Genomic DNA, 72089 nt, shown 5'->3' with positions numbered 1-72089 from the left:
TCAGTTTATTGAGATTATCCATTTAATGATAAGGTTTTGTTTGCACGGGGTGGTTTAGTTTAACTTTGCACCGTGTTCAATTTGCTGCAAATGTGAACAATACGTTGTTTTAACATACTAAACAGTTAACATACAGTTTCTAACAAAAAAATTTTGCGCATATGAATTTTAAGTGTTTAATTTTTTGAAATTTCTTCGATAGTGAATGATTTTTAAAAACTTCTAAACTAGAAATATTTTTTAAGAAATTTTATCATGAAATATGAATTTATTTAGAGTACTGTCATTCAATAATTTTTATAGAGGATAGTGAATTTACGAATATCTTGTCAACAAAATTTTAATACAATCAGCTTATATTTTACCCCAATTTTGCCTTAGAAATAATGCCTATAAATATACCAAATTATTTCAATATAAAAATTAATATACCATCTAAACTTATTTTTTTCCCTTATCAGTAAGGAATAATAAAATATTAGAAAACTTTGTTTTTAAATCATATTGGTATTTACCCTTACAATCAAATTATTTATTCTTTTAAGCGCTTTAAGTTCCTGAAATTAAACATGAATACAGCAGTGGAGGCAGAATCTACAAAATGTGGTTTAAGTGTTACATTTTTATAGTAGCGGTGGTAAAAGGGTTAAAATTTAATATCCACTAATTTTGATTTTTTTTCTTCTTCCTGCTGCAATATGGCTTAAATTCCATTTTAATTTCTGATTACTATTAAAACCCAGTAAATTCCATTAGATTATTAAGTAATGGTGTAAAATGTAAATAATTTATTATGTTTTGTAATTTCTTAATAAATTTGAAATGCGCATGTTGATTGGATACAGTTTTACGAAAATTTTAATTAAACTAATTTACTGTTTAATATGTGTAAAACGTTTTGTAAAATAATTGTTTTAAACTTTTAAATTTTATATTAAATAGCTAAATATTACTATTAATTTTTTTAAAGGTAGCAAATTTTAAGATTTGAAATAAATTTTTTGTAGTCTAAAAATATCTTTTATAAAGCTACGTTTATAAAATGTTTTTTTTAATGGTTTTTTTTAGTGCTGCCATCTAGGAAAATTAATAAGTAGTTTTCTCTACAGATATTTGGTTAAATTTTATTTTATGTGTTTTTCGCTTTAAAATAAGGACATAAAGATCTTAAATGTTTATGCAATTTCGTATTCAAATAATAAGATCAAGTTGTTGAATATACAGTTGAAATAGGGAAAATAATTAAAATTGTTCTATGGAAACAAAAACCTGCAGTAAACCTGTGCCTTTCAAATACTAAAAAAATATATATCAAACTAAATGGAAATGCTATAATTACAAAAAGTAATTTTTAGGGAAACATCTAATCTACTGGTGTTAATAGAAATAATAGAGTAATAAATATAGGTGTAATTAATAATATAGGTTTCTCAAATAATATAAAATACAAGCAATATTTAATTAACATATGCACTGCATCTCTGAAAATAAACGTCTACAGCAAAAATGTTATGAAATTCTGTGTATAAAATTTGGAATTTTTTTCAAAGAATATAAGCTTTAAATATTTGCGTAAATACTTCTATTAATAAAATTTACTTAGTTTTTAAGAAAATTAAATTTAACTTATACTCATAAAAATTTTTCCTTCCGTTTATTTATAGTACTTAAAATAAAAAACTTTCTTTATGTTAAATTTTTTAATCAATCATTGAATTCTGCAAACTGACAGCAGGAATAAAAAAAAAATTTGTAAATAAGAAAAACAGTTTTAACATACATTAAAGTAAATGGTAATGTGAGGCTTCAGTCTTTTTATCCCCCTGTTGTTATATGGAGTATTTTTTATCACGGTTAAAAGTAATGAAAGGCAGAAATATTTATTTCACAACGGGATTAAAAAAACACACTAACTGAAAACAGAAATTGAAATTTATCAAACAAATAATTATTAACATGTATTTATTTCATTTTATTGCCGCGCGATGACGCCACTATTTTTATCCAATTATTTTTCCCCCATGGAATTTGTTCCAGGGACTACCATTTATTTTTCTTCCTGGTATGATCAACTGTAATGCCAACTAACTATTTATTATGGTATTTGTGATTGGAAACTATTAAATGTTTAAAAAAATAATTATAAATGAAATATTTTTTACCGACTGAAAAATTAAAAATAAATAATATTAATGTCTAAATAAAATAAACAAAATGTCCTTTAGTTGACCCCTATTTTATGTAAATATACACTTTCTGAATATCTTTTTAAAATTAAATTGATACCATAAATAAGAGAATGTAGTTTCAAGCAAAACGTAGTGGCTTCAAAAAATAAATAACTAAAATAATTCAAACTAGCTCAAACTGTGAAAGTGAGGTTGGGGGATGTTAGTCACATCTATAATTGTATAAAATAATATATGAATCGCGGCGATTTCCAGACTCTATTAAATCAAAAAGTAGTTCATTAGGGTTTTATCGCACGTTTTCATTAATCAATTATCTTTGAGACGGAGTGACTCAGAGTATAGAGGGCTCGTTTTCAAATAAGTTGAACCAGGTTCAAATCCCAGCAATGGCTGGTCAATACGAATTCCGCATCCTGCTACTATTAACTACAGTGGTGACATAAAATATGTTCAGTGGTAGACGGATCATCTGCTAGAGTCCCCTTGCCATCAGGTTAACTGAGGGAATTTGTTTTGGCTTTTCTTGGTTTCCTTCGGCCTTTGGTTTTATAGGTGTTGCCTCCGTGGAGGGCTAAATCTCTCCCAATACTTGAACCAGGAGTTCACGTGTCTTCTGGATTGAGCTCAAAATTACAGGGTTGAACATTAGTAGTCGCAAACCCAAAAAATTGGTTCGGCTGTTCAACGACGGTTATAAATTAAAAATAAAATCATTTATGTTTGGTTTTCAATAATAAATTTATTTATTGATTGATAAATAAATGAAATCACAGTTGTTTCTTTTGTACACGTATGCTTTTAGAACGTGTTTTAATGTGCTAACCTAAATAATGTAGAATCAGCAAGAATTACTAAAATTAACATTACGTGTTACGCGAATGTTACGTATTATGATCCAATGCATTCATAAAATTGTGATAATGCTAATTTTTTTAGAAATACTACTACTATTTGTGTAGTTGGCCTTTCTTTCGGGGAGATGAAATTCTAATTTTTTTTTTCTTTTATAAATCTTAAAATGTTGTCAAATTTACTTAATATTTAAATAAAACTTTAATAATTTGTAATTGAAAATGTATGTAAGAAAAAATCCTGGAATTTAATCTCATTAACAAAAGAATAAATAAAATAAAATTTGAACTAAATTATGCTGATTTTGAAATTAAACGCTACAAAAATAGAAAATAATACAGTACGCATAAAGCAATGAAATATAAACATGAAATTTTTTTCTGCAGGCTGCAATGTCATCATAAAAAAAGTAATATTTTTAAATATTTATCTGAATTATTTATTTCGCATAAAATAAAAATTATTTCGAAAATTGACATTAAAAAATATTGTCTATGTCTAGTTTTTTCATTTGATATGCGTGAAGATGTTTATCTAAGCGTAACAAAATTTATTATAATGATCCGCCACAGATTATTATCCATTTTTATTTCTTTTTGACAGAGAAACTTGGCAATGATTCATCTAAATTTTAATAATTCACAATGATGTAAGAAACTAGAAATTTCATTTTAAGATTTCTGATAATTTTATTTTTCACAAATAGCATAATAAAAAGCATATTTCTTAATTATAAAAACTGCTGCAGGTTTTTCCTACAGTTTAGACAGCGAAATCTTTAAATTTGATAAGAGAAAGAAAGGAAATCTCTGCATAAAAAAATGACTTGCCCTGATTGACTGATTCATCATCGCAGAGTTCATGAAATTTAGACAACGACCTCCTTCTTTTATTTTATAACCGTTGTTGAACAGCTGGCCTAAAATGTTACGGCCACCAATGTTCAACACCGTAGTCTTGTAATTTTGAGCCCAAACCAGAAGATAAGGGAACTCCTGGATCAGTACCCCCAGAGGTATTGATTTGTTATGGAAACTTTGAGGACTTGTGATCCCGACAGATTTAACGTGCTCCATTCACCGTTTATTATCACTTCCACACTGGAATGACCATTTAATACACGTAATACCATTGAATAAACACCTACTAAGGAAGGGTTTTTAGATATTCCACTCCTGAGGGGGTTAAAAAGGAGTTGAAAGATTGCTTGAAAAACCTCCGATTTCATAATTTTATCAGGCTGTCTTAAGTATTCATTTAAATAGTGTTAATTTTAATAGTATTCGCGATCGCAACGAACTATAGGGGGCGTTGTTCTATGAGACTAATACCTGCAATTTCTATATGAACAGTCATTCAGTTACTCTAGAGACGTCGTTAATGTAGCACGTAGCATTGNGTTAGGTAGTCTTAAGTGATGGATTAAGTTGTGCTGAATACTTAGTTATATGCTAAGAATTTATTTAAAATAATTTTATATTTCTATAGAAATAAAAACTTAGTTATAAAGTAATTAATTAGATTTATTTTTTATCCTTTCTGTAGAAATCATGACTGTAGTAATTTTAAGCATAAACGTTGCTGTGGTGAAGCATACTGTCATACCAATTATTGGTGAAGTAGCTTGCCTTTTTCGAGCAATAGCGTAATATATTTTATATGATACTCAAGTTATGGTTCGAGAGGTGCGCGAGGAAGTAGTACGACGCATAATGAAGAATCGTGAGGAGTTTTCTATCTTATCTATCAACAGAAATGGAAATAATTATAATATTTCAGCTGCCTACTATTCTGAAATATCCCGTGCTTACACTTATAGTTGTTTGTGAGATTTAATGGCTGCCGGACAAATTTTAAATAATTTCTAAAATTCAATGCGTAAAAAACTTTGACAATATCGCGCACATCTCTCGAAAATAGTTAAAATTAAAATCAAAGTACATCCGCCAGTACCGACAACCAGTACCGTCTTTACGCATAGGCACACCCAGATAGTGCCCGTGTACCCCAGGCACTTAGAGGGCCCTTGGGAATCTTAGTTTTTATAAATTATATTTAAAAAAAATAAGAATAAACAATATTGCTTCATATATTTGTTTAAAATAAATATATTCTATTGTATAAAGCGTGTATATACATTTTTTTCTCACAAATAGTGATTGGTTAAAATGAAAACACCAATCATTTGAATAGTTAATGACCAGAAAAACTTAAAAAGGCAACCAAAAGTCTATTTTTTTTTGCTTTTCAATGAAGTTTTTAGGTACTCAACTCTTACTCCCTGCTCAATTTGAACCTGAAAGGGTTAATAGGCTCCTACAAAAAAATTAAAAAGTGGTAGTAATGTTAGCATAAACTTTTTTATGACACCAGTTTTTAATTTGTTCCAAGTGCGTATGAACACTGTCCTGTCTTTTCTTACTTCGATTTGTCCATCCTTTCAAAAACATCAGGAAGTCCTAGGGCCCCCCTTTAACAAGTAATCAAAGGAACCCAACAGTAAATTATACTAATCCAAGAGGATATTTATATGAAGATTAATAAATTAAGAAGTGTAGAAATATCAGAAATTCACCGGATTTGAAAATTTTCACTTCCTTTGCAAATTCACACACCCATGTAAAAGAGTTAAAAATTTAAAAAGTGAAATAATTTTTAGATTATTAATATAAAAACACGTCTTTTAGGGGATAAGGAATAAATAAGATTACAATAAAAAAAACCATTTACGATGCCTAAACTATAGAACTTGCCACAAAAATAAAGAAATTAAAAAAAAAATGTGGTTCTAAAAGTTCAAACGATAGATTTTTTCTTCAAAAACATAAAATTTTTCCAGAAATTTATAATAAATAAATAAAATAATTAAGTTATTAAAGTTTGCCTTCAAAAATAGAAATATTTTTTAACTATTATACATTATAAGTGGACATTTGGCGCCGAGATAACCTGGTTCGTACGACGCTGGACTCATGTTCGTGAGAATCTAGATGTCAAATCATAAATCGTTCAAATCCAGAAGGCCAAAGATTCCCCGTGTACTATTGGTGACTGGTGCACGTTGATTCTGTTGAGTCACAAAGTTCTCCATGTTCCTATAACAAATTAAACCTCTGGGGGTACTGAATTCGAGATTGATCGTCCTCTGGTACAGGTCAAAATTACGATGTATGGTTGTAGGAATGGGTCCGCAATTAAACGAATGTTACGCATGTAGCAGAAGTTGAATTCTTGGCCAAGGATGGCGCGATTGAGAAGCAAGAACAATCGCACCCCTAGTGCCTTAAGGAGTCAAGACAACAACAACAATTGGACATTTAAAAGCATTTTACAACATTTTCAAAAAAGTTTCGTGGCTTGATTTTTTTTACTAAAATATGCTTAGGCAATGGGACATCGGAAATTTGCGAAGGCTATGAAATTCAGAATAAACCGGCTCTTGTGGCTTATTTAATCTTTGAAAAAATTTTTCGCTTTTTATACTCGCTTTTAACTAAAGAATGTTATGCGTTTCAAAATTTGTCTAAGATTACGGTTGCGTGGTATTTGATTAGCGGGGTTATTATTTATATTTTGGGTGTAGTTAAAAATGCGTGTGTAAGAAAATAGATGTTACTTAAAATGCTCGTTTAAAAAGATTGATATTATGATTCAAACGTGCGTTTAAGAAAATTTATATTATTTGAAATATGCGTTTAAGAGGAAAATAGATATTATTTAAAATATTCATTTAGGAAAAGTGATATTATTGGAAATGCGTGTTTAAGAAAATTGATAGAATTTAAAATGCGCGTTTTAAAAAATTGATAGAGGTAAAAAAAAAGCGTATTTAAGAAAATAAACATACCCTGATACACGCGTTTGAAAAGTGAACATATCTTATAATGAGCGTTTTCAAAAAAACGAAACGCTTGTGTAACGCTTATGTTGCATATTACAACTTTAGCGTACTTAAGAAATGGAATCAAATGCCATGTTTGTTGACTTAAATAACCTTTCCGTTTTCTTAATCACTCGTTGTGAGTGAAATCCATTTTTAAGCACATATTTTCAAACAATATCCCTTTTCTTGAACACGCATTTGGAGCTTTGAATAAAGTAATTGTTTACTGTCCAATTTATTGTTATCTGTATCTATAGAATGTTACTTTGCTTTGCCCAGTGAGTCTACAAAGTGGATAACGGTGCTACTAACAAAACCCATATTAAAATGACAAACTTCCGGTGTCATTTTTTCAAGAAAATGTGTACCATTTAACCAATGTACCAAATTTACAACCAAATGAAAATGTGTACCATAATGAAAATGTGTTACAATGAAAATGTGTACCAAATTTACAACAGAAGTTTTATAATTACACTTTCTTTTATTTTGCTTTATTGTAAAATATGTGGGCAACAGAAGTTACATACTTATATTTTGTTCTATTTTTCTTTCCTTTTGCTTTATTGTGAAATAGATGGGCAACCGAAGTTACATGTTTAAATTCTGCTCTATTTTTTTATTCTTTTTCTTTATTGTAAAGTAGATGGTCAACAGAAATTTCAAATTTACATTATTTTGTTATATTTTTCTTTCCTTTATCTGTATTGCAAAATTTATGGGTACATTATATTCTATTTTTTTCACTTTTCTTTTACTTTTATATAGATGGGTAACAGAAGTTATATAGTTGCTCTTTCTTCTATATTTCTTTTCTTCTTCTTCATTATTTTAAAGGAAATTTACAATAGAAGTTATATAATTACACTTTCTTTTATTTTGCTTTACTGTAAAATATATGGGCAACAGAAGTTACATGTTTAAATTCTGCTCTATTTTTCTTTTCTTTCTCTTTATTGTAAAATAGATGGTCAACAGAAATTTCAAATTTACATTATTTTTTTAATATTTTTCTTTCCTTTATCTGTATTGCAAAATTGATGGGTAAGTTATATTCTTTTTTTTTTCCTTTTCTTTTACTTTAAAATAGATGGGTAACAGAAGTTATATAGTTGCTCTTTCTTCTATATTTCTTTTTTTCTTCTTCATTATTTTAAAAGAAATTTGCAACAGAAGTTATATATTTACACTTTGTCTTATTTTGCTTTATTGCAAAACATATGGGCAACAGAAGTTACATATTTACATTTCGTTCTTTTTTTCTTTCCTTTTGCTTTATTGTAAAATAGATGGGCAACAGAAAGCACATATTAGCATTAAAAAACTTGAAAACTCTATTAGATGCTTGTTAAAATAAATGAAAAAAAAAATGTAAAATTGTAGAAATCATTTCTCATATTTACAACCAGTGAAACGCATGAATTTCAATTCTGGGTATCCTTATAAAGAAGTGAAATTCCCGAAGCGAAACGTCAACAATATTTTAGAAATAAAAAAAAAATTTAAAAAAAAACTCGTTCGGTGATTTATTTGTTGACAGTTTTTATCCTTGTTAAACATTCGATTCTTATCAGATGTGGCAACTTTTAACAAAACCATCATCTGATGCATGATGAAGGAAAAAATTTAAATAAACGTCGTCACGATCAGTTACGGAAACGGATTCAGCACAATATTTTCAAACATATTTACCGTTACAGTTAGAGATAAAAATCATTTGTTTTTTCACAACACCATCTGAGAGATTTTAACATCTGCGATTGAGGGTGATAAACATTTTAAAGATGATGTTATTATTTTCTTAAAGTTATTTGAATAAATGATATAGTAAGTCAACGGTTTTTTGCTTTGAAAATAATACCATGAAAATAAGGTAACTTTGGAACACTTACGTTTTCTGCTGAAAAATGTCTTCTAATGATGGCAAAAATAAAGATAATTGTTAGAAATTTTCTGTCATTACGCCATGAAATTACTGATAACTTAAAATTGCTGATCTGTGAAACTTGTCATTTGATTGGGTCTCCTTTGCCGTCTGTGTTGAACTTTGCCTAACCTCATCCATATTTACGTTTTTTTATTGTTAAAGTATAACATGCATATTCTTGGTAAAATGAATATATTTTATTTGTATTCAAAAACCTTTATGTCTTATTGTTTATATATTTATGCACAAGATCAAAAGAAAAAAAAGAAAAAAAAAGCAGACGATAATTTTGGAACTATTTTTGTTATTGTTAAAGCATAACATACATATTCTTAGTAAAATGAATATATTTTATTTATATTCAAAAACCTTTATGTCTTATTGTTTATATATTTATGTACACGATCAAAAAAAAAAGAAAAAAAAGCAGATGATAATTTTGGAATTTTTGGAACTATTTTTGTTATTGTTAATGTATAGCATGCATATTCTTAGTAAAATGAATATATTTTATTTACATTCAAAAACCTTTATGTCATATTGTTTATATATTTATGAACAAGATTAAAAAAAAAAAAAAAGCAGACGATCATTTTGGAATTTTTTGGAGATGATTGATTACCAGACTGAGTTTTTTTCCTTTTCTTTTCACCATCTTGCATTTTGAATCTTTCTACATAATATATAACTTAAAGAATTTCTTTGTTTTTTTGTCATTAACTTATTCATATAATACTGGCTTGGCAGCGATATATTTTGTTGCCCAAAAATAATTTTGTACTAAAAAGAAATTTGTACTTATATAAAAATTAATTTAATAGACGTTTTTAAAATTTTGAGTAAAAAGGATCTGATAGAACTGAGAATGAATAAATTACACTGCTCGCTGTGCCAGGAAGGAATTTCATGGCATCGACCCAAAGCCTTTTTAGCTTTATGGAGATTTCTTTTGTAAACTATATTTTTATTGTGTGAGGAAATATATTACATGCTGCTTTATTATTAATTGTACACAATTTAAATTTAGTTTGAAGCATACGGAATGTAAAATAAACATTACAAGGTAACACATTGGAACAAAATTGGAAAGTTTTTTTTTTTTTTTTTTAATTTTTCATTGGAAACTTAGCCCTGGAAAGGGTTGATTTTCGGGTAGTTGGTGAGGTTACCTGGGAGAAAAATTATTTCAATCGTTTCTGACCTCTTTAGTATGAACGACAATAAGAATAAAGAAAAATATTAAGAGGACGGAGATAGGATGAAACCAAAGTTTATGTTTCTACCATACTTGTACAAGTAATTAAAGCATTATCCTCAAATTTGCAGGTTTTTCATAGTTTTGGTAGAAAAGGTTTTTTAAAGATTGCTTTTTCAGAAAATTGTTCTTCTTTAGAATTTAGTATTTCTTTTCCTTACACTATTTTATTATGTAACGGATATATTCAGTCTTGAGCAGCAGAACCAATTCTGAATTTTCGACTTTGTTAAACTCCATAGCCTTGTAATTTTGAACACAATTCAGAAGACAAGGGAACTTCTTGATCAAACATTATGAACTTCCTGGAGGACGTTTTGAAGGAACATTAACCCGCAATTGTGTTAACAAGGAGAGGGTTAGCCCCGATGGCAAAGGGGTTGTAACAAGGTTGTAACCCGTGATTCTTCAACCACTGAGGATATTGTTTCGTCAGTACTGTGGTCGGTGCGAGCTGCGAGTAGAAAACGTATCAATTTATCACCATTGTTTAGTAAAATAGTTGCATTACTATAGTGGCATCACTTTACGCAGTATTTTTGCCACAGGTATTACTGTTCACCACAGCAACCAGCAGCGTCAACTGCAACTAGGCATTGTTATTCGCATTACTTTACCACAAACCTGCAATTAAACTGAATCATAGACAGTCATATTTAATTAATAGTCCGAGTCAAATAAAAGGTAATGCTAAAAGACAATTCAATAAGAAAACAGACGAGAACTCTTGCTGGTCAGACAATAAAGGGACAAAGTTCAAATCTCAAAAAGATTTTCTCAGTTTCTCACCTATACGTGCTGCAGCCGGGACTTCCTCAAATTACCACTTCCCTTTTTATTTCTTCAATTATAGTGTTTGTGGGAGAACTATAAGAAGGGAGGCGTGGTCTCAATTTAAAGGGAGGGACCACCCATCTTGCCAGGGGATGGTGAGCATTTTCCCACTTAATTACAAAACCTTCTGAGGTAGCGTTCCGTGCGGACCATCATTAGCAGAGGTAATTAATGCCTCTTTTTTTAAAAGCCGCCAGTATCGCCTTCTCTAAAGTAATTTTCAGGAACCCTTCGGAAAGAAGGAAAAGGTAAATGAGGAAAAAATGGTTTCTTTCACGCTGATGGTGTTTTGTCGCTGTTATTTGTGGCTCAAGACCACCTTTGTGTCGCGGGTATTTTACCACCTCTCACGTTCTCATATGAATTAATTTCCCTTTTGGCATTTTCTTCTCAATGAAAGAACAATCTCATGTGTGAAGGTTAGATAAAGGATATATATATTCTATGACGACGATATTTCAGTTGGGTTCAATAATCCGAATTATATTTACAGCTTTAAAATTCTTTAGCAGACTTTTTTTTTCTTCTTCCTCCTAGTTCTCTTGAAACTTTCTTAAGAAAAAGTTGAAAATCCGTCATTCATTTTCGTTCTTTTATATATATATGTGTATTTTTTTTAAAGAATTTTAATCTCTACAGATGAAACCTCATTTCCTTAGTAAAAATGTTTTCTTTCGAAAGAAAGTGTTTATCCTTCTGGCGCAGATGGGACATCGGAGTCCCTTTTATATTTTTTTCTGACGCTCTAATTCAGTGGTTTCCAACTGGCGGCTCGTGGGCCGCAACCGGCCCATGAAGCCTTTTTTTGTGGACCGCGAACTAAAATATATTAGTTGTCATTTTTTTGCAGACAATTTTTGTAAAAAATCTTTATGAATTTAAAATACTTTTCACTTTAATAAAAACCTAATTTCTTCGTTTCTGTGAAATTAATCATACCAACGGTGCAAAAAAAAATTATTTCTCAGGTTTTGCATCCAAGAAAATATTCATTCAAGTACAAAAATGATCATGTATGTTGCTCTTTTCTATTTCATTTTTTTGTATTTCGTGAGTGAAATTTAGCACGTGTGTATCAGAAATTTTCTCGAAGAAATTCTCCGATTTAACTTTTTGAAGCCACTCATTTTGGACGAAAATATTTACACACACATTTGTAAATTTTAAATTTAAAATGTAAATATCTATTCTCTGGCGGTTGCAGCAGACAAACCTCAATTTTGTCATTGAATATTTTGTGTGCTACTGTGTAAGTTTTAATACCAACCTTTTTAAAGTTAATTATCGGCACACGTAACAATTAGATATCTGTTGCACATTAATTGTTTAATACATGGGTGCACATTAAAGTTATTGTAGCCCGAATTTTTGAATATGCAATTAAGGATTTTAAAAAATTTACTTATTATTTTAATTTGTAATTCAATACTTTTGTTTTGTACAACTTGGTAAAGATCTGACCGTAATATTTAATGTTCCTTCAAACATAAAAGAGTCCTATATAAAATTTTGAAAAAGTTGCAGCCCGCCATTTGATTTGTGTTATTAATTGTGGCCCCCGGCCTCATGTAAGTTGAAAACCCCTGCACGAGAAAAAAATATATTTTGGTATATTTTAATTATAAAAAACAATCTATTAGTAACTAAAATAATCTGATAATTTTTCGGAATTATATTCGTACTAAAATATAAAATCAAAAACAAAAAAAAGCAGTCTGAGAAAAAAAAAATTTTTTCTCATTCATATTCAAAAATTTATCAATAACTGATTTTGCAAATTAAAGAAATTTCCATGATAAATAACTGTTTCTTTAATTCTAAATATCTTCAAATAAGTGAACATTTGAAAAGTTATTGTTTAGAAGTGTTTGAAAGATTTACGTTTTTCCTAAGCAAATGAGAGCCAAGCATATATTAACTTTGCTTTTTCGTAGACAGCTTATTATTTTTTTTAATTCAAATTAGTAGCTATTACTAAAATTCATCATTATTACCAAAAAGTATTATTGGCGTCAAAAACCAGTGTGCGAATTTTTATTTTTCTCCGAAACGAATTAGTATAATTTCTCCATAAATTTAGTTTTTTAGAATATAGCTTGTTTTTATGTTTCAATTAGTACTAAGCATTACTGACCTTAATAAGAGTATGGTAATTTTTAATGCTTCTCTTAAACGACTTTGTACCATTTCTTCATTAGTTTTACTTTTAAGTACAAAACTATTTTTTTTTTTTTAAATTTTATTTTAAGTAGTATCTATTGCTAAAATTACTCAAGCTACATTGTTGTCAATTATAGTGTGGTGATTATGTTTTGTATTTCCTTAAACGAATAAATACCTTTTCTCCATTAATTTTACTTTTTAGAACAAAGCTTATTTTTTATTTCAAGTAGATCCTATTAGAAAAATTAATTAAACATTATTGGTGTTAATAATAAAAAAGTTTGATTATGCTTCGTCTAAACAAAAAAGGGCCAATTCTCCATTAATTTCGAGTTTTAGTAAATAACTTTTTTTATTTTATTTTATTTCAAAATTAATCAAGCATCATTAGCGTCACTAACAGTATGGCGCTTTTTTACGTTTCTCTCTGAAACGAATTAGTACTATTTCTCCATCAATTTCGCTTTTCAGCACACTATACTTTTTTTAAAATTTACCATTGGTTTTAAATTATCTAGTTTTATAGAAATAAAATTTAAATGCTAAACACTAAGCACATGTTTCCAGATAATTTTAGGAATACTAATTCAGGGGCGTAGTCCGCAAAAATTCACCTCCAGTTAAGTTTATCTGACATGGCAAATAAAATATAATGAAATATTAAAGAACATGCAATAAAATCCTTTTTTCTTTACTCAGCTAGCAGGCAATGATGTAATCGCTTAAAATATTTGATAAATTAGAATCACTGAAGGTTTAAAGGATAATGATAGATTGTTTATCATAAAGCACAAGAGAATGTAAATTTTTTGTCTCACACGCAGCTGTTACAAAAGTTCACTGTTACTGCAGAGGCATGTATGTTTTATTTTTAATTAAGATAATTACATACTCTTAAGGTAGTTTACATAAATCTCTCAATTATAATAAATAATTTCGTAACATTAAAATTCCATCCACTTCTGTTATATTAAGCCTAATTCGAATTTGTTTTAATGCTCCTCTGTGGTGTGTATGGTAGATTTACAAACTAATTTTATATCAAGATATGTTTATTAATGGTCGAAATTAATTATTTTTTTTGCAAAAGATATCATAAAAATATTTTACTAGCTCTTAAATGCGCTATATCTTAATGTCATTACAAAATTTTTTTGTTACTGAACAATAAAAATGGTGGCAATTTATTGACATTAAAAATAAGACAATTTTGACATTTTCCACCAAACTTCTTGCGACAATTTTGTGACACCCTGTAAACATGATTCCGAAGTGACCTCTGCTTTAGTATAAAGTGATACCAACCTCAAAAAGTACTCACAATAGTTCATGCAAGAGCCGTGGTGGCTCAGAGTATAGCGCATTCGTCTCGAGGTGAACCGGGTTCGAATCCCAGCGATGAATGGTCGATACGAATTCCACACCCGGCTCATCCCACTCACAGTGATGACGTAAAATATCCTCAGTGGTTGAAAAATCATGGGTTAGAGTCCCCTTTCCGTCAGGTAAACTATGTTTTCATGGTTTTCCTCTTAATGTAACGCTAATGCGGATTAGTTCCATCAAAATGTCCTCCCACGAATGCAAATATCTCCCAATACTTGATCCAGGTGGTCTCTTGTCTTCTGTATTGGGTACAAAATTAAAAGGCTACGGAATTGAACATTAGTAGTCGTAAACCCAAAATTGGGTCGGCTGTTCAACAATGGTTATAAAATAAAATAGTTCATGCAGCTTTAATGTAGGAGAGTTCCATCAAAACGCTGTCAAATAAATACACTATTCTTCTGCACTAATGAGTCAATTGCCTAGAAAAATTTTAATGAAGAGAGCTCTCCGGTTCTCTAGATAAGACATTTTCACTAAGACTAATTTATCCCAATGCTTGATTCAGGATTCCAATTATTCCTTATCTTGTGGGTTGGGTTCGAAATTACAAGGCTACCAAGGCATTGATAGTCATAAACTCAGAAATGGGTCGGCTGTTCAACGCTGCTCATAAAATGCAAATAAAATAGTTTATGCAGTGCCGTGGTGGCTCAGGGAATAGAGCAATCGCATTCCAATGAGGTGACGCAGATTCTAGTCACAGCGATGGGTGGTTGATATGATTTCTGCACACGGTTCGCACCGACCACAATGCTGATGTAAAATGTCCCGAGTTGCAGAAAGTTCATGGGTTAGAGTTCCCTTGAATTCGGACTACCCATGGAAGGTTTTCGTGGTTTTCCTCTCTCCCTGTAACGTAAATACGGATCAATTCCAACAGAAAGTCCTCCATTAAGATTAGTTTGTACCAATGCTTGATCCAAGAGTTCCTTAGTCTACTGGTTTGGTTTCAAAATTGCAAGGCTGCGGAGTTGAACATTGATAGTTGTAAACTCAGAATTGGGTCGACTGTTCAACGCTGTCGACTGTTACAAAGTAAAATAAAATGGTTTATGCAAATAGTTATAGAAGTTTAGTATTTAAGCGAAAATTTTATCAGAATAACAAATTAATTTCGCGAACGCAAAAAGTTTGAACGATGAAAAAGTTTGAGATTGATAACTGAGAAACCACAAGGTTGTGAAAAACGCCATTATTAATTAATAGTTTTATGCAATGAGGTGACTACGATAGCATCTAATATACTCCTTTCAGAACATAGATCTTCGACAAAGATTTTTTTCTTTACTACAAAATATTATCTGCACGTTTAGAATTCACCTGCTCAGGTTCAAGTGGTCATAAATTAAATAGCCACGCCTGAGTTCTAAGATTACCTGAACCTGTCAACACATTCGGTAAAGAAATAATAAGAAGAAAAAATTGAGTCAAGCTTAATTTGGTCTGTATTTGAAATGTTTTGATAAAAGTTATCACAAATTCCTTATACATTAACCCAATAGAATGATAAGTTATATAAGCTGTTCAACTAGTTTCCTTGATGGATAGCTGAAGCAGTTGTGGGCTTACTGATTTTAATAAACACCTGCTTAATGTATTAAGAGGATGCTATAGTGTCAGAGAAACCCTCCATGATAAATTCTGTGTCACCTTCATTGGTATATAAAACAATAAAATATAGAAAAAAAAGTGAATTCAGGTAGACCTAGCTCAGGGATGGACTAACTGTGGCCCGCCAAAAGGTTTTACCCGGCATACTGATAGAATTTTAGTACTGAATTTAGTATATCACAAAGTACTGATGACATTTCATTTTCTCTATTTTTGTTCTACTAAACATTTTTTTTTAATGGCGGGCACTTGGGATGTGGCCAGGAGTGCCCATTGGCCAGGAATGCCAGAGCTGCTACTCTCTTCTCGTTACCCAGTGGGCACCTGTGGCGAAGCCACGGTGGTGGAGCAGCGTCACCTACGTCACACAACCACAGACCCGCTTATAGGGCAGGTCACAAACACACACAAAGGAGAAAGGACATAGAACACAGAGAGAAAGAAACACTCATGCCCTGCGCGGGATTCGAACTCGCAACCATCGGCTCCGCAGTCAGACGCGCTAACCACTCGGCCACCTGGTCGGCAAACTCTTAATTTAGAAAACAATAAAAATCAAAAATATAATAATAGCAATGTAGAATAATAAAAATATTATAGGTAATATTTTAAAGGAAGAGGATACTCTAATGATTTTATTAATTTTAGCCTGATGACAAAAATGTATAGAAAATAATGTGAGAAAACTGGATCTTACATGGGATTTTCTAGCTAATAAAATCGCAATGGAAACAAAACAAAACAAAAAAAAGAAAAAAAAAAACGGTGGGAGACCATTTTTATATTACATCCTGCTCTTATTTGAAAAGGGTTATTAAAGATTTCTGATTGGTTGGTAGATGCAGTTGAAGCTAAAAGACTATTAATTATCAACATTTTCATAGAATCCTGAGACACCCTCATTAGATTTTTATCTATAGTACTAGGAAGTTTTTGCAAATTTTTTGTTGTACTTATACAAATACTCGATCTTGCCCAATTCGGGTGTGGGGATTTCAAATTTGAAATTATTTTTGCTCCTAAAGCTAGATTTTTTTAAATGACATTTTTAGTCTAATTATAGGTCTAAATGTACAAGCTTAGAAACGTTATATGTAACAGAGGGATACATAAAGGTTGCGACAAACTTCTAGGGGAGTCAGTGTACATCAACAGAATTAAAATTGCATAAAAACTCATGACCGGAAATGTCGTCCTACACTTCTGTTGATACTTACTTATTATGACCTGTTCACAACTACTCGAATAAGCAATTCATAAAAGGGAAGCACCTCTAGTTGCGTCTAACGACATTTTAGAGCCTGGCTTCCCATGCGATTTTAATTCAGATCATGTGCTCTAACTCCCCTAGAAGTTTGTCGTAACCCTTATGTATCCCCCTGTTACATATAACGTTTCTAAGCTTGTACATTCCGAAAAAAAAACAAAATTGAAAATCATTTTTTCTTGTTCCTCATTCGAGCATTTAAATTACAACCAAATCATCAATTCTATCACATAACCTAGCCTCATCATTCTCAACAGGAAGATTTCTGAATCTGACCCAGGACTCGAAAAATCTCATAATTTGAACATACACTGCCAAGCATGGTTGCCAGTCTACAAAATACATGCCTAGATGAAACTTTTGCATGCCGCTACAACTTTTTCTATTGCATATAAAAACATGCAAACACTCCCATTATTAATCTATCGGTAAAAATGGCATTAACAATATTCTATCGAATATTGTAACAACATATCTAATATTATAATAATATAACAACATTATATTAACAACACAATATTTTAAGTATAAATCAAGATATATTTACTAAGTATTATTAGCATTTATTAGTTTTTTTTTATTTATTTATTTACAAAGTATATTGAGTATTATTAACCTTGAAGTATATGGCTTTATTAACAGGTAAGTATTAAGTATTGATGGAATAAATGCAGAACATTATTATTAAAGTAGCAATGTAATCAAAATCAATAAGTACTATCATCAAACGCATGTTCTTCATGTTACGTTGACGCAATATAATGAATTTCCATACTATTAATATTCTTATGTGCAGTGATTGGGTTAAATTTTTTTAAAAATAAAAATGATCATTATTAGAAGAATAAAAAATGAATAAGCGTAATTTATTTTATATTTTTTTTTTCAAAATTAAATTTAATATTTGGATTTTCATCCTCCTCTCTTAGAGCTATTTTTCTGTCTTATTTGACAAATTCACGATTTTAATAAAAATTTTGAGGAGCGCTTCATACTTTTTTTTTCGTTATTTCTGATTGAATAAGGGCATGCACTGTCAGCCATGTAAGTATACAAAATATATGCTCAATTGGAATTTTTACATCCCCAAGAATTTCGGGCAATTTATTTTCAGTGCCCTGGTAATCGCGTATTTATTTATTTATTATGTTCAAATCATAAAAAATGAATAAATGATGTTTTGTTTATTTTTTACGATCAAATTTTTCAAACAACCTTTTGCTTTTTAGAAGGAAAAAAAAACTTAACAATTTTGAAATCATCTAAAGCTAATCATGTTTTAAGTTCGCAATCTTATTTCAGAATAAACAAACCTTTTTTTCTACAGGTAAACAGCTATTTTAATTCAAATGGCAAACCCAGTGAAATTATTGCAGTTGATACAAAATTATCTCCCGGATAACATTATTAAAAATTAAAATTGTATATTTAAATTTTTGTTTTATTACTTCGTAATACATTGTATAACATTTACATTCTATTTTTTAACCAACGAAAGCGGAAATACAATAAAGTATTTTATAAATACATAGGATGGCTCAGATATCTGTCTGTTTTACACAGTCCTATGATTGTTACGCAATTATTTTTATTTTTTAACAGTAAATAGAAAATTCCAGGAAGCCTTCATCGACATTTAAAAATTTTCAATGAATGAAACCTAATTTTATATTGAAATAATACAGATTTGGTTCGATCACTTGAGTCCAATCTGTATTAACGAAACAAGATTAACACAGATTTGGTTTTAATCTGTGTTAATCTTGATTTTTTTATTTATTTATTTTATTTATTTATTTATTTTTTGTTTAAATTCCTACTTATAAGTATGAATTTAAGATATAGGAAGAAAATATATAAAAAAAAAATATGTTAAGCTTATCAAGAGTTTTTCATAATGAGATTATTCAGCAATGGTCAGATATTTATAGCTTTGGACAGGCATATGTTGGTTGTGCACAGTTTATACAAAGCTTATGCTTATTAGGAAAGTATACTTATTAGGAAAGTAAATAAAATTTAGATACTATTTAATAATTGTAAAACTATTGATTGAAATTAGGCGTTATATTATATTAATATAGAATATTTATTACATCAGGCATTATATTAGTATATTATAATAATTAGGCTAAATATATTAGACTCACTGTCGTGTTTTAATAATTGCATGTTTTGCACGACTTTATATGCAATACTTTTGTATTTAAACACACATGCAATGGGTTTATTATACACTTCCTATTTGTATTTATTTTTAACGTACTGCATTACATTGTTAACCAATTGATACACGAATGTAAACAAGAACAAACCGGTTTCAGTTGCATAAAAACTATAAAACTGTATAGTAATACCTGATAATTAAGATTTTACATAGAGTCTTATAGCGCGTCTAATAATTAAGCCGGGGATTGTAAATCCCTACTTAAATATATAAGGAATTAGAAGAAAAAAACTACCAAAATCGTGCATTCGTTAAAAAATTGACAAATAATGAATAAAATTATCGCCAACTGTATTATAATAAAATAGGCCTCATTACTCTTCATGCCCAATTGTTTCGTGACCTTTTAATGATTTTTCAAGCTATTGCATTCTACTAAAAAAATGAGAAAAGCAACATGCTTTATAACGTTTCATCATAATGCCAATGACAGCAAACTATATTGACGACGCATCCGTCAAAAGCGAGATTGTTCTCTAGGCGATCAATAATTACGCCAAACATGGAGCCCGGAGGCTTCTGGTGAAATAAATTATTAAAAAATTGCTTTTCTCGTGTTTTCATCTTGAGAAAAGGTGTGGAAAAGGCGGCAAGGTTTCACAAAGAGTGCCGAACGGCCTTCATATAAAGACAAATTGACAATCTGCTCTATTAAGGAAACTTTTCACGAATCTAATTAAGCATCTTGGCGAATTAAGAATGGATATTTGGCGCTAATTGATTGGAAATAAAGGAAACTGGATATAAATACTTAATTTCTTTTTCACGAAGTGGAGGTTTATTTCGGATGCTAATAGAATTCCTCCTATGTCATGAATATTTCTAATTGCAATGTCCACTTCTCCAAAACTCATTCATTTTTTTTTTCTTTAAAAAAAAATGGATTTAGGTTGTTTCAAAGTTGAAATTAAAACTCCACGTTCCGTGTCTGTCGTGAATAGGTAGTGAAATTAAAAGAAAAAAGAATAGTTTTTAATTTTAAAAAAATAAAACATTACTAAAATACGATTAATGACAGACAAAATCATTACTTATGATGATAATCTAAATTTCTTCTTTGTTTTTTAAATGCTCGAATGCCAGTTCATCTATTTCAAATTAATTGTTTTGGCAGTTTTTCCTTCCTTAATTATTTTTCAACGATTATTAAGAATAAGGCTTCCATAAAATTTATGAAGAAAAAAAATCACTCAACATTACTTTGAACTAACAACGCTACGTGCTTACGTTAAATTGATGAAGAGCGATTTGAATTACGCTAAAAATTTTCTTTAACGTTAATTACATAAAAATAAAGATGCTTGTCAAAAATCTAATAACTGTTCGCTATTTAAATATCTTTCAAAAACAGCTAAATGCAGAATTGTATCTGCACAATTTTGTGAGAAAAAAATTAAAAGAGAATTTAAAACACTTTATATCTCAAATTCTGATGGAGTGCTGGCCTTATATTTTGCATGCATAGGAAGATAATGCAAAAATAGAGTAAATAAAATAAAAAATTTCAATATCGGCAGTGTTTTCGTTCTTCACCTCGGAAGATGCCGGAAGTGTTGCTCATTTAACGTTAGTGGGCACCTGTGAACCTAAGTCATGGAGGCGAGCAACATTACCCAAGCCACAAATACCCGTTCATAGGATGGGCCACATTCACACATCACACACAGCAGAGGACAACACATAGAGAGAAACATCCATGCCCAGCGCGGGATTCGAACCCGCAGCTATTGGCATCGCAGTCAGGCCAACACCTCCTGGAAAGAACAGGCCTCTGCACGGGTTACCATAAATATCCCTTAGTAGTCCAAACGTAATGACATCTTTGTTACATCTTTCTTATTTTTCGTCTACTGCGCAGTTAACTTCGTCACATCGGACTACTAAATTGATCCGTGCTGAGACCTTTCTACTTCTAGGAGGTGTTGGTCAGGCACGCTAACTGCTCGGCTACCTGGCCGGCTAGAGTAAATATTCATCATCAGTTTATTTGAGAGATTATTAGAGGATTAAAAGCATATTTAGAATTTTGCCTCCCCGTCTCTGTACAATACAGACTGAATAAGAGTCTTATAAATTTTTATTTTAGTTCTTCGTCTAATTGGATTTGAGTTTAAGTGTTTCCTCAGTTTTTTTTAATGTGACCGCTTAGGCATAGAGGAGCATTAACTGTCGCATTTTCTAGGATTTACAGTTTAGGGCAAAGATTCCCTAAATTTAGTTTTATATTTATTTATGATGAGGCCCATATATGTGGTAGAAGTTTCAAGAATTCGCATGGTCTCTCTCACAGTTCTTTCTGATCTCGCTTTCAATTCCAATGATATCTATGTCATCGGCATACGTTAGTCACCAAATCGATGCATCCCACAGAGTGCCCCTTCGGTTTAATCCACTCTCTCTTGTTTACATTTTTCCAATGCTCAATTTAAAAGCAACTAAGCGAGGTATTCCCCTTAGTGCAAATCTGTCTTTGCTGAAAAAGGTTCTGATAGTTGATCCTGCATTTTACGTTACTAAATGTAGCTTTAGTAAGATTAACAAGCTTAGTAGAGATATACCTAAAGTAGTACTACAAAAAATATATGTAAATTATATAAAAAATACATAAAAAATATATATTTATATAATATATATAAAACACATTTATATATAAATTTGTAGATTCTAAAAAAATTTTATATTAGTAGTACAAATTCTATGAAGATTATTTTTTTTTTATTAAATTAAATTAATTTGCAGCCATGAGACTTTTTAACATATTTTTCTCATTGAAGTGCTAAAACTTGTAAGTATTCATATAATCCATCTATTTACAAAATTTCGAAACTCTATCTAGAACTAAAAGGTAAGATGTAAAATTACCGGTAGAAAAATATTAAAACCTGAGTCATTACAATAGCCTTAATCATCAAAAAGAATGTAGATTATATGACAGCTCCAGTCTCTATCGAGATTTCTCTACAATCTCTTTTAAGACAATCTCATAAATCTCTTACACAATTTCTTTCAAAACCAATCTCTGTGAAGATTGCTTATTATTGACTATGAGTGTTCACACATATCGTTCCGTTATTTCAATACAATACTCTGTTTTCCATTATTATTATTATTATTTATTCGAAGCTCGAAAAATGTAGTACAAAGCACGTAGTTATTGTTACTTTCAAAAGTGCTTGCTTTCAGTTTTAATTTAAGCATCAATCGTAAAATGGGTAAAAATAACTTTCTGCAAGTTGTGCAAAAATGAAAAAATTTCTGAGCAAAGCGTCATCATATAATTAGAAAATACACATGGCATGAATTAAATCATTTGGACAAGTGCATCAAATTTATAAATATTAGGTGGACCGGAAAGTAATGTCTTTTCGGTGCATTTGATATCATGATTTTAATTTTAATCAATGATGTATTCACCCTCGTTATCAACAACCTTTTAATGTCGGATCGAAAATGAATCGAAATGGATCGGGAAAAAAAAGAATTTGTTTTTAAGACAAACGAATATTTAATACACCGAAACGAAATGACTTCCTATCCTAGTCCCCCTAATATTACATGTAAATTCTATGTAGGAAGTTATTCAATTCAATTATAACATTCGAAATTTTTGACAAACTAACCATTAATACCACCTGATGTTGAGAGGTAATAATCGCATCGAAAGGGTGTGACTTTTGATTAAGGAAAGACAAAATTCTGTTTTGTATGATAAATTTAATGAAACCCGTCTCTATACTTGACTAAACAATTATATTTCTTCAATGTTTACGTTATGTGTTCCCTAGAAAAGCTGTATAAACAATAATATATTGAAATAAATGAACAGAAGTATATTTAAAACAAAAAAATTTCAAACATTCTTCAAGAATGATTCATATAACAATTCAAAACTTTTACCGCAGCAATAGAATTGAAAAGCAATTTTAATTCAGATTTATTTTCTAGAAGAAAAAAAAATTCTTTTTATTGCATTCACCATCACCAGCCGAGTACATACCTCACCATATAAATTCCAAATGAAGACAAACACTAGCATTCATACCTCCCAGCGTGGCTCATCCATAGACCTCAATCTTGGAAATTGTATCCCATTCCAAGTTGAAATCCTAATTTTTATTCTGGTGTGCCCTTGCTGGGAACTTTACGGCACCCGACCTACATGCTATGTAGTGGCAACAGGAAAATTCTCTCCTTTAGAACAGTAGGGTACCTTCGAACAATCTCACTTCTAAGGGTTGCCAAAAATAAAAATAAAATATAGGTTTCGAATAGCGAAAAGTAAAATATGTCGATCAATGTAGCTATGAAACTTTTGCATTTTAGGGTCATTAAATGTCAAATGGTCTTCTAATCATTTCTTATATTGATAAAATTTGGTAATGGTATTTGGCTGTAGTAAATCTAACCTAATTCAAAACCATGTTGGGATATGAAAAGTATGGCAAAAAAAGTTTGTTCTAGGCTGTTATTATAAATGGGTCGTAACTGCTGTAACGTATCATAAGCTATATAAATAACAGTTCAGTTTCTCATGAAAAAATTTTATTCACAAACACCACAAACAGTAACAAATATGAAGTACCCGTAACGGGACAGTGAAAATATTATAAAACAACTAGAAAAACCAGTAACGGGATATATAGGAAACTCAAATTCCAAAACGAAACTAATCTCTAAAAAAACCAACTCTCTGTTGTTCTAAAACGGTCTTCTAATTTTATCGTCTGCTTTTTATTTCATTGTTTATCTCTTTATGTGTTTATTTTATTTTATCCATGCTAGCCCGTTATTTTTTAGATTTTTACTTTTATTCATGCTTTTGCTAGACAATTATTTTTTTAATATTTCTAGACTTTATACAGCTAATAGAAACACGTTAACACTACGATGCAAAATATTTGTTACAAATGCCTGCTGAAAGTCATTGTGGGATATTTTGTCAGTTTTCTTTTGATTTGGCTAATTTAGTTTAGAAGATACGCATAGATAAAAAGTGAAATTTCTTGAGCAAAATTTATTTAAGTGACATATCTTTTACCACTTTTTTTTTATTGATTGAGTGCTCAAGTAATAAATTCTATATCTTGATCAACGTTTCTCATTGAATGGAGTGTGTTCAAATAACAGATCCAATAACACTGTTACTCATTAAATGATGTGCATTTGGGTAACATATCAGTATCGTTTCATTGTGTAACATATCAGTATCGTATCAAATCCGAGTAGTTTGATCACTTTAAAAGTCAAATAAAATGAGCGTTTGTAATGAAACGTTTTTAATGCAATTTGAAGTTTCTTAATAGCGTTAAGAGACAAGTTTTAAAATTTCCAGTTATTTTCAGTATAAGTCAAATTTATTATCGAACGCAAAAGCTGTATAGAACAATCTTAGTTTTATTATAAAAAATATTATCATCAGAACCTCAAAGCAGAGAATTTTTTTTATAGTAATTTTTTGAAACTGAATTTAGATCTTAATACATAGTTTACATAAAACTAGTCTAAGATATCACAGACACGCCAGTTAAAAAACTGAATTCTCTACTTGTTGTAAATACGAATGTACCATGAGAAACAGTACAGTTGGCCATTGTTCTATCGTTGTTGACAATTTGAATGAATACCCCGAATTTTGATGCCACAGAAGACATATGAAAGGGACAGTTTACCTCTGACTGAACTCTTTATAGACAGGTATTTTCATTCTTATTTTGAGCTGAATAACTTAGTCTGAAAACTTCTTAACTTAAAGAAATGAACCCATATTTAAAGGGGGGCACAGAATATTTTTGATCAGTTTCCGAAAACTAACACGTATGAAATGCAATTACAATACGTGCTCACTGCTAGCTATTATACATTGATTTCAGTTCTTTGCTTCTTTTGGAATTCATATTTCTTTACAAATATAACATTAAATAAAATCGGAAAAGTACAACATTCTGCAATTGTTAAGTAAATCTTATTGAAAATTAAAATGCAGAATTTGTTTGAAATCAAGCCTTGAGATTACACAGAAACTGCTTTATATATTGAAACTTAATTTATAGAAAATATAGGCAATTTTCCTTTCGACGTTTTGATTTCGACTTTGGAAATTCTGCATTTCTCAATTTACTAGTTTGAATTATTAGAACTACCTTCCATCTAAAACCAATACCCATAGTACTTTTGTATGGAAATGCTATTTCAATATAAGGACAACATCTTTACGAATACCACTTCGATTAAAGTATTTCGAGTACGCATGAAAACATACGAAATGATGTTAAGTATCGAATTCGAAATATACGGAAGAAATTTTTTTGTCCCTTCTTACCTATATAACCAGTGTGATTAGCCATCTACCCGCAAATTTATTACCGTCGATAAACAATCTATCCACATAATGGATGCATGGTTCTCTTTTTCTTTTAATATAAAAATCCTCCAACTTAGTAACTTCAATAATAGAACTCTAAAGTTAAATATGGGCAAACTTTTGAATGCAACTAATGGAGACATTTTTCATATCTGTTAGCTATCGAAAGTAGCAAAAAATAAGCGAATCTAGACTGCTTAATATTCCGAACCAAGAATAAGGCCTGTTCTAACTTCTAATTTACTCTTAAGTTTCGAATAGTGTGATCAACCGTGGTAGCTTTATTGTTAAAGGCCAAAAGAACAAGAACCAAAAGGAATGATTTATAGAAATCTCTATCGGTTGAAAGTTTGTATACACAATAATTTAACGGAAGCTTTCTATTGTAGTACGAGAACATTATTCCACAACAGAACCTTGCAAGTCTGAATCGAAAAGTTCTGAAACGAGTGTGAAGGGCAATAAAGAGAAAGCAGAAAGGCAGTCTACCACTTTAATTTTTGACCATTTAATTTTGCGCCTCATACTCGTCACGGTGTTTTGAGACTTCCAATTCACACTTCCATGTTGTGGGTGAAAACTAGTTCCGGTGAATTAATTNTATTTTTATACAAATACATACGATTACAAGTAATTGATTACTTGTAATCGTGATTACAAGTAATTGATTACATAGCTGTAATTATCTGTAAACAATTACAGTTGTAATCGATTACTGTAATCAACGGCCAACTCTGGTAGAAAGTTTGTATACACAATAATTTAACGGAAGTTTTCTATTGTAGTACGAGAACATTATTCCACAACAGAACCTTGCAAGTCTGAATCGAAAAGTTCTGAAACGAGTGTGAAGGGCAATAAAGAGAAAGCAGAAAGGCAGTCTACCACTTTAATTTTTGACCATTTAATTTTACGCCTCACACTCGTCACGGTGTTTTGAGACTTCCAATTCACACTTACCTGTTGTGGGTGAAAACTAGTTCCGGTGAATTAATTCCAGCAACATCATCCTTCAATATAAAAATGTACAATTCAATTGACATTCCAAATGTAATATATTTAGAGCATTAAAGTTATTTTCCGTTGAAATTAAATTCAAAACTGCGTTATTCATAAACAGTGAAGCTTTTTTAATCTCAATGAAAGAAAATTTCAAACTTGAAGGACAAAATGATAACTGTTTTAATACCATAATTTTGTACAATTTCCTTATGGTTTCCCAAGAAATTAGATATTGCTACATGTGCATCATAGTGCCCTGCAGGCAAGATTCTTCATTACCAAGTAAGTTAATCACAATATGGACAAAGATGTTGTGGTGTATGGGTCGGTATAAAACAGTGACCCCGCACCCCGACTTGAAATAGTCATACCTCGATACCATAGTCACCGCCACAGGTTCAAACGAAAGTCTGGAGGAGTTCTTATTTTTGACAAACTATACACGATCGCTATCAAACAATCCTTTGCTTAGGTTTTTTCCGAGTAGTAAGGATAAATAAAAGTTAAACGAAAGTAAGGTCAAGAGGTCAACACTTTCAAAACAAATTTCACCGAGTGTTCACATCGGAAGCTGTCGCTGGCTTTAGGACCGGTCTTCTATACTCTGTTGCAAGTTAAGACCATTGCGATATGGGATTTAAGTATTTATCCGCAACTTCATATAGTTCAGTTTTATTTAGTCATTACATAAATATGCTTTCAACCCAATATAAAAAGCTTTTAAAAGTAAAACTCGTCTAGCAGAAATTTAATCCGTGCTATCTTACGATACGTGTCATAATTAAAAAAAGGATTACAGTTTTACTGGAATCCTAGACTTTGTGACCTATTTCGATAAATAAGGAAAACATTCACTTTTGGAAAAAGAAACTATGAAGCGAAACATTGGATTTGATTGGACCACTAAAAATAACACGTCTTATGCTACTTATTTTTTTACTTTTGTAGAGCTGTAGAAGAAAATCGCTTGCAAGAAGGAATTCATCATTCGTTCATCAGTTTCTTTAAAAGCAAACAAAGACGTATATTTGTTACAATTTTTAGACATGATTTTTATTAATATTTAATAACAAACAATATTCTTATTAACAAACAATAAGTTTCATTTACCTCATTTCACACTATTTCAGAAAGCAAGCAAAAAGTTTGTGCAACGTCGCTTCAAGAGTTGGCCATGCTGATATTCGTTCGCGCTTGACATCCATTTGGCGAAAAAGCTTAAAATAAAAAAGTAGGAAATCGAATTAATAAATTAAAGTTTAAGAATTTAAAAAATGTTAATTTACATAAAATTGTTACGCCTCTTGTGTTTCATCACTGTCCAACCAAAAATCTCTAATTTAAAAAGTTATATAAATTGCTAGTAAGTATAAAAGTGAAATGATAATTTGACTCATTGTAAACAAATTAAACTGAAAAGCAACAAAAAGTCCTAAATATCTAGTAAATTTAAAAAGTTTGTCCATTTCAAAGCATAAAGTAACTTATTGTGTAGCCTATGATAACAGGTGACGTCATAGCGCATCTTCGGAGAGCTGTAAACTACCCTGTAAACTCACATTTAAGATTCTGCTCCAAGAATAGCGTAGTCTTTAAAGGCTGTAGATAGGAATGACTTGAAGTTTCCTTGTAGAACACACTTGAAGATTCAACTTCTCTTAGATACCTACAAGAACAAAAACTGTAATATATAATATTCTCAATATTTAAACTCCAAGTGGATACCTATAGTTTGTCTACAGTAAGAACTCTCCTTGCCATTCGTCTGAACCCATGGCAGTAACTATGATAACGAGGTATAACCATTTCAAGTCGTGGTGTGGAGTCGGTGAAAAAACTGAATCTTTTTCTTCGATCTATTGTGTTAGCCCTAGAGAGAAGAGAAGCTACCCTCCCTGAAATGCGCTATTCTTGTTTCCATGGCAGCAGACGGCCTCAGCCTTTGTGGCGGGGGGAGTTCTTACCGTAGACAAACTATACCAGTGACGTCATCTTAAACAAATTGTGGCATTTGTTGATTCAGAAGCCAATCAATCAGGTTCGAAAGATACGAATGACGCTGCATATAGTTATCCAATTAAATTAGATTTAAATCCCATTGTTGGATATAATTGCTTCATCTAGACTTGCAAATATCCAATGTCAATAAATATGCCAGAAAATTCAACAAAAATAGAAAAATTCCCTGATGTATAGTCTTTTGTAAATTTTGAAAGTTTTTGATCTGATTGCAATACAAAACGTTACATAATATTGGTTTAATAAAATATTTTATGAAAATTAAAAAATTCCGCATTATCAACTCCTTTTTGAATTCATCAAAATTATTAACACATGTTAAAAACATCTGTAACAACTATATTAAATTTTAAAAAAATTAGAAGTCTTAAAATTTCTCAATATCAAACGTCTTAAAGTGTTCTTAATTATGAAACGGTATATTTTTAAGAAATCTTTCTAAGACTTTAGTTAGACAGAGACTAAACTCGCATTTGTGTCTCGTGATAGACTGACAAATTTAGAAACACAGATTCTTCGAAGTTTATATGAAACATGTTTTTGATCGAAATTTTTAACTTTCTAAATTTTCCTCTGAACTTAAAATTTCCAAAAATTCCTAATGCCGTTGAGAGTAACTTTGACGCATAAAAATTTAAATGCTTGAAAAATTCTAAAAAAAATTTGGTCTAAAACCTATTTGAAATATTTTCGTAATTAATTTCAAAAGTAATGACCATATGAATTTGTGGTTGTAGTCTGTTCAGATAACAGCTAGACAGTTCTGTTTTAATCTTTTTCATAGACCTTTAATTTTGTTGGATATTAATGTAATCAAAAAATTAGAAGAAAAAAAGAAAAGAAAAGGAACAATGCACTAGAGATTAAGATCTCCTTAATACTGCCACACGGGCAAGCCAGCTTGGTGAAACCGAGCAAATTTAAGGCAGAGTGCGCGTTTATTGTTTTTCAGTGGTGCCATCTATGGCCAAGAATTCAACTTCTGACACACCATACGCCACACCCGTTTATAGGACAGACCCATTCATACATCCACAAATCGTAATTTTGACCTGAATCAGAGAACGATCGATCTCCAATCTAGTACCCCCAGAGGTATTGATTTGTTATGGGAACATGAAGGACTTTTGCGACTCGCAGGTTTAACGTGCATCAGTCACTTTACTACACGGGGAGTCTTCGGCCGGCGGACGAACCCTCGAACTCTCAATAGGTAGGTAGGTACTTTGTTTACTCCGCATTATAGTTGCACAATTGGCTATTGGCGACGGTCTGGGAAGCATCTCTGAGGATGATCCGGAGACCTGCCATCACAATTTTGATCCTCTGCAGAAGGGATGGCTTCCCTACCTTGGTAACTCCGGTAAAGTGTTCTACCAAGTAGATCACTTTACCGGAGAACAGTTTAGCGAGGAACGATACCACACGCACTCGTCCTTACGCAGGCTGATCAGAGTGGTCACCCACCCTCGTACTGACCGCAGACAGTAATGCTTGTCTTCGGAGTTCCAACTGGGAACCGTGTCTTTACGATCCACTACGGGACATAAAATGCATGAAAATAAAAAGATGCTTCAAAGGTTGACCAAGGTTATGTGTTAAGCTCTTTAGAGCAGAATTTTTAGTAAGCACGTTGTTCATAATTCATAATTTTGTATTAATTTAAAATAAAATAAGCATAGATTTCGCATTTTAATAAATTATGGTTATGAAATACAGCATCAAACACCTGTTTCGTTTTCTGCGTTAAGTCCCGCAGTGGACTGATCGTATAGACACGGTTCTCAATAGAGCACCTAAGTCAAGCATCACTGGCTGCTGTCTGTAAGCGGGTGGTGAACTACTTTGATCACCCTAAATAGGGATCGAGGGTGCGCTGTTAAACTGTTCTAACCTGAAGAGCTCTACTTCGCGTTAGGCCGTCGGGCTACCAAATGAGTGCCATCCCCGCTGCAGAGAATCAAAATCGTATTGGCGTGTCTTCGGATCTTTCGGCAGTTCTGTTTCCCAGACCATCGACAATAGCCCGTTGTGCAGCTCTTTCTTCGTTCAAGAACATTATCGGTTAATTAATAAAAGAAAGTTAAAAGTTATTATAGGAATATGTAATAAATATATTCAATTTTAAGATAATATACCATGTTAAGAAAAAGCACGACTAAAAATAATCTGAAGTTGCAATTAAAAAACAATTCAAGAATTAACATTTACGAAACCTTGTTTTTTAGCTAGCTACTTAATTATATATGTAGGAAGTGTATTCCACACTTTATGCGCGCGCACATCATTGCGCACCTCATCACGCATCCCATTGCGCACATCCTAACCCTTTAACTAAACAGTGGTTAGATTGTCATTCTTCTGATTCTTCGCGCGCAGCGAATGTGATTGGAAGCTGACGAAGCAGACAGCCTTTTCTTATATGTTAAGCGTCCTGTATTATGTGCTATATGTTAATAAATATTTGTTAATTAAGTTATGCTCATTGCCTTTTCCCATATATATTATGTCGAAATGAGTAGTTCCAAGAAAACGCAAAAATTATGGTTAAAAATAGTCAACTTATTTCATTAAAAGCATATTTAGTATTTTTCCACCCCTTTGACAATTGAAATCGGTCGGTAGAGGAGCCAAAAGAGAAGAATCGCCTGATATGGCACTTACGCGTACAAAGAATGATTTAGTAAAAATAAAATAATAAATGAAATAACTAAATAAATTTATACATAAAAAACTGAAATTACTATACGAGTTGAAGGAGAGAAAAGAAACGAATTTTAACTACGGTGAACGATCAAGAAAGAAACAGTAGGATATCCCACAATTATTCGTCGTAAATTTGTCCAGTTTTCCAGAGTAATAGAATGGCTCCATCATTCGAAAGACCCCCCTCTTCTTCTTCAATTCACGCACGTGCTAAGAATGCATCAGAACACCCTCAACGAGGATTCTAATTCTTTTTTTTTGAGAGAAGCAACGACGGGTTTTTATTTAAGAGATTCGACACCTGTTCCAGGTAGAAGAAGAAAAAGAAGTTCGAATTGCATACCTGGAACACCAGGGTACCTCGTGTATTTTCTAACATTAACTGTGAAGATAATAAAAATAGTATAAGCTCTTAATTTCATGCCACCGTGTCTACACTAATTTGGAAAAAGGAGCTATTAGTTGCCTGGCAATTGCCCGTGTTCCTTCTGGATGTCTTGTGGAGCTCAGCAGGATGTCTTATGGATGTTATGGGGGAATGAGAAGCCTGTCAATCGCTTTTATGAGTATGGTGAGGAATTTTGCACGTGGTGAATCTTCCTTTATTTAATCTTAATTTTTGATGAGATGAAGCAGGTTGAAAAGAAAGAAAAGCTTTGTTTTTAATTATATAAAATAGCAGGCATAAACTAAAGAATAGATTTTTATAAGGCAAATAAAATAGTGGCAATAAAAATGTATTGTAAAATGGGGCAACTTTGCTGCAACCGAGATTAAGTTCTGCAAGATTTTGATTTTTCTAATAGTTTTGATAAGACTTATTAAACTTGAAAATATGTCATAAAATGGGCTGTAAAGTACAACTGAGACTAATGCGTGCTTTATTTATTCTTTGTACAAATATATGTCTCACTATCTATTTGTATATATTGTCAGAAAAGGAGGGTTAAGTTTGTGCAACTGGGATTAATTTGTGCATGATTTTGCCTTTTTCAAAAATGCACAAGATAATTATATCCATTAAACTAGATAATTTATCACATAGTGTACCGTAAAAGGGCTAAAAACTAGTGCAACCGCAATTATCTTGCGCATGATTTTATCTATTCGATATATGTCAGTGAAGGAGGGTTAAATTTGTGCAACTGGAATTACTTTGTGCATGATTTTGCCTTTTTCAAAAATGCACAAGATAAAGACATCAATAAACCAGATAATTTATCATATAATGTACTGTACAATGGCTAAAAACTAGAGTAACCATAATTATCTAGTGCATAATTTTTTCTTTTTCGAAAATATAAGTCTTTTCATGCATTAAATTAGATAATTTATCATATAATGTGGTGTAAAACGGATTAAATTCGTGCAACCAGGATTAACGTGTTCATGATGTCGTCTTTGCAAAACTATAAATCTCAACATCGATAAAACTAGACAATTCGTCATGAAATTTTCTGTACAATGGGTGAAATTTGTATGACAGGGCCTAATTTGAGTATAAATCAGTATTTGCAAAAGTATAAGTCTTGTCATCCATCAGACTAAGATTAGACTATAGTAGACTACACTTGATCTATCACAGATTTTCAAGTTAAATCTTTATAAGTTCCTTTTACACAAATCTTTAATTTAAATTTCATAATTAAATTCACTAATTTTGTTATTGTATATGTAACAGTTATTTTAATATTTCGTTCATTCAACCATTAAACAACATTTGAAATGAAAATAAAATGGTCCAATATTCTTTTTTTTTTTGAGCAAGAAGCAGAAAAGAAAAAAAGTCATAAGTTAATTATGTATTCTCTTCCATTTCTTTCTAAGATAGGAACGAAAAGAAAAAAGAAGAATTCACCTAACTACTATTTTTTTTCTATGTCTATTTTCTATGCATATTTTTTTTTTCGGTTTCTATGTCCTTTTTACTTTTCTCTTTTTTTCACCATTTCTCTTTATAAAAGAAGAATATTGCATGCAATCATATTTTGCCACCCCGTCTTTTTTTCGTCCCCGCATGAGAATCGGATCGAAATACAAAAAGGATATTTCATATAACTGAGTATGAATTGATTTTTTTTGTGTGCATATAATTAAAAAGTAATTAATATTTTTTTAAAAAACTTCAGGTGATATCGCATTTCATCAAAAAATAAAAAGAATCGTTCATAAGTGATTACGAATTTTCATACTTTTCCAAGCTGGCTTTTATGTTTTATACACTGAGTTTTTTTAAAAAAAAAAATCTATTTTAATTCCCTTACAACCCCATACGTTCCAAAATATCCAAGTTTTGACAGAAGTGAAAAGTAAACATCTGAATCCACATTCTCTTTGACAGCCAATCTATCTTACACCCATCACGCTTGCCTGGACAATAATGAAATTCCAAATGAGTTCTATCATCGAAAGAAAAAGCCGGGGCAATCACCTCTAGTGATTTCTGCCCTCCTCCCCATCTTTTCAATCACATGCTTCACAACAAGACACGTCAAGACATTTCACCAATATCTCACCAAGGCTACCAAAACCCGGATCTTTCGAACATGGCCACTTGCAAAAGAAAGAATGTCCCTTTTTTTAGCAAAAGAAGAGACCTCACAGACGGGTATTTGACAAAAGACTGATATTCTCTCGCCCCAGTGTGCCCCAGCGATCATACTAAATCAAAGAGTAAAGAGGGGGGTCACAAAAAAGTCACGGGACTTGTTTTTCAACACGGTGAGCTTTTGTGGCTGGACAAAAGAATATTCTAAAGGATGAGAAAAGGAAGGAAATTGTCACCCACCAGTTTTCATTTATCCCCGAAGTCTGACAACATGGATACATTATTGAAGAAATGACTTTTTGGGCGACATGCTGGTTTTTTCTTCATGTTTATTGGATTGTATGCCAGAATGGGAAGCTCTTGCCTACCTGTCGAGATTGCATGCACTGGTTGAGTGATGAGAAAGGAAAAGTTACGCCAGCTGCTAATAGATGGCAGCACTATTCCTGAATTTAACTTGAAGAATTACTTACATTTTCTAAGAGTGTTGGGTGAAGTTTCTGTCCCATATTTTTTTTTAGTTAAATTATTGAAATAAAAGAATGTTACGAACTGTAAAATTACTAAGGCAAAAAACCAAAAGAAAATACTAACAATAAGATATAAATATTAAATTAACTTATATTCTGCATTTCTTCCTTTTTACAAAATTCAAATCTGCGAAAATTTTTCTTACAATTTTTTTACGCTTGAATTAACACATTTTTTAGCAAAAGTATTTTTAAAAAATAAGGAATTTACCTGTAGTACTTTATACATACATTTTGCACAACCCAAGAAATTGGCCATGCTAGAAAAATTTAATTCTATCAATTTCAGTTTTATGTAAATAATAATTTTAATTTACTAATTTCTTTAAATAACCTTTTAAAGCAGTTGAAATAAAATGCAATGGATATGCAATGAGACTCAATAATGTGTTGTCTTTTTAGTTGTAATTTCGAATTAAAGATTGTGAATTATTTAACCATTTGTTGCATTTACAAAAAATTTCATCAATTTTACTATAAATTAACAAAAATCTTTTCAATATTCTTTTTTTTTTTAAGGAAACAACATTAATTATTTTCATCGATTTTTTTCATTTAATTTTGATTGTTTTCTGAACTTTTAATAGCAGCTGCACAATGGGTATTGGTGATGGTCTGACAAACATACCTGAGGATGACCCGAAGACATGCCATTACATTTTCGATATATTACTATTAGTATTGTTCATTATCATTATTATAGTACTATTAGTATTATTCATTATTATTATATTACTATTAGTATTATTCATTATTATTATATTACCATTAGTATTAATCTTTATTATTATATTACCATTATATTATGATTATCATTTTAAAATAGCTTTTAATTTCCGTGACAAATTGCTTTTGCTGTGCTAAGATTTAAGTATCTATAGAGTTGAGCATTTGGTGCAGTTGAAAATAAATTATAGAATGAAAATAATTTACTTAATGTTTATTGATATTTTTAATGCATTATCCTTAAAATAATTGGTAAGTGTTATGAGTTTGATTGGATTATAACATTATAAAACTAATTAAATGGAGGAATTTTTTTAAAAAGAAATTCAATATTTCTGAATATTTAAGTACTAAGAAACCGTGGCCACAGTGTAAGTTTTGATACTTGGTGTTCAAAAACAGTTTATTAAGATACATTGAATTACAATTACATGAACAAAATAATAAGTTAATGTCTTATAGTTGTTATGGGCGTGACATTTATTTAAAGTCACTGACGCAACATCTTTTTAAATTGAACAGAAATATAATATAAGCAAATTATGATGTAAATTTATGAAAAAAATCACATTTGAGCACTTGACATTGTGGGCACTTCATTATTTCAGTTTGTATTGATAATTTGTTGCGTCTACTGAAAAAACATTTTTCGTAAATGATATATGAAGTAAGAAAATAATTTAAAAGGTAAGAAATCTATTGAAATTGAAGCAAACAAAACAATTTTATTTTTAATACACATATAAAATTTCACTATTATAAGGCATTTTTTATTTTATTTTTTAATTTTAAAAAATAAATGTGATAATGGGGACAGATTTTTTTTCTCTTTTTAATCAAACTAAATAAAAAGAAAACAAGGAATAAGAAAAGAATAATAATTTAAACTGTTATTCCGATACTAAGTTAACATAAAACATGGAGTTTAAAATAAAACAAAATTTAACATGATTAACGATTTCAAGATTAAAAATTTGAAATTATTTCAATGATAAATATTAACAATTTGTAAAAAGATTAAAGAAAATCCCTTAAATATGCACAATCTACAAATAAAAGACAAATCAAGGAGAGAGAAAATTTGCAGTAGAGAAAAACAATTACAGCCACGAAATCAGAAAGAGAGGAAAGAAACATAATATTATTACCTTTTGATGTTATTACTGTATCATTCATTAACGTGCTAATTAAAAATAATCAGAGTAGTAAATATTATTTGTATGTCATTATTTTATTGAGCATACAAGTCACACCCGCAACGAAAACTTAGAACATTTCATGCACAAGCATGAATTGACTGAACAATTTAATTTTTTTCAAAGACAATTTTTTTTAAATATTATTGTCTAACATAAGAAAACACAGTTCATACAGTTATTGTTCCCAGAATTATAACTGTATGAACTACTGAAAGATGAAAATGCATGTCCTTTTTGTGTCACACAAGCACCTTGCGGAAATTATTATTTTTCTTCCAAAAAAAAAGGTAATGAAATATCTGTCAATTTGCAGATTTGTACTAATATGTCAGTGATCTACATTGAAATCGATAAAAATTTAAATCAATGCTCTAAAATATTTTTGTTAATGGCTAATTAATTTAGTTCGTGTTAATCCGCAACTTTGAAATTCGACGCACAGTGACTTTTAAATAGCCGAAGTAAAAAAATCAACGAGCAAGCACGCTAAACTATTTCAATGGAGTACAAAATTAAGACAATAAATTTAAATCTTTGTAATACTGAAAATTAACTTAATTTTTTGAAAAAAGAAATTTTTTGTTTTATTTCATTATTTTTTTCCTTTTTTAGAATTAGGTATTTTAGTTTGTATATGTGCGAAAGTGGTTAAAATTATTTCGATTGCAAGATTTTACTCTCTAATACATTAAAGCCCGCTAACAAAAATGTGAAGAAAAAAAATATTATAAGTGATGATGAAAAGAAGAAGAAAAAAAATATTATAAGTGATGATGAAAAGAAGAAGAAAAAAAATATTATAAGTGATGATGAAAAGAAGAAGAAAAAAAATACTATTATAAGTGATGATGAAAAGAAGAAGAAAAAAAATATTATAAGTGATGATGAAAAGAAGAAGAAGAAAAAAGGCAAGCTATTGCTTTCTTTCTATTTTTCTTCGAAATTAGAAGAAATGAGTGCCAGCAACAGTACTTGTTATCACTCACCCCTTAAATACACCCAACTGTCAACGGTTATTCTTTAGAATAAAAGTAATTTATTTCTTTTAATTTAAAAGAAGCCTTCTTCTAATTCGCCCTTCACGTTTCTGGGTTCAATTCTGGATGGTGACGTGATCAAAACAAGCATCGCATAAATTCTTTGGATTCCGAATAGCGCGACGGGACACTTCATCGGGACCTACACGACTACTCACCTTTTTCAGAGGTTTTTCTTTCTTTCTTTTTTCCTTTTTTAAAAAAAAGAAAAAAAATCTTATGTTTTCCCACGAAGAATAGAGTCAGTTTCTCTTTATTTTGCTTTTTTTTTTTCATTTCATTATATCTTGGCAGGGATTAAAACTTGCCTCAGAAGGAAAAAGACAGTGAAAAAGAAACAAATTTGAAAAAGCCATGAACTTTAAAAAGGGAAGTGTTCGTTTTATGTGAATATACAGCTCATGATACTTAAAACGAAATAGAATATAAAAAAGGCAAAGTTTATTTTTTTATTAAAGTATTTCCTCGGCAAAAGAAGGAAAAAAAACTTTGAAAATGGGAATAATTCGAATTATGATATTTGTATGTGAGAAAGTATTCGATCGATATATAGGTAGGTTATGCAGGGAATAATTCGATTTATGAAAGTTGTATATGAGAAAGTATTAGACCGATATACAGGTAGGTTATTCAGGGAATAATTCGATTTATGAAAGTTGTATATGAGTAAGTATTAGATCGATATGTAGGTAGGTTATTCAGGGAATAATTCGATTTATGAGAGCTGTATATGAGTAAATATTAGATCGATATATAGGTAGGTAATGCAGGGAATAATTCGATTTATGAAAGTTGTATATGAGTAAGTATTAGATCTACTTATTGGTAGGTTATGCAGGGAATAATTCGATTTATAAAAGTTGTATATGAGTAAGTATTAGATCGATGTATAGGTAGGTTATGCAGGGAATAATCCGATTTATGAAAGTTGCATATAAGTAAGTATTTGATCGATTTATTGCTAGGTTATGCAGGGAATAATTCGATTCATGAAAGTTGTATATGAGTAAGTATTAGACCGATATATAGGTAGGTTATGCAGAGAATAATTCGAATTATGAAATTTGTATATGAGTAAGTATTAGATCGATATATTGGTAAGTTATGCAGTGAATAATTCGATTTATGAAAGTTGCATATGAGTAAGTATTAGATCGATTTATTGCCAGGTTATGCAGGGAATAATTCGATTTATGAAAGTTGTATATGAGTAAGTATTAGACCGATATACAGGTAGGTTATGCAGGGAATAATTCGATTTATGAAAATTATATATGAGTAAGTATTAGATCGATATATAGGTAGGTTATGCAGGGAATAATTCGATTTATGAAAGTTGCATATGAGTAAGTATTAGACCGATTTATTGCTAGGTTATGCAGGGAATAATTCGATTTATGAAAGTTGTATATGAGTAAGTATTAGACCGATATATAGGTAGGTTATGCAGAGAATAATTCGAATTAAGAAAGTTGCATTTGAGTAAGCATTAGATCATTTATAGGTAGACTATGCAGCTTATTACATTTAAAATGAAATAGTATTATAAGAGGAAATACATAAATTATAATAATAATAAGAATAAATATATGGTATAAACATGAATAAGCATACGAAGGAAAAAAAACATGAAAAAATACTTTGAAAATATGAGTATTCAAGTTATAGGTAGGTTGAATGCGCACTGTGTATGAGTGGAATATCATTACTTAGTATTCTTAAAATGAAGTAGATTAAGAATAATAAGTATTATGCAGAAATAAGTGAAGTAGAATAATATGAAGTAATATTTTTGAAAATGGGAGTTTTCGAGTTGTAGGTGAGTTTTAGGAATGTTGTATATGGATGGGATATGCAGTTTTTGAGTCTTAAAATGAAGAAGATTAAGAATAATAAGTACTATGAAGAAATATATAAAGTAGAATGATATACAGGAATACTTTGAAAATGAGTGAATAAGTGAAATAAGTGAATATTCAACTTATAGTTGGGTTTTATGAGCAAAGCACTGTATATGGGAGAAATATATCGCTTAGGAGTCGCAAAATAAAGTAGATTAAGAATAATAAGTATTATGGAGAAATATATAAAGTAAGAAAATATGAAGAAAAACTTTAATAATATGAATATTTTATTTACCTTTGAACCTTTAGAAGTAGAACCTTGTGTCAGTTGTAAATGTGTTTGATTTGTAATGATATTTCAAATGAAACAGAATATAAAGAGGGAAGTGTTCGTTTTTTATTACATTTTTGAAGCACTTCTTGAACAGAACTGATAAATTAAAAATACGAATATCAGAGTTACAGTGGATTTTAAACATTTCATAGTGTTTAACGTCATGCATCTGGTCAAATTTCAATCGACCTTAAAAGTTATTCAAAAATAAAGCAAGTTTATAAGAGGAGATTCGGGGTATATTTATTTCACTGACAAAGAATAGAATGAAACTATGCTCCAAGTTAAAAATAATCAAATGGAAAATTTTAAATTTTTTTTTGAAATTTTTATTCAATCTTTTACTTAAGGATGTTCTATAAAGTCCACTCTTAATTAATATTTTTAGAATTTTCTTGGAAAAAAAAGTTGCGAAATATTTATAAGAATATAATTTAGTAGAGATCTCAAATAATAGTTTAAGCCATAAAAATAGAAGTTTTCAAAATCTAAGAAATTAATTGTAAAGAAAGCTGTATATAAGAGATTATAAAATTAATAACGCTAATTTATTGATTCGCTTCCTCTCTTTTCTTGCACTTAATTTCATTTATTCACTACCTATATCAATTTATCCAAAGGAAAAAATCTTTTAAAAACTAATTAATAAAAATAAAACTAGATAGTTTTTTTTCCTCGCTTTTCCACATAGAAGAGTCTTAACACTCACTAAGGAAAAGAGCCCAAACAGTTTGAATTCAAGTGTGTGGAATTAGAATGAATTAGAATTTATCATTTTAAAAACCGAACTAATGTTACTCGTCTTCAACGATTATCTATACCTTATATTTCATGAAAGTAGATTATTTACGCTAAATTTATACATAATTACTTAATTAAAAATACATTTAGATTAGTTTTGTTACTTATTAATGACGCAGAAAGACTTGATTTGCATACTGAGAGGTAAAAATTACCTTAATGAATGAAAATGAATAAAATATCAAACAAATGTGCATTTTTCAGTCTAAAACAGAGTATGATTTAATTTTTAAAAATCAGTTGCAAAATTTGCTAGTGCTAAAAAAAAGTACTAACAAAATCAGAGTTCATACGAGCATTTTTTTAAAGCTGTACTGCACTACCCGATGTGATGCAGACAATTTAACATCATTACAGTGTGTGACTTATTGTAATAAGACGATCACTGAATGGTAAACTTTAAGTATTTATGTTACGGTTAAAGAAATAAATATGGTTATTAATAATTCTAACTAGGCAAAATTAATAATAACCGCTTCTTTCGGTCAAAGTGAGAAATATCGCAAATTATTATCTTTAAGCGGTTATTATTAATAATAACTAAGGCCCGGATTTTGATGACATTTGCATTTTTTTGCATTTTTGGACATTTTTTGTCCTTTAGGGCATTTTTTTTTTGATTTATAGGGAATTTTTTTTTTTAATTTTGGGGCGTATTTTGCATTTTAAGGCATTTTTTAAGTTTTTTGTTAATTTTTTCCAATTTTTATTATTTTTGGGGGCATTTTTATTACATGAAATGCAAGATTTGTCTTATAATTTGTCTTGATTCAGAAGCAAAACGTGTTGGCCTCTGATAAAATCGAAGGAAACTTATTATTTATCAAGTCTAATTTTGATATTGTGTCCTCGACAATTACAGGCTTGGAGAAACAAGAATTGGAACTTTGCGATGCAATAAATTATATTGACGTAGTGAGTCAAATATTGCAAAAGGCAAGGGGAAAGATAACACAAAGTGTAGCAGCTGAATTGAACAAAGTTTTGGAGAAGAACACTGGCTTCCAAACAATGAAGAAAATCTGTAGGATATTAACAGGTGAAGCAACATCTTTTCAAATTGAAGAAGAATTGTCAGTAAGTAAGACCGTCTTTTTGAAGTACGCACCAATAACATCAGTAGACGTTGAAGGAAGCTTCTCCNTTAGCCATTTAAACAATAAATATTATGAGATGGAAGTTGTTATATTCATTAAAGTTTCTATACAAAATGAAAATGTTTTAGAGTCGATACAATTTCCTTTTTTTTGCTGTTGTTATTTTAGGATATAAAACATATTTTTCAAACTTTATCTCCGGGATGTTTCCCAGACCGTCGCCAATAGCCCATTGTGCAGCTCCAGTGCGACGTAAATTAACAACAACAACAACATCAAACTTTAATGAACGTAGAAAAGTATTGCATTGCTTTATATTTTTTTAAATGACTCATAATAGTTTTAAAGAGCAAAACATTGTTTTGTTCAAAATTTTTATTTTATTTAAGCCATGTCATACAACATTTTTAGCTCAATTTTCGCATTTTTAGAGCATTTAAGGGCATTTTTTACACTTTTTAAGGGCATTTTTTGCACTTTTTAAGGGCATTAGTTGAGATTTTTTAGGTCATCAAAATCCGGGCTCTAATAATAACCAATGAAGTGGGGTCAATGTGATTAAAAGGTGTTTATATGGCATTGGGACATGGGTGTGCCTCTTTGCATATGTGCTACGGTTAAATTAATAAATTCGGTTATTATAATAACAGATCAAATTTAATAATAACAGCTTTTTTTAGTCAACCCCCGGTAAACATTTACATGTTTTTTAAAAATAAATTTAGCACCTTCGTGATTGTATTTAGCGTGACAGATCACTATACGGAAATATCCCCAATAACATTGAACATTGACCAAACTTCTTTGGCAATTATTAATAGTAGCCGGTTAATGTGATAAAGTTGTTTAAATTATTCGCTTTAACCGGCATATTTGATTATTATTAATATTGACAGGTTAGTATTAATAATAACAGTCTATTCACTTTGAATGTAGCATTTATACTTGTATGAAAATTTATATGCTCAAATGCGTGGTGTTCAAATTCGGTATTTAAAATATCGTATTTAAAATAAAAAAAGATTTTAAAAAAGATTTTAAAATCGCTGGACTGAAGTAAAACAACTATATGTAACAATAGTCGCGAATTGAGTGCGTCAAAAAGTGATTACTCAAGTTCGAAATTCGGGTGCCAAAATAAGATTGTATTAAAAACATCGGAATTCGTATGACCATAAAAAGCGCTGTAAAAATGAAAAATAGGTAAAATAACTGCCGAGAAAACGACGTGGATTAACGATATAATATGCCCATAAAAAAGTGATTACTTAAATTCGAATTTTGGGTTCATAATATCATGACATTAAAAATACCGAAGTTTGAAAATTCATGTGGAAATCACCGATAAAACCGATTTATAAATATCGAAAAATGATCGGAAAACAATGAAGATTTATGATGGAATCGTCGTTAATCGAGAGCGAAAAGATGTGTTAACTCTAATTCAGGGCTCGAAAAAACTCAGAAATTTTACCCGTCCCCGAGGACGGCTTGTCCAACAATGTACCCGTCCTCCTTTGAAACTAACCCGTCGCTTCTAAATAANGAATTTCAAAAATCGCGTGAGAAACGACGGCGAAACGATCGAAAATCTATATTATCAGAAGTTACTAGTAATTTTTGTTACTACCAAATTTTTTTGTAACTAGCGATTGAATTCTTTTTTTTTTTTTTACTAGCAATAGTCGATGACGTGGTCTAGGACTCGAAAAAATTCAATTTTCCATACCTTTACCTGTGCTATTAAAAATATACACTTATGTTATGCAAAAAAAATACAAAATAGTTAGAAATAAAACCAGATTTTTTAACATTTATCAATGACTGAAAACTACATGACTTAGAATAAAGATGGGATAAATTACCCAAATTACATGAATTCAAAAACACAAAACAAATGTGTATTTATCAAGTGTATATCTTTGATTTAAAGAAAACATAACATAACATAAGTGTATATTTTTGATTTCTAGAAAATTGAAGATATGCACTTATGTTGTGTGCAAAATAGTTAAAAATAAAACCAAATAATTTTTACCATTTATCAATGACCCAAAACTGCAAAACTTAACACATAAATGAGATAAATTACACAAATTATGAGAATTCAGAAACGCAGAACAAATATGTATTTATCAAGTGTATATCTTTGATTTCTAGAAAATATAACGTAACATAAGTGTAAAGCTTCCATTTCTAGAAAATCGAAGTAATACATTTCTGTTATGTCACACTAGTACAAAATAATTAAAAATAAAACCAGACTATTTTTACCATTTATCAATGACCCAAAACTGCAAGACTTATCACATAGATGGGATAATTTACCCAAATTATATGAATTCATAAACGCAAAACAAATGTGTACTTATCAATCTAGAAATCGAAGAAATCAATTTCCCATACTTTTATCGGTAATGTTTGATTTACAATTTCTTCTAATCTCCACCTTTATTTCATTACCAATCAAAACAGATCAGTAAAATCAATAAACATGAAAAATACTCCGCCCGACATCAATTAATCTCCACTACACATCTTTCAATAACAGATGTTTAACGTTGGGCTGTTCAACTTCTCAAAAAAGGCGAAGGAAAAAAAATAAGAGACTGAAATTTCGATAAGTATTCGATAAGTGATCCAAAATGCCCCTGTCGAACAAGAGGGAGGAATGAGGCCCTAGCACAATAGGTGTGAGAGGGGTTGTTCCCGATGAAGCTTATGTCAGATTGCTTCAGCCAGATATGAGCATCGCTGAATGGTGAAGTTCTTAAACCATATGGCTGCATCCAAAAAATATTGACTCCTCTTTTTAACATCTGCGAATAACAGTTTAGAAAATGCTATATGCTTATGCATGATAAGATTCAAAAAGCTAAAAAGTCAAGTCATTTTTTTTCTTTCACCTTCTTTCAAATCAATGTCTTTGGGAAACTTGTTTTCGTTCGCTGTTTAAAAAGCAATCGAAACGATGGTTATCGTATAGAAGAGGGATGTGAAAAGTGCAGAACAGTAGTGATTGTAATGTGGGATTTTCATTTACTGTTAAACTATATGAGAATAACGCATTCGTAAGGCCATGTCTTTTGACAACCTAAACAAGTCCCCTCACCACCTAATAAGTCCCGATGACTTCCTATAGTAAGTCCCATTTTCCATCTTAATGATACAGTTATAAATTTAGTCAAATGTCTTTAAAAATGAAGATTCCAAACAGGTTTGATATGTGACTAAGAATTTAGACCTTGAGAACAATTATAAATTTGACACCGAAGGTTTTTTTTTTTCCTTTGAAGAAGAAGAAGAAAAAATGGCTAAAATGGTACTGTGGGGCAAATTTAGCAAACATTTTTAATCTTTCAAAGCCACTGAGGTTAGTTTAAAGAAAAAAAGTTAGTACGAAACATCGTTCAGTCTTATTAGTAGAAACCGTTCATTAGAAAAATAAAATGGTTCAGAACAATTTTTTTAATTGTGAATATATATGCGTATAATGATCACCGAAACGGGAGAAAATATCACTTTTTATGCTTGTTTGTTTCTTTTTTCTTTTAATCCTTTCTTTTTTTAAAATTTTCTTTAGGAAGATTTTAAACATACGCAATTTGCTTTCGGCAGATGGAACAAAGCTCGTGTTTTTATCAATGTATACAACAATAACTCTTTGACGCAGAATATTTCAAACATATTTTTCATACTTTTTCATTATTTTGTGTAATTTTGGTGAAAATAAGAGAAAATGTAATATTTAACCTTTTTAATAACTCATAGTTATGAAATACTGCATGAAACTTTCGCTTCCTTTTCTGCGTGAAATGTAAACTCTTAGAAATACGGCTCACTCCCAAACAATAATTTTTTGAATTTGCACTTATTAGCAGTTATTTAGATCAAAGAGAAACGGTTATTCCTTATTGAAATTTTAATACATTTTAATACAAACGATACGAATGTTTTTTAATACAAACATATTTTCGATAATCTAACAGCTTTTTTTATAAACTAATAGAGTGATTTTTATAATTAAAGAACATCAAAATATATTTTTGCTTGTAATTAGAGAGTCAGAAAAAAATGGGTCACCAGTGTCCGATCTGCGTCGAAGGGTTAAAACCCGTGATTTCTAAAGATTAACAGATAGCAACAATAGTAAAAGTCATTCATAATTTCATATATGATTTTAATTAATACAGAACTCTCTCATTGTGCTGTAAGCATTTTTTGCTATTATTCTTTTCTTTTGAAAAATAAAAAAATACTTCGCACTACTTATTTTGAAGTTAAAATGCATAATTATTTAAGACGCTTGCCTCCATGAAACCATTTTATAAAAGAAGAACCCAAAACTTCCAAAGCTAACTCAAAATCTTTACCTTTTTTAGAAAAATATCAAAAATAAGCACTAAAAAAATAAAATAGTTACTTACGGCTTTTTCAGTTTAGGATGGACAACTATATATGCGTCCAATGACCGCCTAAAAAAAAGAGGAAAAATATCACTTTTAATGTGTTTTGCGATGATTTCTAGTTTCTGCTAACGCAAACATCGGGATAAAGTCGAAATCGTGACCGTACACTGTTAGGGACACTTTGTTCTCTGGAACAATCGTGATGAAGCCATTATTCAGTGAAAAAAAGAGAAAATGGCCGGCAGAAGAAAGAAGCCGACGTTTACTACTTACGGCTTCATTTCTAAAGATTTGTTACAGTCTCTTTTATGGGCGAGTTCGGTTTTTTTGAATAAAGCCGGTAATTCTGCGTTTAACCGAATTTATGAAAAATATCGAAGATTTAATAGTTCATTAGCGGTTTTTAGCATAGTACTCAATTACAAGATCTTCTTTTCAAGGATGGTGGTACAATAGAATTTTTTTTTAATAGATCAAGTTCTTTAAAAAAAAAAATTGATTATTTCGCGAAATAATAAAGCGAGATTAGAAGTGATTTAGTCATAAAACAATTTCTTCGCTGAAATTTTAAACGAGATTGATCCAATTTATTTTCTTTGGAAGACACGTTTCCGTGTTGTATTATGTTTTTATAATGTTTTCGTACACGATCTACTGATAATAATTAATTAAAATTTGAATAAAGTACGTAATCCTAAAAGTAATAATTAAAAAGGTTGTTTCATTTTGGTCAAATAAAAATTTAAGTACATTTTAGAAGTAATAAAATTTTAATAATTCAAATAACATTGAAAATAAGTTCATGAACTTTTCTGCTCGAAAAAAAATAAATACTTCTGCGGAAAATAAAAAGAGAAAAAAAAATTTAAATTTTTAATTGAATGTTTATTACAATTTTTAAGTAAAATGAATTTTTAATTTAAAAAAAAATTAAGGAAAGGAGAGTAAATGAAAACTTTTTTCACGACGTTCAATATAAACGTGAGGATTTAATGTCTGTCTGTGACCTGTCTGCCTCATAATCTGTCCTTGTAAAGAACTCCCCTCACCATTCGTTTGGAGCTGTGGCGGTGCCCATGGTTACAAGGTTTAACTATTTCAAGTTGGGGTGTTGGGTCAATATTTAAGACGGGTTTCGTCTCGGGTTTGTAAGAGAAAGATTATATATATATATATATATAAATATATATATTAACTTTGGTATGAATTACTTCGATCTTCTGATCATTTCGTCCTTTTAACAAAATTAAAGTACAGTTTCATGTTCAATTAAGTTAAACTGGATTCAAATTATAAACTTTGAGATTTCAAGTATGATGTTCTTTAGTGATATTAATTGTCAAATACTAAACAAGGTGATCTAATTAGATTTTCTTTTATTTAACTTATTTAATTATTATTTGTTCGATGACTGAAAATATTTAAAACTAATTCTCTATAGAAAGTCCAACATGAGCGGTAAAACTAGGGGAGTATAAGACTTTATTGTTTTCAGAGATATAGCAATGCACGTAAAAAATGAATGCAACATTAATTCTAGAAGCACCATTGGGATCAATAAGATATTTTTTTTTCATTTTCCGAAGTTCTTTTTGAGGAACATAGGTTCACATTTTCTTTCCATCTTCTTGAAATGTTTCTAAATAAACCGCATTAAAGTTTCATAGTTTTATGTTGATTAATAAAACACGAAATTGTATATATAAATACCTACAAAAACCATATTAAATACCTAAAAAAACCAAAGGGGGCCATTTTGACCCTCATAAAAAATTTTATGTTTGTAAGTGAATACTGTTTTCGAACTTACAAGCTTTGTAAGAAACATAAATTTGAGATGTTTAAAAAATATGTTAAATTATATGATATTTGTAGCCGCTAGTAGAGGTGTTATTTTGTTACAAATTCATTATAGCGTTTGAAACCATGGTGTTTTTAAAGTTATTTCTCTTATTATCTTGGACATGAAATTGCTGAAAATTTATTGTTATGTAAATCAATGTACTGATGTAAAATACTTATGTAAAACTGATGTAAAATACTTATAATGCTCTAATTAAAAGAAAAACATTTAAAAAACAGACATTATTAGAACAGTAGATCTAAGAAAGACAAAATTTCTTAGTATTTCTAGTTTCGCCTCTTCAACATCTTTTGCGCTGAAAAATGGAACCCTTAATATGTTGGAGCAGAAGAAACATTCTGAACAGTATTCAGTATTTGCAAGTGACAGCACAGGGTAGAAGTGCTGTCACAATAATAGTTTGAAATGTGAGATAGACTAGATGCTAAGGAAATATCCTATAAGATGTGAAACTCGCATGTGTTTTACAATATATGTGATATNTGTTACCTTTAATTATATTTTCTTGCTATTAGTCTCTACAATGCTTTGAATAGCGAGTTGAACTTACTGCTTTCTATGATGCAATTTTAGATTTCTATTCACGGCCAAATCTAATGGCTGAAGAGCACTTGTGCAATTTGCAGGAAAAAAGAGAACTTTTACATTTTCCAAAATAATTAGTATCCGATGTGTGCGCTGGACATAGGTCGATGAATAATTTTTTCGTTTCGATCAAAATTTTTCGTTTTTGCATCTTCATAACATTGTCAAGTTTTTTAAGTCATCTAGTAAAAACTACGTTCTTCATCTAAGCATTCTTGTTGGCACCCTTTTCTGTATCAATCATGTTGGCAAATTCCGCCCTGTTTTAAAATACACAAGTAAAAAATTAAAAATTAAATAAACGTGAACAAAATCCAATAACCGACGTATAACCGATTCTGTGCGTCGTATAAACGATATATTTTTACATTAAAATGAATATGAATGATCTGGGACCATACTAAAACGTCGTATAAATGTAAACGTCGTATAAGTGATCGTCGTATAAACGATGCTCCACTGTATAATACTCTGCTATGATAGGAGATCATTATTTTTTTTTATTATTCAAAATATACGTAGATAATTTTATAACCTCCAACACAGTGTCGTTTTACTTTGTAATATTTTTTTTCCTTTAATTAATTATTTATTTTTTACATTTTATAAATTTCAATATATTTGATTTTTCGATCACATAAAAAGTTATGTTAATTTTGAAAATAAGACACCATTTTATTTTTATTTTACTTTTGGTTTCACATATTGATATTTTTTAATTTATTCCAGTTACGCGATTCTAAAAGCAATTTTATTATGGAAGCTTATGAATACTTGAAAAATAAATTAATCCGCGCAGTTCAGGTGGCCTAGCAATTTTCAGTCTTAATAAGCTTGTGACGATAATCTTATGCGAATTTCTAAGACTCGAATGATTTTTATTAACTTCATCTGCATTTTCCAGATTTTGTTCGAAGCTTTGTGAAAAAAAAATCTACATTCATCTCAAACCTATATTATTTGAAAATTACAATCAGAGTGGAGCTGCGAAGGTTTAGTAGTTAAAGATCCTAAACTGTTACAGCGAAGGACTGGAGTTTGATTCACAGTGGTGGCTTGAAACCCATCTAGTTTCAAATCGATGTTTACTAGTTTATCTGGTAAGTAAAGACGGCATTATGCACAACGCTGTGCCACTGCCATACCATTTGTCACAGAATTGTGTAGCCTTAACCTTCATGATTATCCCAGAATAAAACAGGTTGCTACTGAAGTGCTTTGTTTTACCATATAATACAATACAGTTCATCACTGCCTTGAGGTATGTTTCCAGTGTTGTAGTAGACGTTAGAAGAAAATAACATAATTGCAAAAGATGGAATTTTGATTCCGAAAAAGAAGATTGCGGTGTTACACTCAGTGCCTGATTTATCAAGAGGGGTATGCCTAGCGCCCTAGGGTCCCCAAGGTCCTAGGGGCCCCCTGAAACTATTATATTCAAACGAAAGGTTAAACTTAAAGTTAAATTTGGTGTGTCTTTATGATGAAAGTATTTCTCGTGTGATCATGATTATCCTTAGGATTGATTTTTTTATTTCACAGTGTCTTTAAGTAAATATCCCTCTGGAAATTCCAAAAAGAAAAGAAGAACAAGCAATGCAAATTTTCAATTTCATGATTTTTTTAAATTTACATTTCGTTTATTTTTACATTTATAAAGACTTAGTAAAAATCATTTTTAAACTGGTGTTAAAAAACTTTTAATATTAACTTTTGACTATGTTACGCTGAGGCTGAATTATTGATTAGACAGTTTGATACTATATAAAAAGGCTTGAGACATTATAAAACCACATGTTCAGGGGAGCGTTTTAGGTCAAATCTTTCCATGTAAGTGATAAAATGTTCCTTAGGCTGTTATCTTGTTCATATTCCTGAAACTTATGAAATACCTTTTAGTCAATAATACCAAGAAGCAAATTGACGATAAAATATCACCGTTAGAAAAAGTGTGGCTTATCACTATTTTGCTCCCGGCCTTCCAAGAATCAAATGAAACTCGTTGAGTTAAAACCAGCTTTTTGTACTTCGGAATCATTTTGGACAATTTGGTTACTCTATTCTTTGAAAATAATTTATAATTAACTCCCATGAAATGAAATCATTCCAATCATATCACGCCATTTTAGAAACTTGAGCAAGATATTATATCGTAGACTAGGAAGAAAATATTAGTTAAAAACACTCGAAGTGAAAAATTGGAAAAATATATCAGCCATATTACTAGTGCGTTCTATCAAAATAAAATAATACATAATTATAAAAAATGGTCAAAATCCAGCCTTGTATTTCGCAATGACAACGAACGCCTCCAATTACGCAATACATATACACAACACGTTTTAAAAGCTCACGAATTAATTGTCATATAAGAACTTGTCACGTTTAGACGTTTGAAACTTCTTCACAGTGGGTAAGGAAAGAATAGAAAAACTTTATTTTTTTCTCGATCCTCACAGAAGTCAAAGGGACCTTTTATCCATTGCGTGACAGACACCATTAGGTTCAGTCACACTTGACGTCACACCCAAATAACCAATTGGATGGGCGGAGACGTGAAATTCAATTAACCATTCCGCACGGCTGGTAACAGTGCAAAGGCGTCCTGGAGAACTGTCATTTGGTACGGTTCCTTTAACAATATACGCGTGCTATTTATAAGGCCTCTGATCTGGCAATAGCTTTTCTTCTAAGAGATATAAAATTGAAAATTTGCAGTTCCTTAGGGAAAAAATGACGGAGTAGATGATGCTGCGGTCGCCAATTTGACGTGAAAGTAAGCAATGATTTCTTGACATGCGATCCGCAGGACCAAAAAAGCCGATCTTAAAAAAAAGGAATGGAGGTTGAAATTTTTAGATTTTTTTAAGGACATAAATAATGGATGTTTAATGTTCTTTTGAAAGTCCCCTTTCATTTCCTTCTCACTTTTTAAGCAAGGATAGTTTTTTTTCTTCTGAGCCTTTGGTAACTTTAAATAACTGATATTCGTCCACATTTCGAATATTCGAACCCTTGATGTGTGATCTAGATTCATGAACTCCAACATGCCTTTTCTGATAAAGGCAGGGAGTTGAATGTGTTGAGTTTAAAAACATGTCGACATCTTTGAATGTTGAATGCTCACATAATAAGGTACAAGGTAGAGAGCTGGGGATCGTGAGCTTGATCCTGGTGCAAACACCAGACTGAAGAACTTGCATGTACGTGTACTAAGTTTCCTCTGAGTGAAGGGAAGAAGCTCATGTCATGTCTAAGTCATCTGACTGGGGACAAAATTACATAGCATCCTTACGATTGATTTTGAAAAATAGAGCCCAGAAAAACGAGGTTAAATCTTTCGTTGTTTGGCTATGATTTTGTGGTGTGTATGGACATTGAAGAACCAAACGTTTTATGGCTTTTTAATACCTAACATAATTGAAATTTTGACTTTATCAGTGATCTATTTCTTTTTCTCTAATAACGATTGACTTTACTGAAAAATGTGTTCTCCTGCATATCACGTTGCATCGCTAATCATTTTATCTTGGATTTGGTTCAAAATTATAAAGCTTCATGATATGCAATTCAGATTTTCATCGTCATCATCTTTCAGACGTTCATATTATGTAGATCAGTGATAAGTTTTATCAAATCTCAACAGGATTTTGACTCTAAATTGTAGTATAAATGCGAATAAAAATGATGATGCGAATTATTTGAATGAACGGCATTATTTCTACGAGTTTTGATTAAGATCTTTTAAAACGTTGTAACAGTTTTGTTAAAACCAATTTACCAGGACTCTTAAAGGACAGTTTTATAATAGCACATAAAACATTTGCATCCTTTTTCAAATCTGTTTATTTTTTAAAAAAAAATAAGTAGCTCGGATGATTTATGTAGGATTTTCATTCACCTTTTTTACCATTTCAGAAGCTTGGGAGGTTATGGATCTTTTACAGCCAATATTTTTAGTGAATAAACTATGGTCTTCACTATAAAATTTTGCATGAATTATGAATGTATTTCTGAATAAAATTAATATCTTTCATGTTTTTAAAAAGGTAAAAATTATGTATTAAGATAGGCTTTATTCTACAGGTTAATCTAAATTGAAAAAGTAAAAAAACTTTAATTGAAAAAAACAGAGTGCAGCTGGGGATTTCAACTTTATTTTCCAATATCGAGAGTTTTAATAGGTAAAAATTTTTTTCCAATGCCCATTCGAAAATTAAAATTCACCATTGGGGTATCAGACGGGCAGATTTGTTGACCACTCTTTCAGAGGCACCACATTAGGTGGGCCAACGTTGCTCTCATAGTAAGAAGGATAGATAGTACAGAACAGAAAGAAAGAACATCCACGATCTTGTCAAAGATTCAAACTCAGGACCTTTGTGACACGAGATTAGCTCCTTGACCACCCTACAACCCGGTCGGTTTATTAAGTAATAATGGGTTGCAAAACATGCAAAAAATTTAAAAAAGCATTTCTACATAATAAGAAAGCTTAGTTTAATGATAATTGCGCGATTCGATAGCATTCGCAGTTAATGCTTCAAACTACGCTTCCTTTATAAGTGAAAGAATTCCTTCAATTTTCTAATCCTTCATATGGATATCCTTATTTTGACCAGCGTCGAAACCCAATAGGTTAATAAAAACTCAAATTTATTTAAATATTATCATAAATTTAATTATTATGTACTGCTAATTAAGGCCAAGAGCTGATGGATTCTCTTGTCTTATCCCTGAAAATGCCAACTTGTGAGGAATGTGAGTATGGAAAGTTATTTGCATCGTCTCCATTTATTTCTTTGACAAACATACACCACAAAACTGAAATTGTTAAATATTCACTACGTATAAGATAAAAGATGTTGAACTACTCGTAAAAGATTGCGTTTGAAAATTGTTTTTTAACCTTGCAATCTATCTCAATTTGCAATAGGTTTCTTCCACCTAATAATTGAAACAGGACGTCATGGAACATTACGTTAAAAGATAATTTTAGAGATTTCGAACCTTTCTTGTTTGCAGCCATGAGGGGTGCATCCTGAAGTTGCCACCCTCTCATTTAAATAAATGACCCTTAATTACTTAATCAGCACTGTGCAATCCTAGTTTTCCAACAAAAAGGCTCTTGTCAACAAGGCTATCGTGGAGAAAGCGATCTACTAAAAAAGACTTTTATGCAGGCAAGAAAGAAGTTAAAGAGGCATGCAATCACGAAATAGTATTTGCGTCCAGACTTTTTTTGATCTTTGATAAGCCGGCGAAATGTTGTATGCTGGGATACGCATGGCTTCCCTCCTGTAACCGCCCTTTTCTATCCTGTTGCATGTGATGCCACCCACGGTGTCACAAATTCTGCGCATCTAATGAGGACCTGATGATGTGGGGACGCCCCTTTCCATTGTAATGCCCAAGTATGAAATGCAACAAAGGTTTCCTTGTTCTTTTAATTTCGGTTATCGGCTATTACGTGATAGCAACTTGTTGGAACATCGAAGTGGACTTCACACGATACGATTCGTGTAAAGGAACCTATCGTTTCGAATGTTTGTACTTCGCCAGTGTAAAATATATAATTGATATAACGGGAAGTTGAAGCTATCTTTTAGAGAGTTTAAGACATCAAATCTATCAAAAGAGATTGAAGGGGAAAAAACATCTCAGCGAATGAGCAAAACTTCTAATAAATTCTTTAAAAAAAAATAATAATACTTCAAGGTCAAAAATATGGATATCTGTGCTTTGAACCTTAACCCTTTCAAGACTGATTTCTAATTTTGTTTCTTTTTTTTTTTTCATTTTGGTAACACATTGGCTTTTGCCATTCATAATATAGCAAATAATGTTTCTATGTATCCATCTTTAAGTTCTATCGATCTATCTAGTATCTATCTTTAAGTTCTTGCAGTTAGACCCTGGGAACTTGATGTCCCATTAGTTTTTTTGAGTGACTAATGACCCATGAAAAAAGACTATATACTAAATTACATACGAACTACATTATTTAGTATTGTCTATACTGAATATATAACAAGACCATACTAATGAACCATGAAAAAAGACTATTGTGACATATACATCCCAAATCATAAAGATAATGTTGTTTTTATTGTTTTCATGTGATAAACTTACAAAATCATGCAAATTATGATTCAAAACAACGTAAAAGGATGCTTATATAGTGTGACATTTAATATTTCTTATCTCTGTTTCAATTATTTCCCTTACGGTGACATGTGACAAACATGAGATTTAATCAAAACTATGCCACCGTGACAGTTTCGCACGTGCTGCCAGGAAGAATGTTCAAAAGGCTGTAATGTGCAAATCTAGTGTTAAGATGGGATATAGTATTTAGCCCAACAGTCTGTTTAGGATACATATACGAGGGTTGCTATTTATATTTCTGGCCTAATAATGAAAAAACAAATATGTAGGATCAAAATTGGTTTTATTGTTTTTCAAAATATTCTCCATGATGATCAATACACTTTTGCATGCGTTTGAACCAATTTTCAAAGCACTTTTTCCAGTCCGATTGAGGTAACTCCGAAATATGCGTTTTGAATTCATCAACCGCTTCTTCGGGGGTCGAAAATCGTTGTCCACGTAATTTATTTTTGATGTGTNATCGAGGTACAGCAATTTACCTTCAAATGTGTACATGAGATGTACCGCTTAGATTAGGCGGATACTTTCGTGACAAGTTTCAACATGCATGCACATGCTCTTTTCTGCTATTTATGTTGTGTTTTTTTAACTACAACTTTATTATTGAATTAAAGGGTAAATACCCTACCAATTTCTCTTATAGAATAACTTTTTGCATAACTGTAAAATGAGGAGAGTACTTTTGGGTACGTGAGGAAGATTTATACGAGGACTTGTCCAAATTAGAACAATCCTTAATGAATGACTGAGACTTAGTAAAATCCTTGATAGGTACAATCCTTGTACTCGATAATAATAATACATCTATCTAGTAGTAAATGCATTGCTCATTGTAAAAATGGTACAACTCTATTTTTTTTAAATATGTATTTTTTGCTTGATTTTATCCCATTTAGTTTAATTATGCTAGTCATACTAATGTCCAAAGACGCCTCTATCTTACGGTATGTCACATGACGGTCTTGCTTTATCAGTTCACACACAGCATAGATCTTTTCTAGTACAACAACGGATTTTGAACGGCCTGCACGGTATTCGTCCTGGATCGAACATGAACCACGATTAAATTCGTTATACCAATTTTTTACAGTGGTGTAGGATGGCGCTTTATGGCTGAATAAAGAATTAAGTTCATCGAAGCACTCTTGTCTTGACAATCCAAGTGGAAATTTATGAAAAATAATGGCACGAAAATATTCACGATTCAATTCCATTTTTTGAAAGAGAAGAACTTTTCAATTTACTGTCAACAACACAAATGAAGCTATAATGGTAAATTGTCTGCTGAATTTATATTTAAAAATATCAAACTTTCAATTAAAATCGTCTGTGGTCGCCTAGCAAGACTTACTGTTGCCAAGGCCAGAAATATAAATAGCTACCCTAGTGTACCATAAGGCTCAAAAGGGATAATATCGGATCAATTTGTAGGAAAATTTTAATAAATAATTAAATTGTGCTATGTTTTCAAGTTGAAACATCTACTGCAAAAAATTTTAATGTGCCTTATTACAAAAATTGGGGGCAACTACTCTGCACTAAAGTTGTGTAGTGAATTCCCATACATAATTCTTGGTGCTTCACTGCACCAAGAATTGTTCCTAGTTTAGTAAAGCACCAAAACACTACTCGGTGTAAAGTCGCTGTCCTGCCACCAATTTATGAATTTTTCCTCCAAACTTTAAAGCACTAAAGTGCTGCGATCTGTGGTTTTGAGTAAGTAATTTAAAACTACACGTTCTTCAGGTTTTAGATTTTTCAAAATCTAATCTTATTGCAGTTTAAATTGAAGACGCTAAAAATTTCCTTCGGCGTCAATTGCATAAGAATAAAGATACTTATTAAAAATCTAAACTCTAATAACTGTTTACTATTTAAATATCTTTCAAAAACTGTTGATTGCAGAATTGTATCGGTATAATTTTGTGAGAAAAAATTAATAGAGAATCTGAAATAACGCATGCTTTATACCCCAAATTGTGAGTGAATGGCGGCATTACATTTTACATTTATTAAAAGATGGCTCCAAGTAGAGTAAATATCCATCATTAGTTTATTCGTGAAAATTAAAGGACAAGAATTTGAAAGTACATTTAGAATTTTACCTTCCCGTCTCCACCCCATGGGCAGTTGAAATCGTCCGGGAAAGGAAGGGCCTTTTATTTCAAGTTGCAAAAAGATTTCCTAGACTTCATGGTTCAACAAGCATCCGATGCTTTTGTCGTTTACTATCATCATTGAAGAGTATAATTTTTACCTGTGATACTTTTATCTCGATTATTCACCGATATTAAACGAATTATGAGTAATTTTATGGGAAGATAACAGCTCTCTTTCATCAATTAAGACATAGAAATACGCTGTTTTAAATTTTATTTCGTCTTTACACAAATGATGATGACGTAATTAAGGAACAAAAGATAGTTTTTGGTGTAGTGAAACACCAAGAATATTTCCTTACTCTATTTTTGGTCTAAATTCTGTCACCATTTTCGGTGTTCAGTAACACTAAAAGTTATAATAGCAATAGGATATGATACACGTATGAGTCTGTAAAGTTATTTTGACGATTTTAAATTAAGGCGACTGCCTGGGTACGATGAAATTTTTTTTTAAAAATTGAATTTTTTTTTAAACATATGTGCTATTGGTTCATGTGTGACATAAAATGATATAAACAAGAAGAAATATTTTTGAATATCGCATAGTTTTTAAAATATTTGAAAAATTAAGCCTAAAATGAGCGAAATTTAGAGCTTACGCCAGACACTATACACTTAATTTAAATGAACAAAATACAATTTTTTTTTCTGTTCAGATTATTTTGACCCTTATCTGTGTTCTGAACTATAGGTTTATGAAAATTTTAAAAATCACTCAAATTAAGTACTAAAATCTAGAAAAACAGCAAATTTTTTCATTTTTTTTCAATAGTTTTTTGTGTTTATATACCTGTAACATGACCAAATATTTAAATTGAAACTTAGTTTTAGTTCAAAACACAGTATATATAGTTTATAACATTGTTACCAAATTTCATAAGAAAACTTCCATTAGTTTTGGAGTATGAGTGTCTGGCGTGAATCAAAATATTGAAAAATACAGTTTTTCATAAAACGCTTTTAAAGATTTACTTAAACAAAAATAGTTACATAGACTTATTCAACAAGCTTTAATTTAATAATATTTGTAGTTCAGCCCTTTATGTAGCTCTTGCCTTTTACAGTTTGCATTTTAATTCATTATCTTTTTTTATGACCAATTTTCTATTGAGCGACAAACAGTAACTCGAGCGCGCGATTTTCTTTTTTTCAAAATGTTAGTTATGTATGCAATAATTCACAGCAAATTACCACCAAACACCTTCTAAAACAGTTTTAGGTTGTTAGAATCAATTGGCAAACAATACCTAAGTCATTATGTCATGTAGTATAGTTAAATATTTATATTTTTTCATAAAACAGGCAAAAATGACGCTTTAATTTTCGCTGTATTTTGTATACACAACTACATGATTAAAAGTATTAACTTAAGAATATTTAAATTATGCGCACTCTCAGAGAAATAAACTCTAACGTTTGACGATTTAGCAATCCTTGCGCTGCATTTCGCTAATTTTGAGAATCATTTTGTCACGAAACCACGCGATTTGTGACGGAAAGCGAACTCTCAAATGTATGAAGAAAACTTCTCTAACTCGAAACCACATCCACACAGAAATCGCTAACTAGATTGACGGAGATAGAATACCAGAAGATCGAAAATAAAGCAACGAAAGGAGCTGACCGTCTGTACGGTGGTCAGTGACTTGGCTTCGTACCAAGAAGATCCCGGGTTCAAAACTCGCATCACGAACTTTTGTTTTTGCAGTGTACAAGACGATCACAGACCTACAGCATCTCGTTCTCGGTTGTAAACAATACCCTTTGATATTGCTTAATACCGTTTGTTGCTCATGGTGTTGCTATTGACACTAACGAAATCGGTGTTTTCGGAAACGAAAATAATTCATAAATGGTGTGAATGAGCGTAAACTTGGTGAAAACATTCTTTGTTATTGATGCTTAGATCACCAGATTTTGCGTTAGCTTGAAATAAAGTGCTTGTTCGCATGATTATTGGAGTTGTTCAACACCTACGTTGGAGATGTATTATACCACAGTTTTCACAAAGTAAAGAACAGAACTCTGTTTATTTTGTTCAAAAACAAAGTTCTCCTTGCATCATTCATAATAAATAAGCCACTTACTGCTCCAATCGTTCAGGTAGATGTTGTTAAACAAAATTTTAAAAAATTTCAAATTTTGCCGATGATCAGCTGAATTTAAGAATGTATTTTAATTAAATTTGATTCGAACATGAGTGGTTATAGTTAAAATAATTTTAAAAAATTGAAAGCAAATAAACAAACAAGCGTGATTCGCACAAAACAATTTTTGTACTTGTTCACCCTAAACCTCAACTGTCGAAGGTAGACGCGAAGGGAAAATTATTTAAATCTTTTTTTATTTAATTTTCACTCATAAATTTTTATTCTACTTTTTTATTCTCATACTCTTATTACATACCTAAGAAGTAGAGGCGGCCTGTGCGTAGTGCTGACCACATTGTCGTTGGTCATGAAATTGAGGAGCTTTTACCGAAAAGCTAAAGCAAACTTAGCTATAGGTAGCGAAGGAGTGAAATTTTAAAAGCGAATAGTTCATATTAACAAAGCATTTAATATTATGTTTTTATTATACTTATGCGGGTTCAATAATAATAATAATTTTATTCGTTGAAAAATAAGTATTTATTGTGCTATTACGCTTTTTAAGTGTAACAGTAAAAAAAAGCGTGTTCGAAGAGCAGAAGAAAGCATTGTTGACATTTATGAAAGACAAACATTAAAAGAATGTGTAGATGAGCCGTCGCACCGTTTTTTTAAAGCATAATGATGGTTTCGTTCCTGCCAATTTTATTAATTTACTTAAATTTAAAATTTTGCGCTGGAGCATATTTCATATAGGTTTAATATGGTTTGAAAAGCAAACCCTATAGGACAGCTTAAGCAATCTTCGGTGGTAGGGGTGCGTTAACGATTTAGGGGAGGAGCCCACTAGCATTTTTTATTTTTTTAAAATATAAAGCTATTTAACAGTTTTTTTAACGTCCAGACACTTCTTTGGCGAAAGAGTTTCGGAGAAAGAACACCCTTAACTGATTAATCATTAAATGTGATGATAACACTCATTTAAATTCTGTAAAAGTTTCTTTCATTCGAGCTGCAAAGCATCGTAAAAATTACTGAAACAGAACGAAAGAAAACAAACTGGCTAAAATGACCGTAAAACAATCAGAATTCGGTAATAAACAAGAGTTATGAGCATTTTGGGCGCAGGATGCGGTAGCAAATGATGGAAAAGCGCGTTTAACTTAACTCATAAACCGTGCACTTCACGTCTCATTGTCTTCAGTGTAATCCTTATTAACTTCCACGCATCTTCTGATGATCAAGAATTGAAGACAATTGAACTAAATATTGTGAGAAATAGGCTTTTATAAATCTTATTTAAATTGGTTGATTTTAAACATAAATTATATAAAACACATGCTTGGAGTCAAAGCAATATTTTTTTTTTTTTTTGTAAGCATTGTTAATATTAAATTATATTTTCTTAAAAAATTAGAAGGCGCCGCCTCCTGCTTGCTTCGGTAGCCAAACTCCGTGATTTTTATTAACACCTTTATTGACTTTTTCCTCCTTAAAAGCTCAATATTTTACTCAAATCACTGAGTAAATATGTGACTATTATAAATTTGTGTAGGATTTTCGTAATTTTAATTTATGTTAATCGTTACCCAAATTTGATAAATAATTAAATAAACAGGAAAAAAAAATTAACTTAGGAATATAGATTGTGTGACTCAGTGAGAATAAATAAATAAATAATTTACACATTAATAAAACTTCTACATCATTAAAACAGTTTAAGTAGGAAGACTTACATATCTCTCTTGAATATAGTTTTTTATATATTTTTTTTTTAAAATTTAATATTAATGTTTACATTTATATTTCGTAACTTTTAATTTCGCTCTTTCTGTCTTCTTTTTTTCTTATTTAGTTTTATTTATTAGTTTTGCAATTTTTGGCATCAACTTGGCTCAAGCTAATAAAATAAAGGCCTCAAGTGAGATAAAAAAATTTTTTTTCATGAACAATGACAAATAGTCATTATTTAAATTTGAAAAAAAATTAGAAGAGACTCGCGAAAAAAAGCAGTCGAGCAAACTGAAATTTCGAAAGAAAAAAACTCGTCGTAAGTTTACAGCTAAAAATGGTATTTTTGGTGGTTTGTAAAAATCGTGAAATTTCAACTCCGTAGTTGCATTTCTTAAGCTGAAGTGCAGTCCGCATGTCATATTTTACTGCTAATTTAACAGTAAATAAATCTCTAACTAATCACAAAACATAGTTCTACTTCCATAATATTCCCTGTATATTTTTCCACGCAACATCATAACTTCAAGTCTCATGAAATACTACGCTAAGTTAAACATCCAAAATACTGACCACTTACGATTTTTCACTATAAAAAATTTAAAAAAACTTTTTCTGAACTGACATAAATATTTTACCAAAAAGGAGAAATGAAATACTATCTCAAATATCAAAGTAAGGTTTATTTTCACCCGATAAAAACCTTTTCATGCAAACCAAAAAAAAAAATTTTTTTTGCTGTTTAAACCTAAATTTTCCAATTTTAATACGAGGTCTGTGACTATCTGTTCTACGTACATTAACGATATCTAAAACAATACGAAACAAGCTTCTACATAACAACCTCAAAAACGAGGTTATTTTAGGGTTTCCAAGCGTGAAAAAAAAATCCTTTCATGAAGCTTGTCTTAACACTTTCATCGTGGCAATAACGCACCTTTGTCCATCCCTCTGCGCTTATAGTTCCCCCGCTGTGCAAAAATTGGAACAAAACGCAGATTCCTTTAAAGCTTGTTTATTTTACTTTAAAAAATACTAATCAATTGTAATCAATAAACATATTCACTAATATAACAATAGAGCACAGAGAATGTTCCTCGAAGACGAGTTATCTCGTCCGTTACGATGAAAAATCACCTTTGAATTAAGGTATTGTAAGATTTCTTCTAGCAACCTTTTATACGCCAGCCTAAAATCCACTTTATGCAGTTTTTTTTCTTCTCCGTATAATAAGGAAAACTAGCATCAAATATCTTCTCATTTTGCTACTGATTATTTAACTTACATTTAATATGCATGATACAATGAGTGCAAAAATTAAAGTGATAGCGAAAATATATTTTTAAAAATTGTTTAATGAATACTGTAATTTTATGAAAGCGAAACAGCAAATAATATTATGGTTTAACTGAGCATTGGTAAATGATACATAACAGGTGTACCATAGTTGAAATAGATATGCTTCACAGGTGTACAGGGTACCAAAAAAAGAGGAAGACCTCGTACAAGAGAGATTGATGGTTTAGAGACAGAGCTTAAAGGTTAATCGTTGGGGAACGAGAATGGGATAAGTTGGAGGAAGCTCATCAAGACGGACTTGGCCTGCAATAGGCTGCAGTGCTTTTGAAGAAGAATAAATGAAGTAAAATATATATACCATGAAACCATACGAAAAACGTACTTTCTCTGAATAAACGTGTTTTTTTTCCCCGACGAATTTGGATTCTTTATCCTCAAAATATAGGGGGCAACCGTAATCTGGGGAATATAGTCCAAATCGGACAGCGGTCGAAAGTTTTCTCTCCCCATAATATTAATTTTACTTTTTGCTTATTTCTCTATATCTGGAAAATTTTTTAAACGAATAAAAAAAAAAAAGAAATGAAAACCTTAATATCNAAAAAAAAAAAAAAAAAACGTTTGCACACAATTGTAAGAAAACGCTTATCCAATTAAGATAACTCTACGCAAAAAATTATTTATAATTTCTTAAAAATTTTATTTAATAATGATCAGAAAAGTTTTGAATTCAGAAAAGTCAATTTTTAAAATCTTTTCAAAGAATGCAATTTTATAAAGAAAAATACAAAATTTTTGAGAAATCGAAGTTTGGTCCTGCAGTGGACTGATTGTTAAGACGCGGTTCCCAGCAGATCACCGAAGTCAAGCATCACTGGCTGCGGTCAGTGTGCGGGTGGGTGACCACTTGGATCAGTCTGCGTAGAAACCGAGGGTGTGCGGTATTAATCCTCGTTAAACTGTTCTACCGTAACGTGTGCAGGTCGTCGGGCTACCGAAGCGGGGGTGCTATCCCCTCTTCAGAGGATCAAAATTGTGATGGCATGTCTTCGGATCATCCTCAGGGATGTTTCCCAGACCGTCGCCAATAGCCCATTGTTCGCTCTAGTGCGACGTAAATGAACAACAACAACAACAAATCGAAGTTTGAAAAAGTCGTATATTTTTAAAATTTAATTTTTCTCAGGAACGATTCATATTTCTCAATTTAAAATTATTAAATTGATAGAAAAATGTGTATACCTTACATTACAGAAATGTCCGACATTTTTTAAATAAAAAGTACTTGTTAAAAATTCTTTCATGAAATTATCTTTGGACAAATGAAATTTATTACTTAATGCCAAAAATATTTTCTTATCAATTATAAAAATTTCTAGAGATATAGCGAAATACGCAAAAATTAAATATGACATTAAAAGGTCTAAACTTTTGACCCGTCTTTGACCTAACTAACGAGATCATATTTCCCGAATTGCGGCTACCCCCTATTTTCTGAGGATTCGAAACGCAAAGTTGTCGAAAACGGCATGTTTATTCAAAGAAAGTACGTTTTTGTTTTCGATTTCATTACTTAGAATGTCGTCTGTACTAACTAATCAGCATATTTAATGTAGCCTCCTGCGAGCCAAAAAGATTGAGTCGTAGTTCGAGAAAATCCAATCATTAAGTTATTCAAGAAAAAAAAATTTTTTTGGAGCAGTGTATATGTAATCATTAAAATTCTTCATTTAGTGAAACAAATAATGAAATTCCCCGATGCATTGTGATAAAAAATATTCAATTGCATACAGAGTAATAAAGACCGATTAAAAATATGCCTTCGTTTAATCCTGCTGTGTTTGCGTTTTATAATCACTTGTGATTTAGGATATTTGTAATTATTTGATTATGATTATTGAGAAATCTTTCTTTTATTCTTACTTATGATAACAGACAGTCACAATTACAGATAGTTTATCATAAATTTTTATTACTTGTAATTATGATTATCTGCAACCATTCCTTGTTGCGATTACAAGTAATAAGCTCTTGTAATAAGGAAATATGATTATTTGTTAACGTAAAGCATTTTGTAATCATAATTACTTCTTGATTACAAGTAGTAGTTGATTACTATGATATTATTATCTGTAATTAATTAATTTTGAAATTGATTGTTGTAATCGGTAAGCAAGTGTAATACGTGAAAATGGTTCAGTGTCAATTCGCGGACGTACAATTCGTCGTAGGTACCACTCGTCGCAGTGATATTTCGTCGTGGGAACAATTCGGAGAGGGGTAGTGATTTGCTCATTGTTGCTTACAAGGGGGGAGGGGAGTATTGATTTGCTTATTGCTGGAATGATTTATGGAATATTAGGAGTGATTTGCTTATTGCTAGTTAAATACAGTACAGAACCCGTTATCCGGAAATCAGAAAACCGGAAAACCAAAAAACCGGAACGAAATTCGATACATTTTCCCGCCACTTTTTTAAAAAAAAAAATTTTTTTTTCCTCATAAGATTTTAGGATTTTTTTTTTTTTTTTGAAAGATGTTTACCTTACCATCATTTCTGAAATAATCATTAGTGTATTACTTCATCGATTTTTCTTCTTTTTAAGATTATTTCTAACTATTTTTGTTTTTTTTAGTTGGGATTAACAATAAAAAAACGGCTTTTTGCATCGATTCAGAAAACCGGAAAAATCACTTATCCGGAATAGCGATGGTCCCAATCGTTCCGGATAATCGGTTCCCTACTGTAATATAATCTTGAATATTTGAACCGCCTAAAATTAAACATTTGTTCAGTTTTTGTTGACAATACAAGGGTTTGTCTTTGTAAATAAATGTATTGCATCGAATTGCGCTCATGACAAATTGTAGCTACGATGAATTGCGCTTGCGACAAATTGTGGAGGGAATTCTTAAGGAGAACCGGTAAACTGACCTTTTTCCATGTACCTTTTTTAAAAAACCACTTATGATATCACTTAGATATTTTTGGGGGGATATATCAGTTGTATGCTGTGATAATGTTTTAGCGTTAACGTTAATGAAAAAGGTTTTAGCAAAAATGATGACACTTTTTAAAAAATTATTCTTTTTTAGTTCATAATTTTTTTGAAAATAATTTCTTCCAAAGATATGTATTTACAATTATCACAGTGTAAGCATGCATATGTAAATATTCTGTGGAAAAAAAACTGAAGCAATATCTTATTTAGATGCTGAGAAAAAGTATACGAAAAAAGATGTATTTTCGCATTATTGATATATGCCCTACCGACTCCCTTTAAATAATACAATTTTTGAACACCGGATTAACTTTCATCGCCAGTAATTAAAAATTCAAATTGCATTTCAAAAATGATCCACTCCTCATATTTACTTTTAAATGAAGTTCAAGGTATAACAGAAAGTTTTACAAGTGGAGCAGTTAATTCATTTAAATATTCACTATCACTAATAATATTTATTTTGTTGTCATATTTCACGCCTTCATTAAAGGGAATCTTACCGGCAAATTATCGAGCTTTTTTTTTTTTCTCCAGGTTATCAGCTTCGCTATCTTCACTTTCTGGTAACTCGTATGACTCAATTTTTAGTACATCAATTTTCAATGTTCACTTAGTTCATCAAGCTTACTAGATTTGCAGCTTTCTCCTTAGACTCCTTTTTGTCTATTTATAGCTACTGTTCAATCTAAGAGGACTGTCATTATAAATTTAACAGATCTCTACCCTCGACATCCTGGTTTTTAAGTTAAATTTTTTATTTTCGTTTTCTTAATTTTTTTGCACTTAGTTAACTTTTGATGATATAATCTTTTGTAATAACCCAATACCTTTAAAAAATTAAGAAAATAGAGGGATAAATAAAGGGATTTTTGGATTTTTTTTAAAAAATTTGATTTTATTACAGTTTTAACTGATGAAAACTGATTTGGATAGTATTAAAAAATTATCATAATGTTATTTGCACAGAAACAAAGATGTTTATCTAAAATCTAAAAAATAAATAAATAAATAAAATAAAATACTCTTCAACTACCTATCAAAAACAGCAGATTGCAGAACTGTATTGAGTTAATTTTGTCATAAAAAATTAAAAGATAATCTAAAATAATGCATGCCTTGTATATGAAGTTGTGATACCATGACTGTCTTATTCGAAAGATATTGACAAATAGAGTGAAAATTCACTATCACTTTATTTGCGAAAATTAAATAATGTGAATTAAAATCATAATTAGAATCCCCCTTTCAACAGTTGAGTTCGCATGAGAGAAGAAAAGTCAGAGCTTTGCGAGAGTTAAGGGCTTTGTTTTTCTAGAAAGAAGCCTCTAGATTTAATAAATCTTCTCAGCCCATAGATATCTCTATTTGCCAGATAGAGTCGGTTTCTTATTTCAGGAGTCATTCTGTTGTCAATAGTAATAATTGATCCTAAATAAGTAAAACTCCTTACTGTTACAAATCTATAAGAATATATTTCAAGATAGGGGACTCTGTTTCTTGAGAATAACATATATTTTGTTCTCTCTACATTTATGACTAAGCCCAATTGTCTTGTAACCACCTAAGAACTTAGATAAAGTGAATAAGGTAAAAGTGTTCCCATCCATAAATTTATAAAAGCACTGATTACTGATGTTAGTTTTTTTTCTTTACAGATTAAAAAATAAATGGTTTTCTTAAACTTCCCAAGTCTGAACTCTAAGTATAACAATATTATACTTTTTTGAAATTTCAATAGCGGAAAAATATGCTCTATCATATTTTGCAAAAACTTTGATTACTGATCTTTTCTTTTTTTCGCTCCAGACTAAAAATAGTTTTCTTGAACGTGCTCTGTCATTCTTGAAAGGAAACGCTAGAATTAATTAACAATCTAAAAACTGCTACTTGATGCCAATAACTGCACATAAATTTTACAACAGTTTGATTTAGGTGACACTATCATTGAAGATATCTTTAAATTTTTTTAAATTGGAAGATTTAAAGTGATTACACATACCATTTGACAACAAGAATTAAAATAAAGGAAATGATATGATGTTGTGAAATTGCTTCTGGATGGTGACTCTTATTATTATGTGAGATACTCTGGCACAAATAAAACGCACTCCTTTTGAATATAATAAATGAATAAGACATATTTTAACTGTTATTAGTTTTTTGAAAGAAAAATAATATTTCAAATTTGTTTGAATATAATAAACAAATAAAATATTATCTATTAAACGGAAAACTTCCATAATAAAGTGAATCCTTACCATGTTTAACCGAAAACTTTCTACTGTAATAAGTAGAGCCCGGATTTTGATGACCTAAAAAATCTCAATTAATGCCCTTAAAAAGTGCAAAAAATGCCCTTATGAACTGCAAAAAAATGCCCTTAAAAGTGCAAAAAATGCCCTTAAAATGCGAAAATTGCGCTAAAAATGCCTTATGACATGACTTAAATAGAAGTAAAAATATTGAACTAAAACAATGTTTTACTCTTTAAAATTATTATGAGTCGTTTCAAAAAATATAAAGCAATGCAATACTTGTTCTACGTTCATTAAAGTTTGACAAATATGTTTTATATCCAAAAATAACAAAAAAAAAGGAAAATATATTGACTCCAAAACATTTTCATTTTGTATAGAAACTTAAATGAATATAACAACTTCCATCTCATAATATTACTAAATATCAGAATTACAGTGGATTATTAAATTTTTTTTTTAATATTTTGAAATGTAAACGAGCGTCTCTTGTCTGAAAGCAAATTTTTATACCAGGAGAAGCTTCTTTCAACGTCTACTGATGTTATTGGTGCGTACTTGAAAAGGACGGTCACACTTACTGACAATTCTTCTTCAATTTGAAAAGATGTTGCTTCACCTGTTAATATCCTAGAAATTTTCTTCATTGTTTGGAAGCCAGTGTAATAATAAAAAATTATAAAAAATAATAAAAATTAGAAAAATTTAACAAAAAATTTAAAAAATGCTTTAAAATGCAAAATACGCCCCAAAATTTTAAAGAAAATGCCCTATAAATCTCAAAAAATATTAAAATAGTATAATAGTTACTAGTATAGTATAATAGTTACTATAATAGTAATACTATAGTATAGTATAATAGTTACTATACTAGTATAGTATAATAGTAATAGTATAATAGTTACTATAAATTTTTTAAAATACGTTATTCATTTACCACAAAATTAATGCATTTATAATTAACTAATTCAAACTTAAGTTCCCCCGAAAACTTGGAAATAGTTAACTATCGGAAATAAAAAAAAAATTATAATTATGTAACAAGCTGTTTTTTATGTTCAAGCTATTTTACCTGTTAACTACTTTTAAAAATATTTTAAAAATGAGTAGTTTAAATTTGTATTAACTTTAATAAAATAAAAATATTGCCTACGATAAACTTAAAAAAATGCTTTTTACTAAACTTGCTTTCTTTTTCCCCAGATTAAAAATAGTTTTGTTAAGCTTCACAAGCCTGAGCTTTATTATTAAACTCAAAATAGTGTAAAAATAAGCATTATCATATTTTGTAAAAACACTGATTACTGATCTTATTTTTTTTCCGCTCCAGATTAATAATAGTTTTCTTAAACTTCCCCTTTCTGAACTCTATGTATAATAATATAATATATTTTAAAATTTCAAAAGTGTAAAAATGTACCCTATATAATTTTGAAAAAAGAAAAAACTGATTACCGATCGTGTTATTTTTTTTTCGATTCATATTAAAAATAGTTTTCTTGAACTTCACATGTCTGAACTATAAGTATAGAAATATTATACTTTTTTAAATTTCAATAGTGTACAAATGTGCCCTATATAAAAACAATTCTTACTAATCTTATCTTTATTCATTCCAGATTAAAAATAGTTTTCCCATGCCTGAACTCTTAGTATAATAATATTATACTTCTATAAATTTCACTATTTTAGTCATGTGAAAATATGTCCTACCACCAATTTTTTAAAAACACTGGTTACTGATCATCCTCTTTTTTTTCTTCTCTTCTTTCTTTCATTTTTCTTAATTATTTATTTATTTTTTTGCTCCAGATAATAATATGATAATATGCCCTACTACAAATTTTGCAAAAATACTAATTCCTGATCTTCTTTTTTTTCTTTTGCTCCAAATAAAAAAATAGTTTCTTCTAACTTAACATATCTGAAATCTAAATAAAATAATATTATATTTTTATAAAATTTCAAAATTTATCTATCGTAAAAATATGCCTACCATAAATTTAGTAAAAACATCGATCACTGATCTCATTATTATATTTCTTAGCTCAAGATAAAAAAATTATTTTCTCCAATTTATATAAGTATAATAATATTATACTTCTATAAATTTCAAAAGTGTAAAAATAGGTCCTACCATACTTTGTGAAAACACTGATTACCGGTCTTATTTTTTAAAAAGAAAATAGTTCTAGATTGAAAATAGTTTTCTTAAACTTCGCATGTTTGAATACTAAGTATAATAATATTAATAAAATATAATAAATATATTTCAAAAATCTATAAATTTCAAAATTTCAATAGTGTAGAAGTAGGCCCTACCATATTTTGTTGATTCCTGAATTTGTTTCTTTCCCCTCTAGAAGAAAAAATTGTTTTCTCAAACTTCACAAGTCAGAACTCTCTACGAGTTCTGACTCGTGAAGCACATTTAAACTACATCAAATAAAGAGAAAAAAAACAAAACAGTTAAATTTAGTATTTAATAGTATTTAAACCCACATCCACTATAAAACTCAACACTGTAAAAAACAGACACGCATTTCAAACCATTTATAAAGATATAATTGGGGAGTTACAGCAAGGTGATGTGATAATAAAAACAGCTTAATCATCAATACATTATTCATTTTGATATTGACACGCATCTATAATCGTTTCTTATCAAGGATAAGTAGAATGAAAGAATTCTAAATATGATTGTTAGTAGTCATATCCTATCCATATCTTGTCGCGTTTGCTTATTACATATGCTAAAGGCGTATTTATTCCGTATAAAACGTGTAACCGTATATATGTTGACAGAGGCGTGATGGACAGTGTTGCCATGTCATTCTTGAAAGGAAATGATTTTACAATTTCAAAACTGCTACTGATGCCAATAACTGCCAACTAAAAAATTAACAACATTTTGATTTAAGTGGCATTATCACTGAAAATATCTCAAATTTTTGAAACAGGAAAGATTTAGAGTGATTGCATCCACCATTTGACAACAGGAATTAAAATAAAGGAAATCTTTAGTTGTTGTGAAATTATTTTTGGATGGTGACTATTTTCATTATTAAGTGAGACACTAATAATGATCATATTAAATTAAAAAAAGACGCATTTTTTGCATACATTTTTTTTCTTAAAAATTTAATATTTAAAATATAAACAAATGTGATACACTTAAGTAAAATATTATCTATTAAGTGGAAAGCTTCCAAAATAAAGTAAATACTTACCACGTCAGACCAGAAACTTTCCCCTATTAAGTGTTTAGTTACAAGCGAAAATTTTAATAGTACATTATAAATCACCAAATTATTACATTCATAATCATAATTAATACATTGACTACGTTTCCTCCTTTGTTTGTGCGATCACCAACAAAATTTTGAAAACTGAAGTAGAAACTATTGAAATCCGTGCAAAAAAATAATTTTTTTTTTATAAAAAAAATCATAATATTTAAAAGCATACTCTAAAAAATTTCAACGAAGTTGTGGAGATATTGTTTCGCTACTGTATTTTGAGATGCATTTCTGCCTGATCTCTAGTCAAACATTCATTGTTGAGGTTTCCAAATATAAATTTTACTGAGGCTGTAAAAATGAAATATTGAAAATAAAGTTATAAATAAATTTACTACCTATTGATAAAAAAATTAAAAGTTACAAATTTAAAAATTGCTCCAATTGTTTGATCTACTAAAAGTATACATACACGAGTAAACAAAAGTTTAATCTCGTTTCTTCCCCCCCCCCTTTTTTTTTATTACTCGTGTGACTTTTATTTTAAAAGCCCAAATTTTGGATTTATCAGACTTTACTAATTTTGCTACTGATTATTCAACGTGATTATTTTAAGGAAATGAAATGGCAAAGTACAAAATATTTTAATTTATGTGTAACCTTAATTTTAGGCAGATATTTTGTATTATAACTTCACCGTAAATTCTAGTCGCTTTATTTTTATTAAAATATATTTTGCAAAATATTTTATGAAATATACTATAAAAATGTTTAAAAAAAATTTTTTTTCAAAAAAATTCCACTCCTTACTATCTGTTACCCACGTAGCTCGGTAAAAATTCAGAGGAGACGCTGATTACCACTATAAATCAATAATTTCCTCCGGAAAAATGGATATTTATCACTGCAAACTAGAAACGCATCATATCACTTTAAATTCTATACCAATAACGATAAGTTGAACCCCAACACTAACCATTATGAATTGAACTCTTACCACCATAAATTGTTCCTTACCAGAGTAAATAGAACACTTATTACTATAAATTGGATTCTTACTACTATGAATTTAATACTAACGGTTTTAAGTCTTATACTTTAAACTGGGAACTTACTTAACAACAGCAGTGTTTATTTATCATCTTTGACATTTTAATTGCGAGGAAAAGCACAAATACAGAGATAATTTATTTAAAAAAGTAGTCGAACCTTTATTTAAAGAAGTTGCTAAATCCCGATGATAAGTTCGCTATATGGAAAATTCGTTAAATAGAAAATCGCTTTTTAAAATACTCAAACAATACAAAACAGGTTTTAAATTCATAAACACTAGACATAATTAAAAAAGCAATTGATACACCTTTATCTTGTAAACTAGTATGTATCTACTATTTAATTTATAAATCTTAGCCGTAAAAGAAATCTACATGGAAAACAAGAATAGAGCAAAACATTATAAAGTGTCAAAACACTAT

The 72089-nt window shown here is 30.3% G+C and overlaps 1 long non-coding RNA gene across 1 annotated transcript; it reads right to left on the bottom strand.

Annotated features, from left to right (window-relative positions):
- Positions 1 to 26850: 26850 nt before the first annotated feature.
- LOC122269418 (uncharacterized) lies at positions 26851 to 46409 on the bottom strand. The gene is made up of 4 exons (XR_006225173.2): positions 46232 to 46409; positions 28523 to 28629; positions 28074 to 28180; positions 26851 to 26971 (listed from the first exon to the last, which is right to left on the bottom strand). It is a non-coding gene; the product is annotated as an uncharacterized lncRNA (long non-coding RNA).
- Between the last annotated feature and the right edge of the window lie 25680 nt (positions 46410 to 72089).

The sequence above is a fragment of the Parasteatoda tepidariorum genome, chromosome 4 (genome assembly GCF_043381705.1).
Source record: "Parasteatoda tepidariorum isolate YZ-2023 chromosome 4, CAS_Ptep_4.0, whole genome shotgun sequence".
NCBI classification, from domain to species: Eukaryota; Metazoa; Arthropoda; class Arachnida; order Araneae; family Theridiidae; genus Parasteatoda; species Parasteatoda tepidariorum.
This window is presented reverse-complemented; position numbering and strand designations above follow the sequence as displayed.